We start from the raw sequence: 72,089 nt of genomic DNA on the forward strand, positions 1-72,089 counted from the left end.
TTGTAACCTTCTGTCACCTAACTTTTCCACCCTAAGGAAGAGGTCTATCATATCACTAGTCTTCTCAAAGTTACACACATTTGGTCATCTTCCATTTTGTCAAGGTTATACCACAGCCCTGTCACTCTTTGTGCTTTAGGTGTTTCATGACCAGGGAGAGGAGGACAAGCAGGATGAATAATAATCTCTCTCTCTCTCTTTCTCTTGCTTTGCTCTTGAGTAAATATACCTTTGGATCTTGGAGGAGCATCAGCAAAGGAGGATTTGGACGTCTTTCAGTTGGTGAATGTGAATGAGTTGAACAGTTTGGATGCAACAGAACTCATCAAACCTAGGATACAGCTTTCAGGTTCCACCCTAGTGTTCTCTCATAAATCATGTTCTGAAATAAGAGTGCGTGGTGTCTCTCTCCAGATTAAGTCCATGTGCTCTTCAACACTTTGTATTGTTGGGCCTAGGGCTGGGACAAATCGGGCCCTTTCTGATCCACGTTAGCATCTCCACCTGCAATGATGCAGGAGTCCCATTTTGAAGTGTGAGTTTGCCTAAGATGCTAGGGTAGGCTAACATGGGATTGTGCAATTTGTACATTAGTGAGAAGGAGAAGGAGAAAGATGGAGGATGCAAGGAGGATTTCACATATAGATAGCATCTTTTCTCAAAATATATTCCTGAATGTATTTTCTCTTAAAGCAAGATTGTTAAGCTTTTTAAAGATAGTTTTGAACACTTGGGAACATTTAGGAAGGGTGAAAGCTGATGAAAAACTCAGCTGTGACCTGTGCATTGGTCCTATAGCTTTCAGAACAGTTCCAATTGTCTTGGAATCTGCAAGAAATGGATTCTCAAATCATCTCATTCTGCAATTACTCTTCTATCTCTCTTAATATGACTATGTGCCATATTTACCCTTCACCCGGCTTCTCAGATAGAAGAGGAGATGCCAGGAGTCTAACCCTAATCTTTCTCTGTGTTCAACCCTGGCCTTGCTTCTAATTTTAGTTCATCTGTGGGACTCTACTTCTTCTCAACCTTGTAGTGTCTGTCTCTTTCCAAAACCCCTGCAACTTTTCTTTCACACCATCCCAGAGCACCCCAGCTTCTTCTCCTGGCTTTCTCTTTCTTCTTTTCAGTCTTCTGAGGATGATAAAAAAGACCACAAATTGTAGCTATTCCAAATGCAGGAGAATATCTCCACATTCCATAGCAGCTCTCCAGAGAACGTTCTTCTTCTTGCTAGTTATTATTCCTCGTCTTCTCAGTCCACATTGCTCTCTATCTCTTTGACCTTGGGAGAGTAGCTTTGAAAAGGAAATATAAACCTGTATTGGGGGAGGTGAACTGTTGGATGCTTATTAAATCTTGCACAGATGATATGAAGGAAGTGGGGAGAAAAAAGTCTCCATCGTTCCTATCACTTGCTGTTATATAGGAATTCAAGGCCATCCAGTTACGCCAATTGGCAGAACGTTCAGGACAAGAAGATGTTTTCCTTCAACTGGTGCATTTTTCATGCATATAGTTTGGGTGCAAGATCTGGTGATGACTACTTGCTGAAATGGCTTTCATGGGGTAAGGCAAGAGATGGGGAACTGATGATTCCCTGGATATCAGAGACCCACTATTCCTGATCCTGATGGAAATGTTGGAAAAGGTACAATAGAATCTTCAGCAATGTCTGGAGGACCACAAGAATTCATGAGGTTCTTTACAGGTTTAGAGAAGTTCACTGGGTCTAAGGCAGCTGGGGGCCAGTAGCCATGATATTACTATCAATATTGGAGACTTTATGACTCTCATCCCAAACAACAGCAAAAATGCTTTGTGTACACTGGTTGCCTCAGAGAATGTTTAATGAGAGTTGGTTACCGTCACTTTGCTACTAGAGAAAAACTCAGGAGTTGAAATATTAGCTCCTATGGTTTGGTCTTGTCCTTCTATTCCCATTTTGAGTTGACCTTAGTAGATTCGTTCATATGATTTTGGATCAATCACTTGCTTGTCAAAGATGCACATTCCTTCTTTGGTATTTGGAATCTCTAAAAGTATCAAGAACTATGGATTTTTCAGGCATTGGGGTTAGAGAAAAGAATTATTACGCTGACTTAGTCAGAGAAATCCACACCTATTTGCAGCAAGAGATTCTCGGTACGTCTTCTCTCTCAACATTTGAATGAGTTTTTGGGTTTGCTTGTTGTGACAAAGGGCTAAGGAAGAAGCCTTTTGACCAATATTGAGAAAGTCAACATCATTTGCCAACCCTCTTTTTGTTTCCCCCCCCTTTTTTCAATCTTCTTATGATTAATGTATTTAAAATACAATACTCTCTTGCTTGTATGTATACTTTCCTTTTGTAAATTTAAAATTTACAATTTAAAAAAATATATAACTTGGGCTCTGTCTACATAATCAGCTTAATCAAGTTACTCATTTAACCTTTTTTCAGGGTTTGAACAAGTCAGACAGACTAGATCCACTCAATTCACTAAGCCAGGGTTTCTCAACCTCAAAAACTTTAAGATGTGTGGACTTCAACTCCCAGAATTCCCCAGAATTCCATGCTGGCTGGGGAATTCTGGGAGTTGAAGTCCATACATCTTTGTGTTGTTATGATTGAGAAACCCTGCACTAAGTTACAAAGATGCCGAACCTAGTAAAGGATATTGGGCAAAGGCAACTGTTGTTGTTTCCTTTGTAACAGCAAGGAGAGGAACAGGGGATAATAGCAACATTTCTTTGCAAGGAGCTTCAACTTTTCCCAAACATCAGTCATTCTCACTGAAGCTTTGCAGCCTGATGTAAAAATGGGTTTTTAGAGTGGAGGAATAACACTGTGTGCAGTTCACACTAAGCACTTTTGGGACGGGTCCATAATTCAGCCCTCCACTAATTTTCCAGGCTTCAAATCTAGAATTATTGTGATAAATGCCAAGGAGTCATTGAGATCTGGAGGGTTACACCTCTCCCACTTCCCCTTCTGCCAACCACAACAAAGGCTCTTTTTCCTCTCTTCCAAACATCAGAGTTTCCTACAACCCGGAATCCTAGGCTCTTAAAAACTATTTTTAAATCAGATTTAAAGTGCCACTTTCCACACAGCTGTTAATCACTGCAACTTCAAGCAGAAATTACAGATTAACCCAGTTTCATAAATCGATTTAGAAATGAACACAGTCAGAGAGAAAGTGACCCAGATCAATATTGAACTGTGTTACCCATTTATAGATTTACACTTGCAAAAGATAATCACTGCAGCTCTGTTTTTGCCCTGGCTATAAACCAGCTACAGGAATGAATTCTGCAAAGGACAAATGTGTTACACACACAGGCACGTGCATGTGTGCGCACGCACACACATACACAGAGTTTTCACACACTATTTGAAAAATCCTGTTCCCTGCCCTGTCCTCATTTTTGAAACAAATTCTGGGATCGTGCATGAAAAACTCTGAGTGCAGTAATGATCGCTTCATTATTATTAATAACCATGGCAACACAGTAGAAATTAATCATACTCTTTCAGCTAATTTTTATGGGAAAAAATAATAATTGCCATAGAAACAGAGTCTATGAAACAAACAAATGGTATCCACAAGATTAGGTCCCTAGGAATCAAATATGTATTGTGTCATTTCTGATTAGATGTCCCCAAAGGTATCAGTCTGCCACCAACTCTCCAGTGGCAGGAAAGGAAAGGAAAGGAAAGGAAAGGAAAGGAAAGGAAAGGAAAGGAAAGGAAAGGAAAGGAAAGGAAAGGAAAGGAAAGGAAAGGAAAGGAAAGGAAAGGAAAGGAAAGGAAAGGAAAGGAAAGGGAAGGGAAGGGAAGGGAAGGGAAGGGAAGGGAAGGGAAGGGAAGGGAAGGGAAGGGAAGGGAAGGAAGGAAGGGAAGGAAAGGAAGGGAAGGGAAGGGAAGGGAAGGGAAGGGAAGGGAAGGGAAGGGAAGGGAAGGGAAGGGAAGGGAAGGGAAGGGAAGGGAAGGGAAGGAAAGGAAAGGAAAGGGTCAGCAAGAAGAAGGGAAAGGAAGGAAGGAAGGAAGGAAGGAAGGAAGGAAGGAAGGAAGGAAGGAAGGAAGGAAAGGGGAAGGGGAGGGGGAGGGGGAGGGGGAGGGGGAGGGGAGGGGAGGGGAGGGGAGGGGAGGGGCAGGGCAGGGCAGGGCAGGGCAGGGCAGGGCAGGGCAGGGCAATGATTTGCAAGTTTCCAAATGTCAGGCCAGAAATGACTGGGAAAAGAAGTGGGCTATTATAAAACCTGTGGCAGTCTGACCCTGAGGTGTCTCTTGAATTTCATTGAAGTAAATGGAATTGTTTTGTTCACAGGTTTTTGGGAGAGAAACTTTAAGAATCAGCGATGCCTCTCACAGGTCTACATTACCCAGAGTTGAGGATCAACATTACCCAGCAGGTTGAGGATCAAAGCTTTTTTGATATTCTTGGTTGGTTTGTTTATTCAGTCTGTATGGCTTGGTTTGGTGGCTTTATCTCTTTAAAGGAAACTCCAGGAGGCTCTGGAGTTAACCATGTCTAGGGTACAGTCAGTACATCATCGTCATCACAGAAAACAAGACATTTCAAGGATCTATCTACCCTGAAATAGATAGCACAGCATCAGGACATTGGAAATGTTGCTTGAGATCATCTGTCCATCCCCAAGCTCATGGCAGGATCCCAATTAAAGCATCCAAGACTGATGTTGAACACTGGTCAGTGGCCCACTTCAAACAGAATTTATTCTTAGGGTTTTTGTTTTTGTTTTTAAATTGACTTAGAACCTGTTTTTCTGTATTTTCCATTCATTCTTCCACGTCCTGCCATCTAGAATGAGAGAGAAGAGGTCTTGATCTTCTTCTCTGGGAGGACCATCTTTCCAAGGGCATCCAGGGTGCTCCACCTTCAGCCTTCTCTTCTCAAGCTAAACTTTCCCACTTCTTCCCGGGACTTAGTTGCAGTTTGTCTGAATCCTTCTTGAAGTATCCTGACCAGAATTGGACCCAGGATTCAGTGAGGGGTGTGAGTAGAGGGAAACGATCATGATTTGCAAACTACATTTCCATTTGCCTCTTAACAGTCGCTCTGGAGCTGGAATAAATAATAATATCATTATGGTTATCATTGTTATAATTGCTGGCTCATATTCCATTGCTGATTCATTGACATTCTGCAAAGAAAGATGCTGATGGTTTTATTTACTCTTTTTTACTGCTTCTCTCTCTCTGTCCTATCTATCTATCTATCTATCTATCTATCTATCTATCTATCTATCTATCTATCTATCTATCTATTGTCTATCTATCTATCTTATCCCTATATATATTACTAGTAAGATGGCACCCAAAGATGAGCTGCTGAGAGAATGCCTGAGGCAGCAGCAGACATGGGAGGAAGTTCAAGCAGAGGAAGTGCCATGGCAAGACAAGCCCCTGTGTGGCATATACCATCGATAGATAGCAGAGCGAAATCCTACCTGTGGCTGGAAAGGGCTGGACTAAAAGACAGCATTGAGGCACTGATCTCAGCAGCACAAGAACAGACACTAAGCACCAGATCCATAGAAGCAGGGGTCTACCACACTAGACAGGACCCAAGGGGCAGACTGTGCAGAGAGGCCTCAGAGATGGTCCAACACATAGTAGCAGGGTGTAAGATGCAGGCAGGAACAGCATACACTGAATGGCACAACCAAATAGCTGGCATTGTGTACAGGAACATCTGCACAGCATATGGGCCGGACCCTCCCAAGCCCAGATGAGAGATTCCACAGAAGATTGTAGAGAATAACAGGGCTAAGATCCTGTGGGACTTCCAGATCCAGACGGACAGGCAGGTACTGGCCAATCAACCAGACATCGTGGTAGTAGACACGGAACAGAAGACAGCAGTGGTGATAGATGTAGCAATGCCAAGTGACAGCAACATCAGGAAGGAGGAGGATGAGGATCTGGAGAAGGACCAGGGCCTGAAGGAGGACCTAGAGAGGATGTGGAAAGTCAAGGCCAAAGTGGTCCCAGTGGTGGTAGGAGCACTCGGGGCCATGACTCCTAAGCTGGGAGAATGGCTCCAACAGATCCCAGGAACAACATCAGAGCTCTTTGTGCAGAAGAGTACAGTGCTAGGAACAGCCCAGATCCTGCACAGAACGCTCCAACTCCCAAGTCTCTGGTAAAGGACCTGAGATTGAGGAAGACCCAGACCACCCAGAGGGGTGAGAGGGGATTTTTTTTTCATATATATATATAATACTGCTATGCTTACACTACAGACAGTCCTCTACTTACAAACTTTCAAGTTACAAACTTTTGCTGATACAAACCTCCAACAATTCCAACAATGAAGGTCCCAGAAGTTTACTGCACGTGTGTGTACCTACACCTGGAAGTTTATGGTGCACATGCATGCAAAATGGACTTACAGCCTCTTGGAACGTAACCTGTTCGTAAGTAGAGGACTGTCTGTATTTTTACTTCTGACTCAGGATTATTTGAGGGTGTTCCTGTATTTTAACTGTTAACAGCTCATTGCAGGAGTTGTTTCTAATTCAGCGACAGAGAAGCACGAGGACTTAATAAATGAATGCATGGAGAAACAAATGCAGAAAGATCTACCAGGGTCCAAAAAGTGGGTGAAAGAATCACTCCTAGCCACAGTGAGAATCCCTAAATCCAGGCTCATCACAACACAGGCGTGTGAAAGGGCCATGCTACTGCAAGACATTGGAAAGTTTATGCCTTTTGTTGAAATGAGTTCATCTGAAAAGGGATGACCAATGTCCTCCTGATTTTTGACAACTGGGAGAGGTGCTAAACCTTTCAAGCAAATGGAAAACTTTCAAGGCAAGGGAGTCTCCTTGGCAGAAATCCCTTAAATGCAACCCATTGTTTTTCCTTGGAATAATAAAGGGTAAGGATGATGAATGCTTCCTTATCTTGGTGGCCTTCCTGCTGCTGGCAAAAGGGTTGGCTGGTACAGGATGGAAACACGCGGGAAAGGCACGGCGCGTCCAACCGTCCCCATCAGCTCCTCGTAGGACCTTTGAAATGAAAAGGGTTGCTCCCAAAACACCCGAAGGAGAAAGGGTGAGAGCAGACCATTAGGAAAATGACAATGTCTCCTTCTTTCCTGCTTATCGTTTCCTGCCTTATCCAAGACTTTTCCTTGGAGTGAAAGTGGAGTTGAAAAAGGGAAAGCAGAAATGATTTCCAGCTCTCCACATGCTGATCTGAAAGAGAGTCCCTTTCTCCACCAGCATTTTCCATGCACAATTGGGAAGCCAGATTTTGGCCAGGGGAGAAAATCAGGGGAAATGCAAGATGTGGTGGAAACCTCTCAGAGAACCAAGTAGGAAGAGGGGGATCCCAACCCAATGGATTTGTCAGCTCCAGGGGAAGAAGATGGAGTGGGTTCCACACTCGGAGCTTGGATCTTTCATTTATGGTAGGGTGGGTGAGCTATTCTTCTTTACAGTGGGAATCGGAGACCAGATAAAACCTGTCTTCCAATATTGCTCTTTGCTCCAGACTGATCCCTGAAGGAAAGGACAAATAAATAAAAATCTAGCTGTTCCTTAGGTTATTCCAGAAGAAGAACAGGGTGGAACAGGCTTGGAGAATTGAGTTTATCTTAGCAGGACCCCCATCTTTGGCACCTTGCATTTGGCAGCCCAAAATATATGATATATCAAAGCATCACATTATATGGCATTAAGCACCTGATGCTATGGAAATGCTGAGTCAAAGACATGGAGGGAGCCTTAAAAACCTATCTAGCTCAACCCCAATTTCAGGGAATGTCACATTTTGGACATCTCCCACAGCTGGCAATATTTCAGCAATTGGTTTCATGGCTAGGAATAGGGGATGCAACAGGGTGGGTGGAGGGCATCTTGGCCTCTTTGAATCCAAGTTAAAGGGTATGTGGACATACCCAAAGAACATTACATAGTTGTAAGCCACTGAGACTTATTTATTGGAATGAGTGGTATATACATTTATCAGTTAAAATCAAGAACGTCAAGAGTTCCTCAGGTAGATGGGTGGCTATATAAATTTGCTAAACCAACAAAGAAATGAAATTGCCCTCCAATTGCACATTTTTGAGCTTACTAATCCAGTGACTCTATTTGCTAGGCCCAATGAATCACAAACTGGCCAAACACATTTTAGCCTCCTGCACATGTAGTGAATTAATGGTTTAAGGCAGCGTTTCTCAACCTTGGCCACTTGAAGACGTGTGGACTTCAATTCCCAGAATTCCCCAGCTGGGGAATTCTGGGAATTGAAGTCCACACGTCTTCAAGTGGCCAAGGTTGAGAGACACTGGTCTAAGCAAAGTGAATGAATACTTTAAGACAACGGCTGGGGTCCCAAAACACACTGAAGGAGTCATTCACCTTTTTGAACCTCCTTTTCATTACCAAAAAAGCTGGGTTTGCGGAATCAATTAGGCAAAAGTGAGGTTCAGCACTTCAACTATCAATATAAAAATCTCCCCCCCCCCAAAAAAAAACAAATGGGAAAGAGGAGTTTAAAAGATGATCTTCCCATGCCTTAATTACTCTTCCAGGCAACTCTGAGCAAGCTTGAACTTTTTCTAACCTGGTGCCCTTCAGTTGAACTGAACTTCAACTCTTCCTAGTCAGCACATCTACTGATCTTGATTTGTAATGGGTATTCCAACATACCCGCCTCATGTACTTAAGTACAGCATTCATCTTTCTGTGATGAGCCCAGGAACTGGATGTAAAGAATCTCTCTCTCTTCTCCTTCTGTTTCTCCTTCTCTTCCTTTTTTATGGAATCACTCTGTGAGAAGGGGCCATTGTGGCCATCTTGGTCAACCCCCTGCCCAGTGCAGAATCCCAATTCCATAAGAACATTAGCATAAGAACATAAACCATGCCCTGCTGGATGAGAGCCCTGGCCATCTAATCCGCCAGTCTGTTGGCCAACAGTGGTCAACCAACTGCCCAAGGAGGCCCACCAGTCTCCCAGCAGATGGCCTTCAGAGGCTAAGAGCCATTGATCCCCAGGACGTCCATGAATTGGTCCAACTCTTTGCCAGCACCACATCTCATGGGAATTACAGCATTCCCTTGAGATGGCTGTTCAGCCTCTGCTTGAAGACATCCAGTGAAGGGGACCGCATCACCTCTCTGGCTCATTGGTTTCTTTGCAAATTGCTTCTAACGTTAATGTTATTTTATCTAACATTCAGTGGTAATCTGCCTTCCTTCCAGCAATAAGTTCAACCTATTATTCCTGTCCTGCACTTTGGAACAAGAGAGAACAGGCCATGACCTTCTTTAGTGTGACATCATTTCAGGTATTTGATGAGGGCTATCATGTCTCCCTCTTTTTAAGCATTTCTTCTTCAAAGTTAAACTGTTCCAGGTCCTTCAATCTTTACAGGACTTAGTTTCTCCTTGTCCTTGTCCTTCCCCTCCTCCTCCTCCTCCTCCTCCTCCTTGTCCTTGTCCTTCTCCCCTATACAGCCTACCTGTTTCCACCTGGGTCCATAGGCTTGTCTTCTATCTCCTTATTTCCATTGCCTAGTCAGGGAGCCACAATTCCTTCTCCCCCCAGCTTTAGCACCAGAGTGGCCTCTACTTATCATTCCTACAGCACTTGACCAAGAATGATGAGAAGTCAAGAGGTCCTGCCCTGTGGACTTCACCATCTAAAATTCAAAGGCAGGCAGTCAACATCTAGGAGGATGGAGTTGGGAGTAATGCAGGAGGAGAACTTGTGCTTGGCTTGGTAACCTCCAAGTTCATTCCAGGCAACTTGGAATTCTTCTAGGGATCATCTCAACAGCTCAGTCCCAGCTTCTTTCCTCCCTCTCCTCTCTTCCCCATGCCCCGCCACCTCCTCTCTAGGACCCGATCTTCTAGAGACCTAAGACCTGGGTCAAATGGATATTCCTTACAATCACATGCTTGACTTTTCTTTCTTCCCCTTCTCGAGGCAGCACAAGCTTTCGCCAAACGCTGCCGGGGTCCTGGCCCAGCAGAGGCCAGACATAACAAAGGAGTCAATTGCTTCCCTCCCTTGTTTGCTTCCCCCCCACCCCGCCTGCCCCGCCAGAATAACCCTGGCGTGCAAGAGACCCTCTTGCGTTCCTTGCAGAGGGAGAGGAGAGTTATAAATCTTGATGTGGTATATTTACAGGGTTGAAAAGTGAAGCTAATTGGGATAATGAGCCGGTTCTCCTATGAATGAATGGCAGCGGAGAAGGAAAAATAAGAAACGTAAGAGCCAGTAAAAATAAATCCAGTTCAGACAGCATCAGACAGCTCTTCCTCCTTCCCTTCATCACATGATGGGGCTGGTGGGGAGGAAGGAAAGGCAGAGGGGCCGATCCACCAGATTCAAGCCTGTCATTTGAGCACATCCTTTGGGGTGAAGGACACCGAGCAGCCTCTTCCTTCTGCCAGAAGCAGGAATCCCACATTTCTGTGGATTTATCACTCTCCTCCCCACCCGCCTTCCCAGCTGCCCAGCCGGCAGCGTCAGCACAATAAATCTTGGGGCCATCAGCCCACCTCGGAGGATGGTTCTCAAGGACAACTCGCTTTGCACCTCAAACTGCTTTGCAAAGGGGTGGCCCAAGAGAGATAAAAGGGGGGGGGGCGGTTTCCAAAAAGATGCTGAGGTTAAGCTTTATTAACCTTAATAAAACTTAATCCTAACATGGAATATGTAATAGAATACATATATTCAAACAGAGGCTCCTATGTTGCTTCAGTCAAGAAGTATGTAGAACACTTTCCAAGAGGGAGGGAGGGAGGGAGGGAGGGAGGGAGGGAGGGAGGAAGGAAGGAAGGAAGGAAGGAAGGAGAAGGACAGGGAGGGAGGGAGGGAGGTGAGAGAAGGAAGGAAGAGAGAGAGGAGGGAAGAAAAGAAGAAGGAAGAGAGAGGGGAGGGAAGAAGGGAGGAAGAGAGAGAGGAGGGAGAAAGGAAGGAGAGAGAGAGAAGGAAGGGGGAGGGAGGGAGGGAGGGAGGGAGGGAAGAAGGGAGGAAGGAAGAGAGAGAGGGAAGAAGGAAGGAAGGGAGGGGGAGGGAGGGAAGAAGGGAGAAAGGAAGGAGAGAGAAGGAAGGGAGGGAGGGAGGGAGGAAGGAAGAGAGAGAGAGAAGGGGACGGAAGAAGGAAAGGAAAGGAAAGGAAAGGAAAGGAAAGGAAAGGAAAGGAAAGGAAAGGAAAGGAAAGGAAAGGAAAGGAAAGGAAAGGAAAGGAAAGGAAAGGAGGAATGTTTTAACCTCCATAGACCTTTCTCCCACTACAGCCACTATCCATGTCAGTGATGGCTTACAAGCAGAAGAACCACTGCTGGATAATGAACGATATCCAGCAACACTGCTCCTCAGACGGAAAATACTAATTTTTCCCTGCATTTCTGAGTCCCCCTCTATGTGAAGCAGCCCAGTAATCTTCACAACAGAAGCTGAAAGGGAAAGGAAAGGCCTACAATCCAGGTGAATTATTATTACTGCTATTTTCATGCTGACTGTTATTTTTAAAAATAAAAAATCATTACCACTTTAGGGCAGCAGATCATCATGAAAGGAAATAAGCTCAGGATGTCAGAGAGGTAAGTCTTTATAATCACATTCTTCTTCTTTTTTTTAATGACTCAAAGTGCTCACCCAACCTTTCTGGGTCAAGACAAACTGTTTTTGTCAAGGGAAAATGGGTCGTCACGGGGAGGACGGAAAAGACCACGCCATAAATGTCGTTGGGGCATTATTGTGGGAACTGGAGGGGCAGAGAGGCTGGGAGCTCCCTCTGGCATTGTTAACCTCCGGGTGGGACTTTCTTCTCCTGTCTGGAAAATAATTCCCACGTGGAATTTCCAGCTCCAGGGTTTAACCTGCAGGCTGAAGGATGCTCCATTTTAGGGGAGGCGGGGAGGTCGGGGGACCAGATATCTGAATAGGCAAAGGAGGACCAGTGGGGGAAAGGAGGACACACCAACCGCTCCACTTTCTTGGCCTCCGTGACAAAAATGACAGTGAAAAACTGCAAAAAAAAAAAAAAAAGGGGACTGAGGTCCACATGTCTATGGAATTACTTTTTCCAGCATCAGAAAGTCTGGTTTTCAATCACAATATTTTTCCAACAAATCTGTATTTTCAAGAACGCAGGCTAAGGATAATATAGAATTGACAACGAAGGGCTTTTCAAATTTTGTATGAGTCGTGGGATCTCCAGACTCCATTTATTTATTTGCAATGCATGCTTTGGTCACCTCGTGGGTGGACCACTGCAATGCGCTGTGTGCGGAGCTGTCCTTGAAGGCCACTCAGAAGCTGCAGCTGGCCCAGAATGTGGTGGCACAGACAGTGATGGGTATTGACCAAGCGACACGACTGCTCTTTGAGCTGTGCTGGTTGCCAGATGGCTTCTGGGTGCAATTCAAGGTGTTGGTATCACCCATAAAGCCTGGTTACTTGGGGGACAGCCCATTCCCATAGTTTCTGCCTGTCCTATATGATCTGGCAGAGTTGGCGCGCTCTGGGTCCCATCAGCAATGCCACCTGATGGAACCCAGGAAGTGGGCCTTCTCCAGCACAGCTCTTGCCCTCTGGAACAACATCGCTTCAGAGGTTTGTACAGCCCCCATCCTGACCTATTATCAGAGATGACCTATTTTCATCCTGATTTCAAGCCTTCAAACCTGGCTCTTCCCTCACATCTTGGCTACAGTGTGTAGAAGATCCCTTTTGGATTGTCTGATTTGTGAGATTTTCTCGTTATTTTTCTCCAGATGTTTCTCTTTGTGTTGCTGGTATTGTATTCTTTTAAACTCTGGTATTGTATGCTGCCCAGAGCTGTGATGGAGTTGGGTGGCTTGTAAATGGAATGTATTAATAAAGCAAAAGAGATCAATACATAATACGTAAATGGATTTTGCTGCTGAGAAATGTCCTACTGAGTAGGGCCAACAGCCTTAAGCAAACCATCATTGCATCATCCTGGCCACCATCTTGACTTTTTGGACCATGCCCTGTGGACATCCTTGGTTCCCAAGGAAATGTTGCAAGTGGAGGACCAGCTCTGTTCAGCTTGAAATCTGCTGCTAAAATAATGTGTTCCCTTTTTGCAATGAATATAAATGCACGCTGGGGGAATGGGACGGAAGGAAAACCGGATAATCTGGGATTGTCCAAGCTGCAGCAGTGGGTTCAAAAGCAAATGAGAGAGCAGTGGAGGGAAGAGTAGATTCTGAGGTTAACACCCCACCCTACCCCAAATCATGCCCTCCAGAGCAATCTAGTAAACTTGAAGGCTAGGGTGTCAAAAGCATGAGAGAATTTGCCCCCCCCCCCCCCACATATGAAGCTGAACCAAGAATTCAAGAGAAAAATCAGAGCTTGTCTGACAAAGCCAAATGCTTATATGAAGGGGGAAAGTTTTAAAAAAAAAGGGTTGAAATGCATCTGTCTATCATCTCTATCTATCATCTATCTATCTTTCTAATCTCTATCCATCCATTACCTGTTTATCCATCCGTCCATTCATCCATTCACTACTGTCTTTTTTATAGAACTATATCTATCCATCCATCCATCCATCCATCCATCCATTCACTACTGTCTTTTTATATCTATCTATCTATCTATCTATCTATCTATCTATCTATCTATCCATCCATCCATCCATCCATTATCTGTTTATCCATCCATCCATCCATCCATCCATCCATCCATCCATCCATCCATTCACTACTCTTTTTATACCTATCTATCTATCTATCTATCTATCTATCTATCTATCTATCTATCCATCCATTCACTACTGTCTTTTTATATCTATCTATCTATCTATCTATCCATCCATCCATCCATCCATCCATCCATCCATCCATCCATTCACTACTGTCTTTTTATATCTATCTATCTATCTATCTATCTATCTATCTATCTATCTATCTATCTATCTATCTATCTATCCATCCATCCACAACTGTCTTTTTATATCTATCTATCTATCTATCTATCTATCTATCTATCTATCTATCCATCCATCCATCCATCCATCCATCCATCCATCCATCCATCCATCCATCCATTCACTACTGTCTTTTTTATATCTATCTATCTATCTATCTATCTATCTATCTATCTATCCATCCATCCATTATCTGTTTATCCATCCATCCATCCATCCATCCATCCATCCATCCATCCATCCATTCACTACTGTCTTTTTATATCTATCTATCTATCTATCTATCTATCTATCTATCTATCTATCTATCTATCCATCCATTCACTACTGTCTTTTTATATCTATCTATCTATCTATCTATCTATCTATCTATCTATCTGTCTGTCTGTCTGTCTGTCTGTCTGTCTGTCTGTCTGTCTATCTATCCATCCATCCATCCATCCATCCATCCATCCATCCATCCATCCATTCACTACTCTTTTTATATCTATCTATCTATCTATCTATCTATCTATCTATCTATCCATCCATCCATTCACTACTGTCTTTTTATATCTATCTATCTATCTATCTATCTATCTATCTATCTATCTATCTATCTATCCATCCATCCATCCATCCATCCATCCATCCATCCATCCATTCACTACTGTCTTTTTATATCTATCTATCTATCTATCTATCTATCTATCTATCTATCTATCTATCTATCTATCTATCCATCCATCCACAACTGTCTTTTTATATCTATCTATCTATCTATCTATCTATCTATCTATCTATCCATCCATCCATCCATCCATCCATCCATCCATCCATCCATCCATCCACTACTCTTTTTATACCTATCTATCTATCTATCTATCTATCTATCCATCCATCCATTCACTACTGTCTTTTTATATCTATCTATCTATCTATCTATCTATCTATCTATCTATCTATCTATCTATCTATCTATCCATCCATCCATCCATCCATCCATCCATCCATCCATTCACTACTGTCTTTTTATATCTATCTATCTATCTATCTATCTATCTATCTATCTATCTATCTATCTATCTATCTATCTATCCATCCATCCACAACTGTCTTTTTATATCTATCTATCTATCTATCTATCTATCTATCTATCTATCTATCTATCTATCTATCTATCTATCTATCCATCCATCCATCCATCCATCCATCCATCCATCCATCCATCCATTCACTACTGTCTTTTTTATATCTATCTATCTATCTATCTATCTATCTATCCATCCATCCATTATCTGTTTATCCATCCATCCATCCATCCATCCATCCATCCATCCATTCACTACTGTCTTTTTATATCTATCTATCTATCTATCTATCTATCTATCTATCTATCTATCTATCTATCTATCTATCTATCCATCCATCCATCCATCCATCCATCCATTCACTACTGTCTTTTTTATATCTATCTATCTATCTATCTATCTATCTATCCATCCATCCATCCATTATCTGTTTATCCATCCATCCATCCATCCATCCATCCATCCATCCATCCATCCATTCACTACTGTCTTTTTATATCTATCTATCTATCTATCTATCTATCTATCTATCTATCTATCTATCCATTCACTACTGTCTTTTTATATCTATCTATCTATCTATCTATCTATCTATCTGTCTGTCTGTCTGTCTGTCTGTCTGTCTGTCTGTCTGTCTATCTATCCATCCATCCATCCATCCATCCATCCATCCATCCATTCACTACTGTCTTTTTATATCTATCTATCTATCTATCTATCTATCTATCTATCTATCTATCTATCTATCCATCCATCCATCCATTCACTACTGTCTTTTTATATCTATCTATCTATCTATCTATCTATCTATCTATCTATCTATCTATCTATCTATCCATCCATCCATCCATCCATCCATTCACTACTGTCTTTTTATATCTATCTATCTATCTATCTATCTATCTATCTATCTATCTATCTATCCATCCATCCATCCATCCATCCATCCATCCATCCATTCACTACTCTTTTTATATCTATCTATCTATCTATCTATCTATCTATCTATCTATCTATCCATTCACTACTGTCTTTTTATATCTATCCATCCATCCATCCATCCATCCATCCATCCATCCATCCATCCACCCATCCATCCATCCGTCCATTCACTACTGTCTTTTTTATATCTATCTATCTATCTATCTATCCATCTATCTATCTATCTATCCATCCATCCATCCATTATCTGTTTATCCATCCATCCATCCATCCATCCATCCATCCATCCATCCATCCATCCATTCACTACTGTCTTTTTATATCTATCTATCTATATCTATCTATCTATCTATCTATCTATCTATCTATCTATCCATCCATCCATCCATCCATCCATCCATCCATCCATCCGCTAGTCTTTTTTATAGAACTATATCTATCCATTCATCCATTATCTGTTTATCCATACATGTATTCAACTATCCATCCATCTATCCATCCATCACTCTCTCTTTTTTTTGATAGATCTATACCCAATACTCTAGGACTACCCAGCGCAGCATGTATGACTCTGGGTGGCCCACGTCAATAAGAATCCAAACTGAACAGAAATATGACTCAGCCCTTTCAGTTTTCTATCCTGATAGACCGACAGAGGGATGGAATGAATCAGTCCAACCGTTTTGCTGAGATATCTTGTCAGCACTATTCCGTATTGCCTGCCGTGTGGTTTCCAGCAAGGAACATTTGTTTGTGAAAGATTTATGGAACTCCGAGGAGGAGGTGTTGGTTTTTGTGTTTTGTTTTTTCAATTGGTTTTGATTTTAAAAATCATCATGAGATTAATTAAATAGAAAACTGATGCCCCTGTGTTTCTCAAGTACCTGGGAGTCATTTATTCCTGCCCGCTGTCATGTCAGAAATGCCTGTTTAGTAGATTAGCTGAAGAAAAGACACACTTCTTTGTGTGTGTGTGTGTGTGTGTGTGTGTTGTGAGTGTATTGTGCCTCCATCCCTGGGACAGTCCTCACACTGAATTCTTCCTATGGGAGATGAAGGCCACCAGTCTTCTTCATCCTGAATGAGTCACAGGGAGCTGTATGTGCGATGATGCCAAGTTGAGAATTCTCCCCCTCCTTTTCTCACTGGCATTTTCGGAGCAAGGGGGGTGGGGGGAAAGCAAACACCATTTCAGCCTCCAGAGTTTGAGCTAAGCTGGAAAAAGTAACCACCTGCCCACCTGACATCAGCCTGACCTCACACAGCTCTGCAGCCAAGCAACACCATCACCTTCCTTATTCATTATCCTTCTTGACTGATCCTGGATGCTCCTTTCCTGTTCTCCTCCTTCACCCAAACAGCCCTCTGGAGCGGTCTTCTCCTCAACCAGGCACTTCTCCAGGTGGCCCGGGCACAGCTGCTTAAGGTAAAGAATGGAGGAAGCTGCCTTATTTAAGACCAGAATTCCAGAGTTGGCAAGGAACTTGGGGGTCATCTAGGTTGATCTACCTCTGCCCAGGACCCCCTAGGGCATCTCCAGATGGCACTCCAGCTTTTGTTTGAAAACCTCCAGGGAAGGAGAGGCTATAACTTCATGTGACAGCCTGATATCTATTTCCTTGTAGCTTCAGCCAAATTGATTTGGGGCTTGCCCTACAGAAAAGACAGCTAAGGGGAGATGTGATAGCAGTGACCAAATATCTGAAAGGTTATAACACAGAAGAAGGAATGGGTTATTCCTTATTGCCCCGGGAACAGAATGAGTGGGCTTGATCTACAAGGAATGGGTTTGGGCTAGACTTCAGGAATAACTTTCTGACTCTATGAGCTAGTGGAACAGGCTGCTACATGAAGTGGGGAGGTCTTCAGAGAAAGGCTTGATGGTCATCTGTCAAGGATGCTCAAGTGGATCCTCCATTAAGGAAGAGGCTGGGCTAAATGACTTCTAATATCCTATGCAACTTTAGAATAACTGGAGTCATATAAGTCAAAAGCACATAAGGTACTTCATGAACTTCATGATCAAACAGACATGCTGACTGTAGAGAGTAAGGGGGATGACCTTCACAGAAATATGCAGGAACCATTCCCTAGGCCAGTGTTTCTCAACCTTGACAACTTTAAGATGGGTGGTTTTCAACTCCCAGAATTCCCCAGCCAGCATACATGGACTTCAACTCCCAAAATTCTCCCACCAGCATGCATGGACTTCAACTCCCAGAATTCCCCAGCCAGCATTCAATTTCCCAGAATTCTGGGCATTGAAGTCCACCATGCATGCTGGCTGGGAAATTCTGGGAACTGAAGTCCACATATGTTGGCTGGAGTATTTTGGGAGTTGAAGTAAGCTGGCTGGGGAATCCTGGGAGTTGGAGTCCACACATCTTAAAGTTGTTAAGGTTGAGAAACGCTGATTTAGATGATGGGACAATAATGATTGGTTCAGTCTGCATGAGTCTTAAGAGAAAAAAAGAATCACTAATTTCCTTTTCTTGATTTGGATTCAAGTAATCAGTGCTGTTGCCTTTTATATAGCTCCAAATGTTTTTGACCTCACATAGATAGATCAAAAAAGGATCGTGAAGTATAAATGCTCCAATGCCTTCCTTGTCAGAAGTGATGCTGGTCTCCATGTGAATTCAACTTCCTGTGCCCCCAAAAATTGTTCCAGATATTCTGAGCTACATACCTAAAACAGGGGATATGCAATTGAGGTTATTCTGCCAGAATCAGTTTGTTAAATCTCAGGAGTTCGTAACGCGCAGCACAACAGGCTAAATTAGGGATCCTTTTTGAATTCCACACTTCTCCTACTATCAAGGTGAAGCTCTATCTTCCATAGAAGAATTTGGGAGATATTGCAAGAGATGTTCCCAGTATACTGACAACATAACTGAGTTCTGGAACAGGCCCCAAACTTTTATGTTGCTGTGGATATTTAGTTTCTGTGGAGTCTCATTGAGGAACATTATGACACTTCCAAGGAATGCCAAAGCTTCTTATGAAGACAATCCAGGAAGAGTCATTGAACTAAGGAGATGGTTCATAAATCCACAGCAGACTTTATGTCAAGAGCAAATGGGCTCATTTAATAACATTACCCATATCTTACAACAAGATTCTTGATTTAACATCACCATGGTGGCTATTGATATTGCTGTTGATCCAAAATGATAAATACATCTTCCAAATAATTTTTCCTTGGAGGTTTCCCATCTACATGTTGGCTTGGTCCCACCATGTTTAGCTTGGACAGCTGAGCAGAACTTTGAATAACATTTGCTTCTATGTTCTTGTTCTTGAAGGAGACCTTGTCCACATGAGCTACTGTCCCAAATACAAGCTTGTGGTTGTTTGGAAAGCAACACCCTTCCTAGGGATCGAGAATATTTTCACATCCAATTTATGTTGGTCCTGGATCCTGCAGAACAGGAGACCTGCCAAAATGTACACTATGGCATCTTGAATGAGTTTCACCCACAGCCAAATTGAGTCATCTCCAGCTGCCTTGGGAACCACGCTGACCAATTCCAGGTTGGTTGTCAAAACTGGTGACTTGTCTCCAGGGAAAGTCCAGGTCACAAACAAAAATTATTTGGTGGTATCAGAAGGTATGGAAACTGGCTTTGGCTAGATATTTAGAAATATTAACTGTAAGGACAATTTTTCTTTAATATGGTTAAAGGTTTTGGTTTTTTTTTTAAGAGCTAAGTTGAGAATATCCATTTCCTAATAACCCATGGCAAATTATGGAACATATTTGTGTTAATTTTGTAATTTATTAGTTATTTTTATGTGGTTTTAGTATAGTAATAAATTATCCTCTTTTGGTATGCTTATGAAGGTTATGTTATTATATTATATATTCCAATTTTAGTATTTGAACATGAATTATTATATACAGTAATTAACACCATACACAATAATTAAAATTTATTTTTTAAAAAGCAGGAGAAGGTTTGGGTTCCATCAACTTCAGTAGCCCGATATCCTCCCTTTGGGAATCCATTATCTGGAATTCAGTGATATATGTGTGCAGTTCCCCACAGACCCCATATATTTTCTGACATGCGACGGTATTTGACCACTGACATGCAAGCAACATTTGATGTTGTACCGTGTTGTGCCGGCCTTTGGGGGTTCAGAGCTGAAGTAGATAATGGCAGAGAAAATCCCATGGTCTAAGTTCTTCTTTTAGTTTAGGATTCATCTTTCTTGTTTGCATTCTCTTTCTTTCCCAGGAACCTTCTGGATGGATGGACTGTAGATCCAAATCATAGCTTCATGGGTTGAGGCCTTCCAAACTAGCTTTTACCACCCCCACCCCCCCCCCATGATGTCTAGATTGTGAATCCTCACACATACCTCAAGACCTTCAAGTGGATTTCTCCAGTTCTAATTTCTTCAGTGATAGAAGAAGTTTACTAAATAACTGGGGAGTAATTGCATGGACCATATCTAACCATAGCCTAGTCTCACTTATTTATCATTCTGGACCAGGCTACTTCCTGCAATACAGTCCTGAGTACATCACTCAAAAGCCACAGACCCTGTTTGTCTGCACACCCTGATTTAAATAAACTCTGGGAATTATTCGACATTCAAATGGGCCCTTGGAATTTAGAGGCTGAAAGAAGGGTGGAATGAGGCCCATTCACCACAAAGGCATTGGAGCTGGGGAGATATTTCCTGGTAATGAAATCTCTCCTGAAAAGTAGAGAAAGGGATAAAGGAAATCAGAATTGCCTGGGTACTACTCTGAGAGTTGAAAAGAGGTTGTTGAATCCATTCCTTCGCTTTTCAAGACAGGAGAAAAGCAAAGCCAAGGAATGCACATGGTCATTCCATAAAGTGCTGGGGCAAAGTCCATATTTTTTAAGGTGGTTCACCATAAACATATCATAAGCATTACATAATTAAAAGGAAAAAGAGCAAAAAAAGGACCTTGGCCATCTCATGACGCTTAGACAGTTAGTTCAATCTCATTCCATCCCCACCACAGATTTTCAGGAGTGTGGGGTATGGGGAGAAATGTTTATTCTCCCTAATGTCCATCTTACCTAGGATCCATTAAAAACAAAATATTCAAAATTCCTTCTATCGTGATTCTGGGTAGAATTTGCTTTGAGCCAAAATCTGGAGATTGAGGCAGAAGATTGCTACTTCCTTTAAGCCCTACCTCTGGAATTTCTAGAGACACATTGTTGGCCACTCTTGGAAACACTATGTCCAGTTACAAAATGCTTTGGTGAGGTCCAAGAAGGTTGCAATAATCAGCATTCTTAATTCTGGAGCAGCATTTGGGACTTTCATTTACCTTTTTAACCTACTCTAATTGGTATTTCCACTGATTGATTATGTGCCATCAATTTGTTGTTGACTCTTAGTAACCACATAGATGAGTTTTCTCCAGGATGATCTGTCCCCAGCCTGGTCCTTCAGGCCTTCCAACAGTGCAAACATCATCACTGTAACTGAGTCCATCCACCTTGCTGCTGATCATTCTCTTCTTTTCTTTCTTTCCACCTTTCCCAGCTCTATGGACTTCTGAAGGGATCTGGGATTGATCTGAAGGGATCAATCTGGCACTGATTGATTGATTGATTGATTGATTGATTGATTGATTGTGTACCATCAACTTGGTGTCAACTCTTAGCAACTACATAGATTTTCTGTAGGATGATCTGTCTCCAACCTGGTCTTTCAGGTCTTCCAACAGTACCCCCAACACCTTTCCCAGCATTAGAACTTTCTCCAGAGAACTAGGTCTTCACATGTGTCCAAAGTAGCATAATTTGAACCTAGTCATTTGTGCCTTGAGTGAGAACTCTGGGTTGATTTGTTCACTGATCCGTTGATTTGTTTTCTTGGCTGTCCGCAGTATTCTCAGGAATCCTCTCCAACCCCAAAGTTCAAAAGCACCAATGTTCTTTCTATCCTGCTTCATTTTTATTCCAAAAATGCTTTTATTTTTAGGAGTTCTCTTGGATACAAATGGACCTTGGATTCAAATGGAGACAAGGTCTGATCTTGCAGCTGAACAAAAGAAGTCAGACCTGAACTGGAATTAAGATACAGGTTGTGTCCTTCAACATGCCATTGTACAAATACATGCCCCACGTTTGAATCAGTGGAGGAGGCCTACTAGTTTCCAGGGCTTCAGAGATGGACAGCTTGCTCATGCTGACCTTCCCCTGGATATTTCAACAGGAAGTCTCCTCCAGGGGGAATCAGGCCTTCGTTGGAGGCCTGCCAAGTCTGCAGTCATTTGGAGGGTATCAACAGCATTGGTGGACTGGGGGAATCTTTCAGCTGTAGGTAGTTTTATCTCAGGTTGCCCAAATGGTGCATGCAGTGGGTCCAGCTGTTCAGGAGTTTGGGTCAGGTTTCAGCTGTCAACATGTCTGACACATGCAATGGTGTAACAGAACATGTGCAGGGTGGAGAATTTCCCATAGGTGTATGAAAAGAAATCATATCATGCTACCAAAGTGGAAGTTAACAATACCTTTGGGAGGCCGTGATGGAGTCAGAGAGATCCATCTCAGAACTAGACAGAGATGTCTTATATTCTTCCTATATTAGGTCTGAAAAGTGGGGAGAGCTCTAAGCACTGAAAATAGCTTCTCTAGGCTATGAGAGATGCCTTCAGAAATGAAGATGGACATCTCAGCATTGTTCCCCATGGATACACGTCAGCAAAAATGGAAAAATCTCTTCCATACTGAAGCACCCCTCGGTGATTGCTAGATGATTTTTGTACTTATTTGGTCCTTGAACCCTCTTTGGTCCAGTCTGAAATGATATTAATACTTTAGCACCCCCACTGTTACTTCCTCCTCTATGTTCCAGGAGATTCCTAACACAATAAAATCACCCAAATCAAAATTAATGCAAGGAAAACAGGCCATAAGACTACCATAATTTTTTAAAATACATTTTTTAAAAAATATATGACATGGACTCTCCTGTTAAATGTTTTGATTCTTCTTCTCCCCCTCCTTTTTCCAGTTTTTCTTTTAAAAAGGAAACTTTGGAGAAACGCAAATGTTTGAAGGACAATTTCTCTCTTTTCATCAGAAGTTGGGTGGTGGCAGGGCCAGAAGATTCCCATTCCAAATAAGATTCTCCACCCCTCTCCTTCTGGCCTTACAAATGAGGACAGTTTTAAAACTACCTCCTTGCCCCTCCAACACACACACATACACCTACACAGGTTTCTGACTTCACATCCATCCTTCCATCCAGAATTTCACATTAGCTCTTACTTCTTCTGCACTTTTCTTTCATGTTCTTTATATTTTTAGGAGGAAAGAACCAGATGTTGACCATTAGCAGATGACACAACAGGCAATGGCTTTCAACAGTTTATTAACCCTCATTAGCAACGTGTTTACGTTTTGAGATCGTTTCACAAAACTTGGGCAAAATTGGGAAATGTCGGGCTAAGGAGGTTGTAGTAAGCGCTCGGCTGTGTGGTTACTAAAGCATGACCTGGTCGGAAGGAAATGAACTCCACTGAACTCTTGGTGTGGAGTAAGAAGGCCATCTCATTCAACAGCCTACGTTAGGAGAGAGACTTTCAGCCTTTGCCCAACTGTTCCTCACAAAGTGGATGTTGGAAAAGAAAGCACAGCAAAGCAGGGCCATTCAAAAAACAAAACAAAAATGTGAAATCCATCATTCTTGCAGAATTCTGCTTATGAGCTGAAAATGATGTCTTCCTTCCAAGAAGACATTGAGATATTTTGACGCCTGGGACTTAAAATCGATCCAAATTCTTAGTGGTGTTTCTCAGAGAGTTTTGTATGTCCCTCAACTTCTTAGATGAGAAGGTTCACTTCAGAAGATCCCTCACACTGGATTATGACTTCCCCAAGAGCAACCAGGAACTCCAGAAAAAGGTGGTGGGAGGTTCAAGACGAAGCATGAACAGCCAGAGGGAAGAACTGAATTGTCAAGCAGGAACAGAGATCAGTTTGGTTCAAGGACCAAAAGCAGATGCCAAGGTCATTCTACTATACCACTAGGCATGGAGTCAGGGAACAATCCAAAAATTTGCCCCTAAAAGCAAGAATTGTGGTTGACCTCATAACCTTCCCAAGTGACTTCTCATGTTACCTAGTTGGGTTATGAACCCTTAAACTATTTGCTGAAAAAGTTAGTCTGGTGGGTTCAACTCCCAGAAATCTCTGCCAGAATCATGCCGGCTGGGGGATTCTGGGAGTTGAAGACCACACATCTGGAAATGGCCCAGGTAGAAAATATTGGCTTGAGAAATCTAATGATGGCTCTGGGAGATGCTTGGATAGCAGAAAAGAACTACTAACCCTGAATTGGAGTTGGTGCCCAGCAAATGGTGTTTCTAATAGGCTTTTTCTGTGGTCCAGCTCTAACTGTCTCCAGCTACTAACCCTAAGATTGGAACCACACAAGACCTGATGCATTAGAGCTACCATATATGGGCTGCAATATCTGGAGGACCACCAGAGGGCAGCTGACAGATAAAGCTTTATATACCTCTTTGCTGCCATCTAGTGGTTATGTAGATGTTTACACCTTGTATCCGGAAGCTCTATTGACATCTATTAATAAAGAATGCCTAGGACCTATTGTGTTGCCCAGAGCCCTGCTGAAGTTCTTATAAAACTGGACACTGTAAATATCCAGCTGCTCATAACGGGGCTATTTCCCCCTATTTGAAATGTGGTTTTGTCAAATTGTGAATAATTGGGCTCTTTGTCTTGATGTGGGCTTATCACAACAGATTTTCTGTACTAGCCTTCCTGAATCTGGAACTCTCCCACCAAGTCAGACTTAAATTCCCATCATCCAGAGCCCACCTTGTTAAAGGTTACTGGCTGAGGCTTATAGGCATTGGCATGCCAGCGAATCGGAGAGGCCCAGCTTGGAAAAGATTGGCCCAAAAGAGAAATGCGTGCTCAACAGCTAGATTTGTAATCTTGATAAAATGTGAGGATGGCAACGTTAGTTAAATAGAATATGATTCTTTTTATTTTGGTTTTCCTATGTCAGCTTCCCCCCCATCCATAACCTAGTTTTGATGTCACTGGGTTGTTTGTGGGTTGGTCAAAAAAGTCAAGATGGCAGTTGGAACACATTTTTTAAAAGGGGGCAGGGCTTCGATGGTGCACTGGTGGCCGCCATCTTGACTTTTCTGACCTTCCCCTGCAGTCCCTCTTGGCTGTCACTCAGGTGATGCCCCTACCACACTTTCCTTGTATCCGTAGTGATGTTCCAGAATCTAAAACAGAAAATGGAGACCCCGCACCTTTCTGCAGAAGAAAGAAAACGAAAAGATTGCAAACTTTGACGAGCCCCTTTGATTCTAATTCTAATCGTTATGACAGTGCCCCCGCTCAGGAGGAAAAGGCCTTTAGCAAATGAATTGCATTTTTGGCACCAGCCGCCCAGCTGTGCAAACTGAAGATGCGGGCTTGTTCCCCTGCGGCGAGTCGCTTCTGCAAAGCCAAATGCGAGATCGCCCGCAATGGTTTCTGCCCAGCGATTTCACACCGAGGCTCAAGCCCTCGGCTTCGAAGGCCGGGCGTCCCCGAGCAAGATGGATGTTCCGGGAGCCAGAGTTTCCCTCGATCATCTCGCACAGTCCAAGAACAGCTGCATTGAACGACCCTTCATAATTTATAAATCAATCCGGATGTCCCCACCCGCCCGCCCGTGCCTCTAAGACAATGTGCTTTTAATCAGGGCTCCGCTTTTCGGTGCGGGTGTGTTTGGGTATAGAATGTTATATATAAAGTTTGGTGCTTTCCAAACCCTTCCATATATTTAAGGGTCAAATGTGCCGTCTCCCTCTCCCCACCCCACTGTACGCTCTCTTTCATATTCCCGTCATGGATATTTAATTTGCAGAAATATCTTTTCTCAGTTCAACCACAGCATCTTCCGTCGGATGAAAGAGGGATTCTAAACTGGAGCAAGTTCAGTGCTGACCCATTTCTAAACAGCCCCCCAGCCAAAAAGAAGGCAATATAAAAACAGACAGACAGACAGACAGACAGACAGACAGATAGATAGAGTGAGACATGAAGAATATAGATCTGGAGACTTAAAGGGCTAAAAGGTTTTATCCAGAATTCAGGTTTTTGCCTTCTGAAATACACAGATGAGGTGCCGGGGATTTGCATTTCGCAGGAACCCTTGTTATAATATGCTCCTGAGTATATGCAGAGTGCTCAAAGAAAGCCAAATGGTTAAGCAGCAGGGTTTTTTGGGTTTTTTTTTTTAAGAAGAAACGTGTTCCTAGTACAGCTGTCTTGGAGACAGAGAACAGGCTTAATCCAGCTATCAGTAAATGCCAGCTGATATGTACTGGAGTAAAAGTTAGATATATTAAGAAATACTGAGGACAGGAAAGTCTCGTTTCTAACTTAATTATGTCTTGAAAAGAGGGACGTGTGAGACAAAGGGAGATGGGAGAGAGAAAGTTCCCTTTCTTTCTTAAGCACAGAGATTCGTTTAACCACTAATTGGCCAGGAAAGCAACAGACGTTTCACTGCGAATGAAGATTCTTCCCCTTCATTAGCTTGGAAGACAGGGGTGGGGCTTGGATTGTATGGTCACAGCTGCCATCTTGACTTTTTTGACCCTCCCTTGCCAACACCTCTGAGGTACTGATAAGGTGGAGGTTCAGAATCCACCCCACCAAGAACTGGATCTCCATCTATGGGTTGTCAGAGCTGCTGGCCCATGCTTCCGTTCCCCAAGTCTCTAAGAGCGTGGACATGGAGTTACTGCTATTGAGGAGACCTGGAGGAAACAGACCCTACTTCCACCGAAGAGCTCCAGTTCCCTGGGGTGAATTTGGCCCCAGCCTGACTCCCACCCCTCGTCTTCAGAACTAACGAGAAGGTCTGGGTTGATCTCATGAAGCTCCTCTAAAGGGGAATTGAGATATTGTCCCCTGAGAACGCACCTTCAGAGCAGCACAACCTAGAGCTGGTTGGTCAACAGTGCGCTTAGTATGAGCTGAATCTGGACTTTGAATTCAGCCCATTGTGGGACTAGATTGCTTTATATCTCGGCCAAGGAAGCCTTTTATGTTAAGAAATAGGGCAAGACAGCCTAGCGACAGATGTTCCCATACTAGTAATCTCATGTGCTTGGTTTGGGGCTCCCCAGAAGTACATGCAAGGTGACCACATCAGTGTGATTGAAACTCCACCATCTTGACTTTTTGGAACATATCTTGGTGACATCCTTGGGGCTCTCCTTACACTTGGCTAGGGGAATGATATGCACAGCCTGTATCTTTGTTGTAGCAACTCTGGCCTCTGGAATGATTCTCCCCCCACCCAAAAAAACGTGGTTGACCCCCCCACACCCCCCTCTGGGTCTTTCCTCACACATTGGAGCCAAGTGGACTGGAGTTGCCTGGAGGACTGTAATATAAACTTGGGTTCCTGACTGCTTATTAATTTTAACTGTATGGTTCACTTAATGCTTGATGGCACGCCACCCGAAGTCACAATGGCTTGACTTGGGGGGCCATGGGAATATCATCAACAAATAATAAATAAATAATGAGGAACGGGCGCTCATTAGCTTCCGAGCCCATCTCACGGGTTTGGTTAGGCCATAGCAGGTTGAAGTCCCCCCATCTTGCCACATTTGACAGACACCGCTCTATGCAATGGGAGACCATTATCTGTGAGAATTAGTTCTCACACAGTCAGTGGAAAAAAGCACGGTAAGAAAACTGGCGGTTGCCAAAAGGGAGAACAGGTGGAAAGAAACCATCACCTAGGGCAGGAGAAACAGGGATGGTCATCTCCAGCAGTGGCATCACGGGAGAAGGAGATGGTGGGGAGATGTAAAAACCAAGAGGGAGCATGGAGCAACTTATTCGCTTAGTGCAGTGTTGTCCAAACTTGGCCACTTTAAGATGAGTGGACCTCAACTCCCAGAATTCCCCAGCCAGCCATGCTGGCTGGGGAATTCTGGGAGTTGAAGTCCACTCATCTTAAAGTGGCCAAGTTTGGACAACACTGACTTATTGGTTTATTTATTTATGTATTTAACTAAAAAATTTAAACTGCCCAATAGCTGAAGAGGTCTGGGCAGTTTAAAAAAACCCAGAAACACAATTTGATGTAAGCCTCACCCAGCGCTGAACTTCATGCTCTCTTCTTTTAGTATTTGGGGAGGGGGTATTTCTACTGATTTTTGTAATGCATAGCCCTCTTCAGGATGCGTTGGCAGAGGACACCTTATATAAAGTGCATGACATCAATCTCTGTATACAAAAATAAGCAGGACATCTTAAAAATCCCAACAATGGGGCCACATTCTCAAACCAGGTGCCCTGTGCAAGAGACAGAAAATCCCCCTGAGAATTGACCAGCATATGTAGGTAAAAAGGAACCTTAGTTTAATAGAGTAAATCTGGCTCAACCCTGCGTCTAACCTCTGAGATGAAGCACATCATGTTTGCCTTGGAAACTACTGATTGGTGAATGGGCTAAGACTGAGAATGAATGTATTCGTTGGCTCGTCGCACATCCATGCTCTGATTCACTGCTGGCTTGGTCACTCTTTCCTCTGTCTTCAATTCATCCTTTTTTTTTTTTCCAAATGGTCAATTCAGAGGTGTTTGCCTTAAGGATGAATAAACCACATCTCTGAACAAAGCAAATACAGAGCACTTCCCAGGGATCTTTTGGATGAAATCTAAACCCCAATTGACCTGTCTGTGACATCCAAAAATAGCTGGGATTCGTTGTTTCTTAAAGAAAGAAAGAGTTATCTTATTCCGATCACTCCCTTTTGGACAGTAATCCTGCCAGTAAACCTGGTGATGCAAGAGCATGGAATTTAACTGTCTGAAGTATAGGAGGAAATAATCAAAACTGGTCTTGAGAAGTTGCCTTGGGGGGGGGGCATGAGAGTAGCACCTCTTTAAGGGAACTGCCTCTTTTTTCTTAACTTCCACCTAAATCAGAAAAAGGACATAACAGTTTAAGAGACTCGTCTCATTAAAGCAGCAACATCTCTACTGCGTCTGCTTAAAGCAGCTGGGTCATGAATGTGGCTCCTTAAAACAGTTGTATCTTCAAAATAACTCATTGAAGGAGTCATATGGATCCTTGGAGTCATACCTTTACAGGTAGTCCTTGACTTATGACCACAATTGGGACTGGAATTTCCATTGCTAAATGATGTGGTCATAAAGTGAGATGTCATGTGACCTTGAGTGTGAATCAAGGAAAACTTCATTTGATGCCCATCTCAGGAGCAGCATCTAGCCAATCTTGGCTGATCCCAAACAGCAAAGGAGAGTTGGGTCCAGTTAGTCCTTGGATGAGAGACCACTAAGAAATCCCCAGGGCAAACTGGGAAGTTGAAAAAACACCCCAGGAAAAAGCAGGGCAAGTCACTGCTCTATTGTTGCCAATGGAGTCCATCTCAACTCGAAGGAGATTTCACCTTGCCATAGGGAGTGTGAGATTTAGCCTCAAATTCTCCAACATGCCAAATGCTCACCTTGCTCTATTAAAAGGCCCAGGATTTTCCAAGGTTCTTTGATGTTCCTCCTCCTTTTTCAGCCCTTTTGCAAGTCAGCATTACATATTCACTGAATATTCTCAGTCTTAGCAGAGGTCTTTTGGGACGCCCACTTCCACAGGCCATTCCCCCCAGCTCTCGTCATGAATGGTCAAAAGATCTCACCTTTACCTCTCCTCAGACCTCCGTTCTTTGACCACTCACTACTACACAATAAACTCTCCTTCAGCTGGAAGGAAATAGTTCTGTGACCTTTTATAGCTTTCCTAATCCCATGGATTCCAGTTCCAGTGGATGCCGAGTCCCATAATTTCCAACCAGTATAGCCTTTGAAGTCCTAAACTACTGGATGATACAGAAGAAGGCTGTTGGTCATCAGTGCAGAGAGAGGAAGTATCATTAAGGTGATGCTTCCAACTCAGATAGACATGAATATATCAAATCCTCAGTGTTCCAAACTCAGCACCTCTGTCCAGCCAAACTAAGAATGATAGTGATGTCATCAGCCCATCAGACTTGAACAACGGGTTATCTTTCTATGTTTTCTCCAATTCGGAGCATGTGGGAACACTCCAGGCCGATGACACCCTACATGTGTGGAATTACACTTTGCAGAAATGGGCCTCCTCCTTCTCTTTGATGCCTCAGACTTCCCCTCCATGCGTTGCCAGCCATTGTGGAGTTGGCGATAAATGATATGGCTGAGAAATTCTCCTTTTTTTCCCCTTCTTTTTTTCCAAGGTGCCAGCAAAGAAGAACACGGGGATTCTCCTCATCCCCAGTCATCAGTTGATCCATATGAGCTGGCTACCAACCTCCTTTGGTTGCAATGCATCACTTCTCATATTGTTGACTGGAGTCCAACATTTCCAACCTTATTTTTCTGGATGATTGCTTACCGGTTTTTAATGACTGCCGAGAGATGCTATGTCTCCTGCTTTATTAGTTTACCTCCTGGAAGCCATCCACGTGTGTGGAATAAATAGAGGTCCCCCGTGATAATTCAAGGGAACTGAGGGAGGGAGGGCAGAAGAAGTGGCCAGGTAAACAAGGCAAATGAACAAAAATTTCCATGCCTTTCTTAAGAGAAAAGTCCTGGGATTGTTACGCTTTTGATGTAAACCTTGGCAACCCTGAGAGACCCAAATTCTCATGGCTAACGGAGAGGTTAGGAAAGCATTGTGATGTCGGCAGCCACAGAGTGCCATTCGGTTGCAGCCATGTGTCAGTGACTTTTCCATGATCTCAAACTCCTTCTGGAAGTGATGCTATCAAAACTTGCAGAAGACTTGAGGCTGAAGTTTAAAAAGATGGTCTGTTCTCGTCTTCCTATGGCAGTGTTGTCCAAACTTGGCCACTTTAAGATGAGTGGACGAAACTCCCAGAATTCCCCAGCCAGCCATGCTGGCTGGGGAATTCTGGGAGTTGAAGTCCACTCATCTTAAAGTGGCCAAGTTTGGACAACACTGTCCTATGGGAAACCTATGAAAGATTCAACTGGTAACTGATTTTTGCAGATGATAAGGAGGACCTGATGGAGATGAATTAAACATCTTCAGAATATAAAAGTAACTTCCCCTGAATATGTTGAACTGGGAGAGAAAGTCCCATACCGCTAATAAAGACAATTATGGAGAAACTGGTATATAAATATCAGATGGGGAGGAGTTTTTGATTCCTCTCCCATAATGTTACAATCTGGGCTTATCTAGTGAAGTTCAGTGGTGGGACATCCAGAGAGATAACAGCAAGTTCCTCTTGGGACAGCACATGACCAGCTATAGAAGATGTGATGATGGCTAACAACTTAGATGGTTGTGTGTGTGAGAGAGAGTGTGTGTGCATGTCAGTGGATACATGGAAGATAAATTTGTCAATGGCTACTAATCATGAAGCCTACCTATTACACCCAGGATCAGAGGCAGAGTGGAAAAACTTCTAAGATGATTAACCAGAGGCTGCTGAGAAGACCATAAACATGTTTTGGAGTCTAGATACATCGCTATGGAGAACACAAGTAACTGAGTCCTCCATCACATGTGTAGATTTCTCAGCAACATCTGTTTAATCATCTTAGAGGTTCTTCTGTCCATTGATTCTCCCCAGAGCCTGCAAAGACCTTTTCTCACAGGTCTTTTATCAACTCTGATTGGGTACATTCCAGCTATTGCTCTTCAAGAAACTGCTATCCATTCCTGATTTCTCAACAAAAGAGAAATATTCAGCTTGACTTTTCTTTCCCTCAGTTTGACCCTGCATCCTCATTATGTCCCTTATATGTTTGCTGGGTTCATGAGCAAGGCAGCCAAAAGTTTTGCATGGTTCATCAGTCTAACTCTGCAAGCATTTCCTATGTATTTCCCATCATCAGAGTACAGAAAACTGCATTTGGATGAGACAGTACATGTTTGTTACATCAGGTGGCCAGAAAAAAGGTAGAGTGGTGGGGGATCTAAAAAATGAGGATGAGTTCATCTTGGTCTCCAACATGCAGAGAAAGAAGGAGGGTGGCTAACAGAATCCAGAAACAACACTTCCTAGAAGCCAGCTCTGGATTTGGCCTCTGACAAGTGCATTGGCTCTCTGGATATTTCAGCCATGGATCCAGAAAATAGCAGGGTGTTCTAGATCAACACTGTACAACTATTTTGAGTGAAGATTAAGGGTAACACTTAGCTTTGAATTGCAATTTGGCAGTTGCTGTCCAAGCGGACTGGTTCTAACCTAGACAAAAGCAAAATTTGATTTCAATTTTAACATCTCTTCATTTTAAAATCACATTGATTGAACACAAATCGTAGGATTATTGCTCATCCATTGAGGAATGAATGTTTCCAACAGGCGAATATTTCGAATGGGGGCTGACTTCTGAAAATATTTTAGAAAGCTGACACTTTTTCTCCTCTAAGAAGATGATGAAAACTAGGGAACACCAGATTTTCTCCATTTCCAACCTGCAACAATGCCTCACGTTCTACCCTAGACATGAACCCATTTCGTGGATCTCCCTTCAGTTAAGTCTGCATTTCTTAAACTTGCATCTGGCAAAAAAGATGAGCTTCCATTTGAAAACTTGGCAAATTCATTTTGAGGGGAGAAGATTGCAATTTTGCTTTACAGCAGGCTTCCCTAAACTGGTGCTTTCCTTTCGTATCGGGCCAACTCCCAAAACGGTCGCCCATCCTCAACGATACTGGCTGGGAATTATGGGAGCTGATATCCAGCTCATCTAAGAGGAAAGGCATTTTAGCTTCTCCGGGCTTGGGACCAATAAAGATGGCATTTCATTCACTTAGCTCCTCTCCTCATAGAATGACAGAGTTGGAAGAGAAATTAGAGGTCATCTCGTACAACTACCCAGCCTCTCTTTGAAGGTTCCAGCTAAGGGGAATTTGCCACAAATTCCTCTTGACACGCAGCTTCAACTTCTTCCTTGTAGTCTGAACCAATTCATTCTGGACCTGCCCTCCGCGGCAACATAGCGTAGGTCCGCTCCTGCTCGCATCACTGGACCAGACTGTTTCAACCAGAAGACCATAATTTAAGATGAGGTCAACCTCAAAGTCCCCATTCTTTAGAAGCTTCCCCAAGGTCCTGCTAAGAGATAGACAGATGTTCTTTTCATCTTGACAGCTTTCTTTCATTTTTATGAGCTCTGGAGAAGGGCTGTCAGGCCACCCTGACCTGTTTGCCATTTTAATTTGGTTGTTTTCTTGGACACCCGTCCCTGAGAAGATTCTGTCCCGCTGGGAGACACCAGGGTGGCATGTGGACAACAGAGAGCCTCTCAGATTTTCCTTTTAATTCCAAAACCTTCTGCTTTGTGTAACCGTTGTGGATCTCCAAGAAGTCAGGTAGGCTGTCCATGGAAACGTGTGCTTTCAAGCTGGGCTGGAGATGAAGGGATAACCACACGCTAGCCTTCATTTTTATGTTCTGGACTGTTTTCTTGCCCACATGATTGCTTCACCCACTTCTCTCCTTCCCCATTTCTCGTTTCTCCCACGTGTGTCTTTGCAGCCCTCCCTGATTTTCCAGCAGGATGGTTGGATAAACCAACCTCCATCCAAATTCAGGGGAAGGACACCAACATTCAGCATCACAATGTTGTACGGTCTGTATATGTGTGTGTTTTCTAACAATGTATCTGTTTATAAAATTTGCTTTCCCAGAGTGGCTTACCAGTGACTCATAATACACACACTTCTAAAGGAATTAGAATGTACAGCAAAGCATAATAATTAGAATATTTTGTATTAAAATGGTAAAATAAAGCGATCGAAACAACAGTCTGAATAAAGCCATTTCTAAAGAGCAACACATTAATCGAAGGTATCCACAGGGAGAGGGTCAAAAAAGTCAAGATGGCAGTCACCACCATGTGATCAAAGCCCCACCCCCTTTTTAACACATCCCTGATTTTAACCGATTAATGAAATAAAGGCTAAATCAGATGCAGTAAACTTCTGCAAAGTTTAACAGGCCTATGTTGGCTTGTAACATTCTGGATGATCAAAAATTCACCCAGACTTTAGAGGTATTTTTTAAAAAAATGAAACTTCCAATTGGAAAAAAATCCACCCTGTCTCAGGCTGTTCCTGTGTCTGCTTCAACCTACTTACATCGAGACTGTTTAGAAGTGTTCTGCACTTTGGCTCCCAAGCTGGTGGTGTTAGAGAATGCATGCCCGTCTGTACCCCCTTACAGGAGCTTCACCTTTTGCAAGGCTTCCTGTCAGCCCTCCAAGGTAGACCAGACTAAGCAGCCAAGTCACGCAAGCTAATACTCCTTTTATTCTAAGGTTATGGTAACAGAATCTTGCAAGTCTGAATGAGCTTCCACCCTCCCTCCCTCCATCTTTGTGAGAACTAAGGAGGGTCTTGTCCGAGTCGCTTTCTCGGATTACACTTCTGTCCGGGGCTCAGATTCCTTTTATCTGACTGTTGTCTTGATTCTGCTCTTCCTCCTGTTCCTCAAGGCTATTCGTCTTCCCACTATACTCCCATAGTTAGCCCTGTGAACCTGGAAAATGGACATCCCAGAAATCTGAATTAAGGAGGGGCCCACAGGGTACAACACAGCATTTCAGAGCTGGCGTGGTCATGTTGTCAATGCCACCTGAATTCAAACATCCTGTTTTCCTGGGTCCATGTGGCTACTGTGTAAGTGAAGGAAAAGTCACTGCTTTTTTGAGGACACACCATTGAGTGTAGCACATATGCTGCGCTTGCTCCAGAATGCCAGATCTGAAACTTAGCAGGAGATATGGAGTAAGATGGTCTCCTGGCATCTCCTGAAAACCCACCAGACAAACGAGACCCCAGACACCATCTTTGCAAGAGATGGAACTTCCGCTGTGTTGACTCTCAGCTGTTCTTATGCCATTGACACCAGGGAGCCGTAACGGTAGAAAAAGCAAACAAGGGTCTTTCTGTTGGGCAGTGCTGGGCTTCAGGGTTCAGTGACCATGGTCTAGAAAACAGATTTCCTGACATTATGCTGGCAACTGTGGCTGGCACCTTCAGAGGCAAAGTGGGATGCCACACAGACCACAGGAAGCTGAGTAGGGCAGTGTTTCTCAACCTTGACAACTCTAAGATGTGTGGACTTCAACTCCCAGAATTCCCCAGCCAGCAGGGCTGGCTGGGGAATTCTGGGAGTTGAAGTCCACATATCTTAGAGTTGCTAAGGTTGAGAAACACTGGAGTAGAGGCTCACTGAGTTCCTGCCTTTATAGCCAGGTGACCTGACTTCTGATTGGCCTTTAGCCAAGCTGGTTTCCAATTGGTGCAGATTGGGGAGGGCTGGTCCCTGATTGGCTGCTTGTGCCCAATCCTGATTGGTCATTTTGGTGGTGTGGGTTCCTGACTGGTCCTTTGTTCATGCCAGCCTCCGATGGGTCATTTTTGGAGTCCTATTCCTGATTGGGTCTTGATTTGTGCTGGGTTCTGATTGGTGAGTCTGAACAGTTTCTGATTTGAAACCCGTTCTCTAGAGCACGTCACTAAACCCTGAAGCTCAGCACTGCCCAACCGATACCAGCTGTGAGAGCTGACCCCAAATATAAGGGTTTTTTTCTCGGTTCTTCTGATTCTTCTTGCTCTGCTGTCTCCTGATTGGAAAACTGACACTCAACCTGTTTAAAAAAATACACAACTTCCTTCTTTTTTCTCCTCTACACGCAGGCTTCCGAAAGAGCGTATCGTTTTAATAAACTTGCATCGTTTTGCGCTCTCTGCATATTTTTAATGGGGTTTTGTTTTGTTTTGATTTGATATGCACATCTGGGTGAATGAACTGGAGGGTTCCAACAAAGGCTATTTTAAGATTATCCCCAGGGTCTTTTCAGCAGCCCAACCATATCTTGGCAACTTTCTCCCCAAACTCATGTCTGCAGATTCATCATTCTCGCTAGTTTTCAAACAGATTTGATCCAAACGGTCTTGTGTTAAAAGAGCGCAGAGTCTTATTTTACACTGGGTTTAGCAGCTACTGTTTCTCGAGTTTGTATCTGAACGGTATTTTTATCTTAGCTTGATGGTTTTCATTATCTTCTGAAAGCTGCCGTGGGAAGGCTTTGCCCTTAAAAGCGGCACCAAAGTAATTGAAAAATGTAAATAAAAGAAAATGAATTTCTTTTAAACATCAGAACCTATAAGCATTGCACATCAGTTTCCTTCCTCCTTGTTTAGCTTTTTTCATACTTTCTCAGCGCATACGAAAATGCAAATAGTTGCTTGAAGCACATTCTTATATCTTATCCAGTTTGTGCTTCTCAAGCCTATACAGTGTGCAACCTGGAATCTGCACCTTCAGGATGTGGTATATATAAATCCCAATTTAAAATGCACAGACGATTATTAAGGGCAAGTAGACAAAAATATGCTAGGTGCAGAAAGATTGCTTGTAAAATGTGCAGAATCAAAAAAAGCATAAACCTTAGCAGACAAAATGCATATTGTTCTTAAAAAGCAAATTCACAAAGAGAGCAAATTTGACAAAGAGCACAGCCAGGTCCAAATCAATTGTGTTGGAAAAATCAGAAAGTTAAGAAAACCAGCAATTAAAAAAATAGTTTTTTTCCCCCTTGGGGGGTACCCCATTAGTTGTACATTTTTAGAGGTGAATTAGGGATGCAAAGCTTTGTGTGTCTGTGTGTATCAATATACACCAAATTCCCCCAGATTAACTCATTAAATGTACAAGGAAGCTGCAATAGAGGGTTGCAGTGAAATAATTTCTTATTTCAAGAATAATCATTTCTTCTCAGCCAGCCTTTTCCCCACTCTCAAGAGAAATTCTGCATTCTGTAATCCTGGAGCATATTTCCCACAAGAGCTTAAATATTACCTTTCCCTAGAATGGCATAAGGCATTAAGGTTATTATCGTTAGGCCGAACAGTGGAAGCGGGCTAGAAAGGAAATGGTTCTTCCCTTAATGTGGACGGCTGGAACGGGGACAAGAATCCGGGGATCCAAAGGTCCTGGTAAGCAGCGAATGCTTTTGCTTAAAACATCCCATCTGTGAGGTTTTCCCCTTCTGGCAAGAAGTCAGCTAGATTGATAGCTAGAAGCAGGATTTTAATTGCAGCGCTAAAGGCACGATATGGGGCAATGTTTCCTGATTTAGTGGCCTTCAGTGATGTCCTGTCGTAGCTTCTGTTGTGCCCAGCTATTTTGTTCTAATGGTCGTGCTATTGAGGTTCAATGAGGCTATAGACCAGCATAACTGGAGGCTGATATATTGGAGAGGTTGGTGGAGAATCTGGGGATGGGGTAGATTGGGCCCCCACATACTGCCAGCATCCACTGTTGCTAAGAGAGCACAGGTAGAAGAGTGGATAAATGCTACCACCTCTTTCCCTCTCCTCTTTGTGCCTTACAGACCTTACGGACCATTCAGATCCACCCCAACTTTTGATGGGTTCATCCCCACCATTCTTGATTGTGCGTCAAGTCAGTGTTGACTCTTAGCAAACACATAGACAGATCTTCTCCAGGATGATCTGAATCCAACCTGGCCCTTCAGGCCTTCCAACGGTACACCCATTGATACTGTTATCGAGTCCACCCACCTTGCTCCTGGTTGTCCTCTTCTCTTTCCTTCTACCTTTCCTAGTGGTATGGACTTCTCAAGGGAGCTGGGTCTTTGCAATGATTGATTGATTAATTGATTGATTAAGTGCCATCAACTATGAGGTGTCAACTCATAACAACCACAAAGATAAATTTTCTGCAGGATGATTTGTCTCCAACTTGGTCCTTCAGGTCTTTCAACAGTATCCCCATCACCTTTCCCAGCATTAAAGCCTTCTCCAGAGAACTAGATCTTCACATAAGTAGGATAATTTGAACCTGGTCATTTGTGCCTTGAGTCACCACATAGCGATCACATAGATAGATTTTCCCTAGGAGGATCTGTCCCCAATCTGGTCCTTCAAGTCTTCCAACAATGCCCCCATCACTCTATAATCAAGTTCATCCACCTTTCTGCTGGTTGGCCTCTTCTCTTTCCTTCCACCTTTCCTAGCATTATAGACTTCTTAAGAGCCATTCACACACAAACATAGATACACACAAATCAAGGTGAAGACTAACCTTTAGCATGTTGGAAAAAATGTATGTGCTAGGTTTTTCCCTACTCTGATTGAGCGAACACAGCCACATAGATGAAGTAGGGGGGATTCTGCATTTTTCCCCTAGGAATTTGGGAAGGACTTTAAAGGGGGGTGGGGGTGGAATCTTTGTTTTTAAAACCACATTAAGTTTTTGTAAGGCTTACACTATTGTGTTCCCATGTTTCCTGTCTCAAAACAGCAATAGTATGCTTGGATGAGGGTCTGAAGGCTTCCAAAAAACAGGGAGGGTCAGAAGTATAATTAATCATAGAGCTAAAGACTGCACCACCCCCACCACCCCACACACACTGCATCCTCAGTGGTGGACGTTGATTGGGTGAAGCTGGTGGTCCAGCTGAGCAAAGGGACATAGCTAATGTCTTTAACATCAACATCTGCTTTTCTCTCATTCTGAAGACTGAAGATAAATGCTATTGCTTCAACAGGAGAGAACAGTAAGGGAGTAAATGATGCTGGCACTTGCTCCATGATTTGCTGGGAGATCTTCTCTTCCAGATTCTCTGCTCCAAGCCACAGAAAGATTTGGATGGTGTTGATTCAATGTAGGATGCCCCCTAAATCCCACTTGGATTGGTCGTCTCTGGAAATGAAGAGCACCATTAGCCTTGAAGGTTATTTAGAACCTCCACTTAAGAGGCAGTATACCACTGAATTCCAGTTGTGAGAAAGATCTGGGTGTCCTGGTGGACTACAGATCAAGCATGAGCCAGCAGTGTGCTGTAGCTGCCAAAAGAGTCCATCAGTCTTGGTCTGCATCAACAGAAGTGTAATATTGAGAACATGGGAAGTGATAGTTCCACCCTACACTGCAGTGGTCAGACTATACAGGTAGTCCTCGACTTACGACTACAATTGGGACCAGAACTTTTATCACTAAGCAAAGTGGTTGCAAAGTGAGTTGCGCCCAATTTTACCACCCTTTTTGCCATGGTTGTTAAGCAAATCACACGGTTGTTAAGCAAATCCAGCTTCCCCCACTGACTTTGCTTGTCGGAAGCCCTCCAGGAAAGTTGCAAATGGTGGTCACGTGCCCCTGGGATGTTGCAACCATCATAAATACACGCCAGTTGCCAAGTGCCTGTATTTTGATCATGTGACCGCAGGGAAGCTGCAATGGTTATAAGTGTGAGGACTGGACATAAGTCACTTTTTTCAGTGCCATCATAATGTCATACAGTTGTTAAACAAATGATCGTAAATCAAGGACTACCTGTACATGGAAAATGGTGTCCTGTTCTGATCACCAAAATCCAAGAAGGAAGATGCTGAGAAATGGAAAAGAGTTCAGAGGAGCAATAACAAAGATGGATAGGGGGTTGGAGGTTAAATCCTAGGTTAAAGGAACTGAGTATGTCTTGCCAAAAGAAGAGAAGGAGACCTGGCGGCAAATACTTGAAGGGCTGTCCAGAACTCCCAGTGTAGGACAGGAACCAGTGGATGAAAGCCTTAAAGAGTGTGATCCAAACTTGAAATAGGACGCTATTAAACAGTGGAAGAGTCTGGCTCCTGGAGTTGTGGGGGCTCCATCTCTGGAAGTTGACAAAACATCCTTTTGTCTGGGGTGGCCTGAGACTTCCTGTTCTGGGCAGGTGGTTGGTTCAGACCTCCAAGATGCCTCCCAGTCCTAGGATTTTCTGATTCTATGAGGGATGGAATGAGCGAGAGAGAGAGGGAAGGAGAGAGGTCTGCCCATTTAGGTGGCCATGGTGGGAAACAGGCAGTGTTGGATTAGACCACCTGTCCATGATGGCTGAGGAATTCTGGGAGCTGAAGTCCACAGATCTTGAAGTTGTCGAGGCTGAGAAATGCTGTTCTAGGGCTTAGACATCACACTGAATTTAGGGGCCACATGGATCCCTAACTGCAGGAAACTTTACTGGAGAAGTAGACTGTGTTTATATGGCCTTCTTCTCCAGATGGTGGCGGGGTTATGGCAGTGTATGAACAGCTAAACCCAGCCAGCCGTGGGGTTAGAGAGAATGAATTTTAATTCCTGGGTCGCTAGAGAGGAATGCCTAGTTTGGCTCACAAAAATGGATTTTCTAGGATTTTCTGTCTTTGGCAGGTGCATCCGCAGTGGGGAAGGGGGAGTCAAAAAGGTTGAGAAAGGGCCAAAGCTGCATGAATGAAGTCCTGCCCCTTTTTTTATATGTGTCAGACGCACAACACAGTTCAGAAAGGGGGTAAGAGCTTTGATCAAGTACTCATGTCTGCCATCTTGATTTTTTTGACCCCCTCCCCTTCCCCCATGGATGTCCCTGCTCTTGGGCCAGTTAGTTCCTCTCATCCCTCTGGCCACCCAGGTGGGTTGAAAGAAGTAGAAAGGGGCAGGGGGTAAAGCTCTCCCCACTCCATCCATGGTAGCTCTAAGCAGGGGCATCTATGGGGGGGGGGAGTGTTTTACCTCGGTTGACATTGCACACTCCAACCAAGGAGAGGGTCTTGGATTGTACAATCACACCCACCCTCTTGAGTATTTCTGAAACCCCCTACAGACAGCCCAGCTCTGACTCTGGTTGAACAATCAATCAGTGAGGTGGAGAGAGTGGGGAGAAAGGTTTTAAAAAAAGTGACAGTCCCTAGCCACCCTTCGGCCATTCTCCACATGAACTGGTCATCTGCTTACAGCATCTTTACCCTGGATTGCAGGCCGGGTCAGGGGTATGATGTGACCTCCATTGCAATGTAGGACAAGCAGAGAAAGAAGGAATTGCTTGAGTCTCCTGGCGCTGTTCCTTCAAAACATCACCATTAGCTTCAGATCTCAGAGGTGAAGAAGACATCTGTTTGGGCAAGGTTGCCCCCCTTCTTCTGATGGGCTGTGTTGCTTGCTCCTTCCATGGTGACCCCAGGATGGTGAAAGAAGCTACGGTTTTGCAGTGTGGCGTGAGCTATGTCCTTGCTGGGAGACAACTTTTGGAGGTTCCAAGTCATTCTGTGGTTTAAGCATGTAACCAACATTCCCCTGACTTTGCCAGGCCCTTGTAAAACTATCTAGCTTGCCACTCCCATCATAAACACATTCAGAAACACTTAAGCAATCACTGGACCTGGGAGGGGAGCAGAGTTTCCCATCCCACGCTAGCAGCTGGCAAATGGGGCAGCCACATCTGGACCATGTGGGAAGAGCTGTGAGTGAAGGTCTTGACTTGGAGGATGGTCCTTTTCTCCAAAGCGGAGAAGGAGTCTCTACTTTAGAGAGGTCGAAACAGTGAGTCCAGGGGATCATTTGAATTCTGCAAATCCATGTCTGTGTTCAGCTACAGACACTCAGCAGATCTGGCCCAACCGGTGGAGAGGCTGGTGGGGAAGGAGGTCCATGTAAGTAAGTCCTGGTTAGAGAGAAGAGGATGGTGTGGTCTTTATAAAGAGATGAATCTGAATCGAATAGGCACCATTGAGGATCTGTCTTATTTGAGGTTGGCAGGGCAGTAGAGATATAGGGTTCATCCATAGGAAGGGTATGGATGTGTTTTCTCCCCATTCCAGAGCCAGGAGGGAGCCAACGTGCCCTTACTGCACCTCCCCACCAGGTCCATGCAGGGGTGTCCACAGGGCGTGGTCAAAAACATCCAGATGCAGGCTGCAACACACCTAAAAGCCAGGCAGAGCTTCGATCGCACTGTCGTGACGACCATCTTGACTTTTTCCACCATGCCCTGTGGACACCCCTGGGATCACACGATGTCTGGACTGCACACGACTGTAAGGGCAGAAAGGAGCGGTCTCACCTGGCTGAGATTAAAAAATCACCAGCTATGAGAAAGCGGGCATCAATCACTACACAGAATATGCGCCGGGGTGGTGGTTATATGACACTCCATCAGATGAACCACTTTTTGATCAATTGGTTGGCCTGCTGAAAATATTAAAATTAAAAAAAAAAAAACTCTTAAAGAGTTCAGAGTATCTAAATCTATTCCCTCAGTGAAAAAAAGCTGGGAATCTCCTGAGTCAGTGTTTCTCAATCTCAGCAACTTTAAGACATGTGGACTTCAGATCCCAGAATTCCCCAGCCAGCATGCCTACATCTGTCTGTCTGTCTGTCTGTCTGTCTGTCTGTCTGTCTGTCTATCTATCTATCTATCTATCTATCTATCTATCTATCTATCCATCCATCCATCCATCCATCCATCCATCCATCCATCCATCCTATCAATCTAATCTAATCTAATCTAATCTAATCTAATCTAATCTAATTAATCTAATCCAATCCAATCCAATCCAATCGAATCCAATCTAGTCTGTCTAGCTAATCTATCTATTTAATCTATTCTATCTAATATATCCTATGTATCTATCTGTTTTATCTGTCAATCTAATCTAATTAATCTAATCTGTCTAGCTAATCTATTTAAACTATTCTATATCCTATCTATCTAATCTAATCTAATCTATCATCTATTAATCTATTCTATAATCTCTCTCTCTCTCTCTCTCTCTCTCTCTAGCCCCCCTGCCCCCATATATATTGTATTATTACTCTGTTTCTTTTGTTGGTATTGGTTCATTTTTCCCTCTTTGCTCTGTTTTATTAAATAAAAGGGAAAACAATGAAAATGGAAATGTTTCTTCACAGGTTTGGCAGAGGAGGTCAGATAGGAGAATTACGCAGTGGAAAAGCTCCCGCCACAGCAGCCAGCCACGGAACGAAATGAAACGGGTCATAGGGGCTGAAGGGGAGGTCCCATCTACCTATTCCATGGTGCTAAGACTTTTTCATGATTTGAGAAAATCGCTTTAAAAAAAACACAAAACTTTATGTAAATGTCCTGGTCCATTTTGTAGATGAATGCATCCACAAATATTTTCCTGATGAAGCAAAACCATACTTACCCACAAGTTTGGAAGAGTGAATGAGAGTGGAAGAGTACATGACATTTTATCAGTTTGGAAGAGCTCCGGTTAGAAAGAGGTTTGGGCAAAAGGAGAAGGCAAGAATGGTGATTACAGAAGTCATGCAGCACAAAAAGCAAGCTTGCCAACTTATAAATTGATACAGACATCTGGAAACCAAAATGTCAGAGATCTGGAGCCTGGGGTAATCATAATGAATTCCTCCACTCTTACTCCAAGAAATGGGGGGGGAGCTCCAAAGAATTAAGAGCCCCCATTAAAGAGCTTCCAAGTCCATGAATGGTCTTTGGTTCAGATTGGGGTTCCTCAACCTTGGCCACTTGAAGATGGGTGGACTTCAATTCCCAGAATTCCCCAGCCAGCATGGCTGGCTGGGGAATTCTGGGAGTTGAAGTCCACCCATCTTCAAGTGGCCAAGGTTGAGGAACCCCGGTCCAGATCCAGTGCTTAAAAAATTGCAGTGCAAATGACTCTAAAAAGCAAAATTTTGACAGGTTGTTAAGTATATCAGCTGCAATATTTTAGAGCCTTTAGAGCCCTGGATTTTATCTTAGCCCATCTTAATTTTTATGCCCCAGATTGGCCAACAAGATACTATCTGGCAACATCCACCGAGCTCATTTTTATTCCCATCCTCTAGAAATCTGCTGAAATGCGGGAGGCAGTAAACAGTGATTAAGTCACTAGGAATATTCCTATCCTCCATGAATTATTGCTCATTGTGGACAATTCATCATTTCATGCTGACGCTTTAGCATTCAACGTGGAGGTTTTATCCAGCGGGATGCAGCGTATAAATAAAATAAATACATGCTTTTTAAAAAGCTGTCTGGTTGCTCCCCTTTGTAAGCCAACTAGTGGGGTGCGTAAGCGACCCCCAAGGAAGGAATTCCAGATCTGAATTATGCGTTTGATACAGGAGTTTTTTGATCGATCTTCAGTCTACCTGCCTAGGGTTTGCAGAGAGAAACTCCAGTTCAGACACTGGGCAGAGAAAACCAATTTTTTCCTGTCTTCAATGTCCATGCTGGGCCTAATCTCAGACTTCTGCATCCGTTTTCTCATGACGCTTCCAGAGAAATGTTCAAGTTCTGGAAGGTGAAAGGCATTTGGAGAAGGAGAGTTTGAACAAGAGCAGTCAGGTGTGTGGGAATTTGCTGGGATCCAGCAAAACAAACAAGCAGGCAAGGAAAAAAATCTCAATGTACATGAAGAAAATGAAAAGATGCTCTGAGGATGGAAGGCCATCTGATGTCTACTCCCTGTAAAGAGAGGAGATTCCATATTTCAACCCTCACATCGCTCGGTGACCTTGGTTGTAATTAAAAAGCTAAACCGGTGTTGTCCAAACTTGGCCACTTTAAGATGAGTGGACTTCAACTCCCAGAATTCTGGGAGTTGAAGTCCACTCATCTTAAAGTGGCCAAGTTTGGACAACACTGAGCTAAACAGACCCAGATTTGTTGGTACTTGGATGAGAGATGACCAGAACATCCCAGATGCATAGGCTTATCCAGGAAGTAGATAGATAGGTAGATAGATAGATAGATAGATAGATAGATAGATAGATAGATAGATAGATAGATAGATGACAAATCACTTGCATTGTTGCCAAGAAAACTCCATGGATAAGTTTACGAAATCACCAGGAACCGAGTTCAATCTTATCGCCCAACTAGGTGGCAGAACGTAGCCAAACTTCTAAAAAAGATATATTTTTCTGAATGTGAGTTGTAGCGGTTCTTTTTCAATGTTATATTCAACTTTGGATGAAAAAGCTAAATAATTTTATAGTTGGAATGCTGCCATCCTGAATGGTCATTCACTGATAGAATCTTTCTTTCTTTCTCCTTTCTATTCTCAAGACTCTAGGCTATTTAAATAATAGAATGTTAATCCTTCTTAAGCATATTATACAAACATCCGTGTATGGAAAGAACACAACGGACTAAGATTTGGAACCTCATAATAAAAAGGAATAAATAAATAAATAAATAGCTAAGCGGGATCAGAGGTGGCTCATGCTTGGATGGGAGACCACCAGGAGATCTCAGGCTGTTGTCTAAACTGGGCGTAGACAATAGCAAGCCACTTCTACTTTGGTCCCAGGAAGACTATATATAACATGGACATCATTTCCCCTTTCTGTCACATTAAAAATTACGGTTCACTTCTGGCGGGGCTCCAGGGGCCACATTTGAGATTTCTGAGGAGTGTTTGCAGCCCTCAGGCCTCTGATGGTGCATTGGACGTCCCCCAACCCAGATGCTTGTTTCCAATTCCCAATTGCACGTACTGTGAAGAGGTTTCTCCTAGAAGTTTCTCCTAATTCTCAACTGAAGTCTACTTCCTATAACTTTCCTCGTTTCCGTCCTGGACCCTCGTGCTGCGACAGATGCCTTAGCACCAAAAGAAAGAGGAACGACTGAGCAACGTTAGCAACATTGCAACATCGCAAGGGCAGCCAGCGAAGAACGCTCAACTGGCCTGCAATTGTGGCTAAGGAACGGGTGAAGCTGCAAGGACACCAAGCGAGGATCACCCTTCCGTTCACCCAGGAAGATGCGTCTCCTGGCAGGTGTTTTTGCAAAAAAATACGTCTTTGTAAGACCCTTTGCTTCATTTGTAGAATAATGAATTCAGGCAAGCCGCCTTAACTGCATGAAGATTGCCATGTCATTGCCTCGGCTTGTTGCTCAGCGCCTGCCAATGCGGTCCAGATGTGCATTGATTAAAGGCTTGCAGAGAAGGCAGGGCATTGAACTTGGGGGCAACTCTCCAATTTGATAAACAACATTTTCTTTCAGAGCTCATTGTGCAATGAGAAATGGAAAACAGCTGCTTTGGAAAAGGGGGGGAGTGTCGGTTTCTCTATTTATTTACAAGCTTGTGAAAATCTTTGAGGGTAGAACATGGGAAAATGAAAGAATCAGGCTGGCCAGCACGCGTGCCAGCGGACATTCCTGGAAATACAGACCGAAGGGTAACATATGTGTCTCTGCACAGCAGTGGAGAACAGAAGGAGAACATATGGAGGTAGGAGCCACTGGTATACATCAGACTTAACAGACCGTCCAGACGAGCGAGAGAAGTCCCACAGCATTTAGTTAAATCGTTTCTGAGAAGCACCACGTGCAACCGAAGTCCCAACATGATGGATAGTCACTGCCATGGGGCGGGAGAGAGCTACAAAATATAATATGAGCATGCATCTTCACCTCGTCAAAGAGATTTCCTCTTCAGAAATGGAGACAATGAACGACGCCCGCTTGTAGGCCTCCAGAAATTATAGGGAACCCAACAGATGATAATGCATACATCTACTCGGCCACCAACTAATCCTTATATAAGAAGGTCATAGCCATGCTGAACTAGACCAAAGGTCAATCTAGTTCCGCAGAGGAGGACTCGGATCCAGAGTCATTGCAAGCTACCTCACGTTGGGTGGAGACATCAGCCCCTCCATCTGTACCTTCCAGGCTTAAGGACATAGTCTTCCTGCCAACCACAAGCTCAAGGAATGACTTCTTGGAAGGTTCTCCTATCCCTCAACAATTTAGAAGCTGGAGACAGCAGAAACAGCCACCAGACCTTGGAGAATCAGAGTCAGCCTCATGTAGAGGTTGAAAAACTGAAGCTCTGCCCTACTTGTAGACCAAGGTTTACTGCAGGCCTTTGCTGAAACAACATTTTTCTTGCTCCGCTGAGTATACTGGGTGCTGTCCATGGTCCTCCTTGCCTATCCCGGCCAAGACTTAGCTTGCCTTGAGTCATTCTGATGTACCAGGACCTGACTTGGTCCACCTGCTTTTCTTCAGTCTGTGTTCACACTAGATGTTTGGCCATGCTTGGCGTAACCATGTTGTATGGAATTAACCCAATTTTATGGGTTGGAATGGCACACTGAACGATACATTAACCACACTGGCTTTGTTCTTGCAACACACAGTAAGTTAAAACATGGTTGGCTAATTTATGATCTGCTTGTCATGTAAACCTAAACCCTCTCTTGTTAGTTTCCTCTGAATCTGTCCAGTAGATATAACCTCTCCCACTGTGATGCCTACCATCATCAGATTATCTTAAAAAATAAAAGTTTTCAGTAGGAAACTGTAATTTTGTACATCTGCTGTCTCAGTGACCCAATGTTCTTAGCAGACCTTTGAAGGAACATCACCTCTACAAAGTCTTGAGCAAAACTCCAACTTAAAGCTGCTTGCTTTGAAACCAAGTTGGTTATTCAAGCTTAAACTTTTGTTCTGTTTCCCTGCTAGGAGATATTTCCTCTTGCACATTTTTAAATTCATTCAGAAGCAACTGAGCACTCTCTCTTTCTCTCTCTCCCCATGTACAGGTAAGCGAGAGACAGAAAGATACGTGTGCACATAGCAGACATTGAATGCTTGAGGCCTAAAGTAAAGAAAATAAAGGAGGGTGTTTGTATTGCTTAAATCCTGAGGCAGAATTGGATGAAAATCAAGTTTAAAAATGACTTCATTGGTCTCTGCCTATTATAACTATCCTCATAAACTGAAGAACAGGAACACATAATCAAAAATGTCCACACCCCATCCCAAAGACAACAGAATCAATTTAGTTCTCAAAGGTCCTTTTCATTCATCTGCTGGTTACATCAAGTATACCAAAGTCTCCAGCCTGTTGAATTCCCCAACAACCATTGCATGCAAAATACAAGCAATTTCCAAGTTTATTGTTCTCCACCCAAGACGTGGTTCCAACCCTCTGTCGTGATGGCACGCCTTGATTCCATTCAGTTGGTTCCAACATTGGATAAGTGGGACAGAAGACCCATGTGATAGACAAGGGGGTTTCTGAAAATGTCAGTGACCACCACCTCTATTCTTTGGATAACATATCAGAGGAATAGGGTGGTGGTCACTGACATTTTCGGGAACCCCGCTGTCCATCACTTAGGTCTTCTGTCCCACTTATCCAATGTTGGAACCATTAAATGTTGGAAAAATCTTCTAGCAGGGAAACAGAACCACGTCACTAGACTAACAGAAAAGCTTAAACAAACCATCTTCAATATAGGGCCTTCTAGATGGAGAGGGGCTACAAGTCCTCACTGCTCAGCCACCTGGAAGGCACCAGCTTGAGGAAACCTGTTACAAGTTCTGTCTGATGCAGGTGCCTTCTCGTTTCCTTACTTCTTACCTCATTTACATCCAAGCCACCTTTGCGGTTGAGAACAGTGGTCTTCAGATGTTGCCGAACCACAGAACGTGTCATCTCCTACTCTTGGCTATGTTAGATGATGCTACGGCTAGGAATTTTTCGTAAACATCTAGAGGGCCACAAGTTCCTGACTACAGCAGAGTTACTTCTTTTTCTTCACATTTCTTTTCTTTCATTCACTTCTACAGAATGTTGATGGGCAACCATTAGCCAGAGGGATGCCCATAAAGTGAGGGCTAGTTGCTTGGGATGGGATGAAACCAGCCGATCGAGACAAACCTATAAATAAAGTTTCGTGTAGTGCTATGTACCAAATGCTCATTTTTGTAGTACTGCTGAATCCTGAGGTAGATTTCGACTTAAAATTGGTTTACATGGTTATTGAGAAATGGTCTGACTGATAGATTACATATCTTGCTTGTTGTTGTTGTTGTTTTTTAAACAATGCAGTCTTTTGAATAATTGTATCATTAGCTATCTTGGCATCTCTTTTAAGAAAAGCAGGATTAACGTGGTGGAGGAGGTGAATTTAATTTCATTTAAGCCCTCCGGAGGCGTTAAGAGAAAAACAGAAGGAGAGGTTGATCAAGGGAATGTGAGAGATGGATGAAATATGTTATGATTGACAAATAGTAGCTTGAGCATGCTAAGAGTGCAGCTGTGTGAGAGATAAGGAAGTAGTGTTAAGTGTTATGGTTATCAAATAGTGGCAGGTGGAGAGGAAGTTGTCTCCTTGTGTGGGACAATGTAAATGCAAATTAATTTGGAGCAATCTTTATCAGTATAATGCAATTAGCTGAAACCTTGAGCAATTACCATAGATGAGGTGGGAGGGACCAGGGAGAAATCCTAGAGCGGCCGGAAAGACTGTACACCCAGAGCACCTTAGCCAATGGGGAAAAGGGGAGGGACTTGCGATGGGGAAGGTATCTAGTTAGGCCGGAGCGGGTATGTGGGCGTGGCTTCTTATTGGCAACGAAGCCCACCAGCCTTTGCAAACGCTTCCAATAAAACTTTACTTCTGACTAACCCAGAGAGAGATTTGTGGTGCTTGTTTCACACAGGAAGAGCAGATTTTAAGTAGTGGAGAATAATTTTGAGCAGGGGGTGGGGTGAACCCTTTAAAAAAAGATCTAGGTTATACTGCCCACAGGCATACATGTAGCATAGTCCGAAATGTAATCCAGAATTCAGCCACCTCGCTTTGTCCAATCTGGATTAAAATGCCCATCCTCTTCATCAAGCTGGAGCAGTGAACCATGAAGAAGGATCACCATCTTTGCTGATAAAAATAAAACCTCGGCTGCCTTCTTCGGGTCTTTCATCCCCCCCCCTTTTTTTCCACCCCATCTCAGAACCAGCGCCAAATCCTATTTTCCCCAGAGCATCTGGTCTTTGCCAGAGTGACACATTCTGAGCGGTGCGCTGACCAGATTCAGACAACATCCCTGGCGGAGCCTCACAACAAAGGTAATGGTCTCCATCTGTGGTTCTGGATTTCATTAGCAGATCCCATGGGCGATAGCTGGAGGACAGCGTGTGCTAAAGTGGGATGCTCTTTGAAGAACAGCGATGCTCAGAAGATGCGAGTGTCACAACGACATTAGAATTCCAGACCCTGCTGACAGACACCCTTCTCGTCAACGCGTGGGTTTCTCTTGCTCTGTGGTAAGATGACCCCTCTCTCCCGGTTTTGCCGTGATAAGCCATGATCCGAGGGGAAGACAGATGTCTCTGCCCAAGGGGCAACGGTGGGATTGTTACTCATGCTGGTTCAAAGAGGGTGGGCGCATATCCGCCCAGGACCTGGGTGACTGTTTTTGCCAAGAGAGGGGTGCCATCTTGCCAATCCCCACCCATCTCCTCACCCATCCAGGTGCCCTTGGAGGCTTCAATGGACGGTTTTGACTTTTTTGACCCCTTCTCCACCCACCTGGGTTGACCCCATTCCAAAGTCCATCCGATTTGACAGACGCTGCCTAACTCAAAATGGGTTAGGCACTCTAGTCCAATAAATCAGGGCGTTCGCACGGAGATCTGAAAACGGAGCTCCAAATTGGCGTGATTTCATTTTGCGCACCTTCATTTCCCCCCTCCCCTTTTGTTCTTACTCCCCCCCATTAGCAAATGAACGCTTTTCTTCTATCTGCCATCTTTTATTACTTTCGTCTGCCGAGCAGGCTGTTACGGTATATAATTTGATCGAGATTAGATGAAGGCGCACCACCGGACTTGCCTAGGAATGTTTATACGAGCTTGAAATATAATTGAATCCTGCATTCTTGGCCATGAAACAGAACACGTTGTCAAATAAAACCATGTGTAAGGTAACCTCCACCTGCCTCTTAATATCATCTTTGGAATTGCTGCAGGGGTGTCCGCGGGTGGGGTGGGGGTATGTATGTCAAAATCTGCTTCGTGCCGGGTGCGACGTCGCGATCGAAGTTTCTCCTGGGGCTTCGATCGTGATGCCGCACCCGCCATCTGGTGATTTTTGACACACACGCTCGTGGGCCCTGCTGGTGTCTCCCTGTTAGCCCTGCAAGGTAGTCCATACCACAAGCACAACCAGGAGTACTCAATCTAGCTTTATTATCCAAACGCACTGTTGATCTTGCCGTTTGTCACCGAAGACAAATTCCTTGTATATATTTTATACTTGGCCATGAAAGTATTCTGTATTCTGTATTATTGTAAGGGTACATTAACAGAATCTTGTAAGACTGAAAGTATGTCTCTGCCCCTTTTGCCTTTTACACTCCAGAAAACTCAGGAGGGTCCCTTCTGAGATGCTTCCCACACCCCTTCTCCCTCTGTGGGCTGAGACACCTTTTACACGTCAGTTGTCCCAACTCTTCCTTCTGTCTCCCAAGGTCATTCCCACAGACCATTACGCTGCCTAACTCACAGCTTTAGACCGAGGGCAAGCTATGACGTTTTAGTGGTCAGAAAGGAGAGAGATCGCACCCTTCAAATGTTTCTGGTTGTAGTGGCAGGGACTTAATGAGGTCCCCAGAAGGGCAGATTGCCAAAATGTTTGGTTCCACACCCTCGAACGTCCCTAGATAGCCAAGATGCAAAGGGCAACTGATTTTCTCAGCAATTATGTATTGATTAAGTGGCTGTGAGTGAAGAACTGTTTTTTGCAATATGAGTTATGGATGAAATGTCCCACAGAGTACATCTCTTTGGCAGCCTTTATGCTCTCCACATAGCCTCCAAAGATAGCTGCTTCTGAGGTCAGGTTATTTTGCGGCCCCACTCCTGCTCACGTACACTCTTTCTTCAGAGATGTCTTGGAAAGCTCCTGTCTTTGAAAATACGATTTAGTCCTTGCAGACACGATTTCGTCCCTATAAATTCATCCCTCATCGAAGCCGTTTCAGCCCTCCAAGGCCTCATACTTCGCATACCACCAAGTGGCCAAATCTGATACAAGAGATCAAGCATTTTCCCCCCTTTCAACTTATTTCCTTAGCATTCAAATCCGTCCCTAAAAGGCTAACCAGGTTGAAGAGGAGAGAGAAGAGAGAGTCCAGCACTTGGGGAAAAGAGTGTCTTTGCTTTGTCTCCCTTTGACTCATTCAGTGAGAAGAAGCAAATAGCAACACCTTGCGTGGCCGTAATGCAGGGTTGTCCAAACTTGGCCACTTTAAGATGAGTGGACTTCAATTCCCAGAATTCCCCGGAATTCTGGGAGTTGAAGTCCACTCATCTTAAAGTGGCCAAGTTTGGACAACACTGCCATAATGCAACACACTGCTCTCTGCTCATGTTCGGTCTTCAGCTCCAAGAACGCCTAGCTTTCCCTTCTTGTAGGCAAATGTTCCTTCATGTTTCTCTTCCCCAGAATGTCCTGAATAGCACAAGCTTCAACTGGTGCAGAATGTGGTGGTGCTGGCAGTAGAAGAGTGCATATTACACCTCTCCTTCGCGGGTTGCATCGGCCGCCGGTTTGCTTCCGGGTCCAATTCAAGGTGCTGGTTTTGACCCTTCCAGCCCTTCATGGCATGGGGCCGGTTATCTGAGGGACCGCCTCTCCCCGATCACATCAGCCCGTCCCATTAGACCCAGCAGGGAAGGCGTGCTATGCGTTCCATCGGCCAGGGACTTGCATTTGGAGGGTCCCAAGAGGTGGGCCTTCTCTGCCGTGGCTCCCTCCTCGTGGAACATTCTCCCCCCTGGAGGGAGGCTCGCCCTTCCCTGCTGTCCTTCAGGACGCCCCTCAAGGGCTGGGGGTCTTTGGGAACCGGAGCCGTTCTTAGATGGCTCCACCGTAACTGATACTCCACTCTCTCCGTGGAGTGTGTCTATTTTACAATTTAAAACTTTCAGACTTTTTGATCAGGTTGCATTTTAATCATCACTTTTTTATCTTTTACAATGCTTGTTTTTATCCATCTGTTATTTTACTGAGTTGTTGTACGCCGCCCAGAGTTGCTTTGTGTGAGATGGGTGGCTATATAAATGTGATGGGTATACACACACACACACACACACACACACACACATAGAGATTTGAATCAATCCAAACCAACATAAGGGAGGTTCAGAACAGAAAGGGAGAACTGTGTTGACTCAAGAGTTGACCCACCATTAAAAACATAGAAAATGTCTTCATGCTGTAGATATCTGCCAGGCTTCCAGTGAGATTGAAAAGGATATCATCGCCTTGCTTTGGATACTCTCACACATGAGAATTTTCATAGAATCTTGCAATTATAGTGTGATGGAAAAATAATAAAATAAAGCTGGAAACTCTCCACCCACCCCCTTGCCTCTCCTGCAATTTCTTCTCTCCACTTCCTCCTGCCATTCTTTGCTCATGCAAACTGGATTAGCTCCAAGCTATTGCATGACCCAAGAGTGACCAGTTCATACTGAAACAATGGGAGGGCCATCACCTGTCTGCTGAAGGGTTTGCCCCGGTTCTTCTCTCACTTATCCCCCATTTAGCACCTATCCAAACCTATCCTCCAAGCAGATCCCTCAGATTTCCCACCTCTCAACCTCAAAAGTGTATAAATTCTGTGCTTTTCCATTGTTCAGGGCCCCTCTTTCTTGAAAGCAGGCACCCAGGGATCATTGCAATAAACCTGGTTCTTCTCCTCAGCGTTGTGCTCCTGTCTTTGGCAAAAATTCCATGACAAGAGGATTGAAAAGGACTTTGGGGGAGATCTTCTAGTCCAACCTCCCTCCTCAAGGCGGGAGTTTATTTTATTTATTTATTATTTATTTATTTATTTATTACATTTGTAATCCTCATTCCATCCTAGACAAACTTTGGTTGAAAACTTCCACTACCCAAACTTTGGTTGAAAACTTCCACTGATGGAGCCCCCATGACTCCAAAAGGCCAGCTGTTTCACTGCTTAATGTCTTTCTACCTCTCAAGGTGTTTCTATTCCATTTAGGGAAAACAGGGTCATCTTCACTGGCCCAATTCTGTATATAGCAATTGTACCAACATGGAAGGACCATATTGTTTTGGCCTCCAATGTGGTGGTTAAAGATGAGGAGCATGTCAAAAACAAGTAAATAAAAAAGGTAAAGCTGGATTTAGCTCCTGAGACTCGGTTGAAGATACAAAGGTTCTTCGGTTCCAGATTTTTAAGCACTAAATTAATTCTACCCTTAAGGAGAAATTAGCCCATTCCATTTTTCTCCTGTATTCAATAGATCAACCTTCTCCAATCTGGTCATCCTCTTGATGGGTGGATGATCTCCCACAATGCTCAGCAATGGCCATGATGGGTAGGGAATTGTGGGGGCTGGAGCTGACACATCTGGAGGATGTTCAGCTTTAGAAAGTTAAAGTATTTTTTTCCTCCAATGGCAAGTTCTCAAGTTCTCATCTCATGGTGTGATGTTTGCAAACACCTCTTGCTGATAGGACAGAAAGCAAGAGGTCAGGGATTAAATGCTATGATCCTGGGATCAAACCTCCCAATTGCCTCCCTAATTTCTACGCCATGAAGGAGCAGCCCATTGTCCATTGCGATTATTGGTTTTTTGGGGACACCCCCCAAATCGCATCACTGAAATTGGGTGGCAAATGAAAGAAATGTCGTTGGTGCTGGATCCAGTGAAATTAAGGTGGGGGGGGGGGAACCAGTGCAATAAAAAGTTTAAAACATTGGAAGACCACCACCTTTTCTTAAAAAACCACCAGAACAGATATATTCAACCAATTTAAATACCATCCTTATGTCTAGTTCTGTTAACTTATTTGGACAATCCCAAGAACATTTGGTTGGAGAACGGACTTGAGAAATCAGTGCAAATGCTTCTCTCTGGGGAAAATTGGGGGGAGGGTGGAACTACCCTATTATTCTTGGGTCTTGTTGAGGATTTGGGTATAATCCCCCCCCCCAACATTACAACGTCTCCATTTCATTTCAGGAGATCCAGCCATAATAGATTCACCTTTAACTAATCAATTGCATTCCCTTGATATATATCCACTGCACACCCACGCAACTCCCCCCCCCCAAAATTCATGCCAGCCCCCTCTATGCTCTTACATAAGGCCCAAAGACCTTTGCATCAGTTGCCCTATATTTATTTCCATATTAAAGGCAATGGCTTAGGTTTACAACCTTGACAGCGTGAATACGCTGCCATTTATTAACTATTGGCACGGTACGAAAACATCTGCTGCGTTAAAAGAAACACAGCCCTTTGCTGGTTTTTTTCTCCTCTTAGATGGAATTACCTTGAGAAAGTCTCCAGTGGGCTGTAAGGGGTGGGAGTTGGCTCGGCAGGAAAACGCGCCTTGCAGTTCTGGCCCAGATATTGCGTTCATTCGAAGGCAACGTACAGGGCTCTCCCCAGGGGCGATGAAGGATACTTTCCAAATGGAAACCCTGAAGGGAGGGGGCAGGATGAATGGGTTCCCCCCGGGATGTTCCTAAATGAGGGCCTTTTGTAATGAAATTGCCCGTTGCAGCAGTGGACTCCGTACCAGGGCCAGCCCAAAAGCCAGTGGAGTCTTCTCAGGGCTGTAGACTCAAGAGTGAATTTCAAAGTAGCAGATCTGTTTAGAGCAGAGTTGGGAAGCCCAGAGGGTTAGGGTCTCTCTTGACTCCTGGTGGGTCCATGGACAGCCCCGTGCAGTTTTTGTGGCCACATTTTGGAAGTGGTTGGCCAATACTTTCTTCCAGAATGATTTTCAGCTTCCCCCAGCCAGCTTTCTTGGCTAAGGGAGGACTGGATCTCAGGGGCCCGCCGCTCCTAGTCCAGTGCCTTTAACCACTACACAAACTGGCTTTCCAGCCCATGCAGCTGGTCCATATGATCCCCAAAGATTCAAGTGAACAGTTTCCCCCCATCCCCGACTGTTAGTCTTGCAAGGTAGTCCAGATAGGAAGCTCATGGCCATATGAGCTAATTCTACTTTATTGTAAGGTGACATTAACAGAATCTTGCAAGTCTGAAGGTACATTTCTCCCCTGTCACCTTTACAGCCCAAAAAACTAGGGAGGGTCCCTTCTGAGACGTTTGCCCCGTCCACATTCCTGCTGAGGGCTCAGCTGCCTCTTAGCTGACCATTGCCTAGTCTGCGGCTCTTTCCCCTGTCTCCCAAGGTCATTCCCACATACCATTAAACCAATCTTTATGTCATCGCATGGCATGAGCCTTCTGGTTCCATGCAGATGCAGACAGTATCTGAGACAAAGGATTGGGCATCTGCTCCTCTAGTCCTGCAAGGTAGAACAGGCTTACAGAACCTTCCCTTTTGGTTATACATTTGCAAACTAGATAACGCTGCCATCCTTTGTGGAACAGATAGTAATTCTTAAACTCCAGCCTGAATGTGGAAGCATCCATGCTTGAGGGTTGCATCTCTAGAGAAGGACACATCTTTCTTCTGGAAATGTCTTCTTTCCTCATGGAAGATCTAAGGAAGAGTGCATATACCCAACAGTCTGGCACATAAGTAAGATCTCTCCCTGAGCCAAGAAGTGAGATTAAATAAACCAGTCACCAATTCAGTACATTTATGAAAGAATCCAGCAGTTAAAGATCCAACAGATCACTTGCAGTTTAAATATATATGGAGAGAGTGACTTTGCTAGCTAAAACAGATCAAACTTACAGTAGCTCCCCAAGCTGATTGGGTATGTTAAATTTTGCATATCTTTTCAGGATATCCCAGCCATCTAACTTTGTATTCTCCAGCAAGATAAAGGAGGTGCATCCAAGAGAGGTTTTCTGGGGAGGTTGGAATAGAATCCAAGGAGAGAAAAATTAAGCTGACCCATCAAAGCCTTGGAAATCAGCATCCATTACAAGCCATGATGGCATCAGAAAGGATGACATCATACTTCTTGTGAGATGATCACTCAGATGATGTGAATTATGTGATTTGTGTTGATCATGTCAGAACAATGGAGATAAGTCTGTAAATCTTGTCATTTGTGTAATGACTTCATGACACACGTGCTACCATTTACCCCACCTCCTATGGATACCTGTGGCCTCAGATGGCCTGATCAGGAGTCTTTCACTGCTTCCTACAGTACCATAAGACAGAGTCCAAAGGAATCAGCCTGGGACATCAATTGAAGTCTTGTTGGACCTTGTCATTTCAGGACATGATCCTTGCTTTGACAAATGGGCTAGGATGGAGAAGCAGAGGATCAAGGGCTGGGTAGAAAGAGACCACCTTTCTCAGTTGGATTCTCTCCACTCAAGTGACCATGGAAAGCTTGCAGAAGGTCTTCTTCTATGGTGAGGAGGGTGGTGAGGGTGAGCAATCTTTGTGGCTCCCATTCTTGGAGATTTCCAGGAGCTGATAAATACCTGGCAGAAGTCCTTTGGGGATTGATCAACATGAATTCACGGATGCCAGAATAATGTTTTATTCAGTTAAGGCTGTCTTATTTTGGTCATGCCATGTGTTCTAATTCCATTAAAAAATCCATCATGGTAGGAATGGTTGGAAGTGTTAGAAATCAAAGGCAACCAAATTTTGGATAGATACGATCAAGCAAGATACTGGTTTAAAGCTAGACACATTAAACAAAGTTTTAAAATTTCAGAAAGAAAGGAGAAAGCAAATCTGTAGACTCTCTGAAAATCGGATATAACTGAACCAAGGAAGACAGACAGATTTTATATATATAAAAGACTTTGCTATTATATTGTTCTATTAATTTGGAATTAGCACGTTTCCTGGAGTCCTAATCAATTGGGCCAATAAAGAAATCCCATAAATAAATAGAAATCCATGGTTCTTCCATCTTCTAAGCAGGGCTTCACTCTTGAGGAAGAGAACACAGGCAGTTTTTGGAGGTGGCTCTACGGATGAATCTCTCTTGGGTTTCCTAAGCTGAGACAACGGCTAGAACTTCCTTGTCTCAATTGCGGCTGATACACTAATTGCACCCTTTCCAGCACAAAGAAGGAGCACTTGCTGGTAACCTCCAGCTTTGACTTCTGTAACACACCATGCATAACATCTGGTTTTGTCTGGTCTAGTCCAGAAATGACACTTGGGACAGAACTCAATCACCAGGTCAGTTGCTGGAAGGACTCCAGGAGACCACACTGCAACTTTGCTAAGAGCCTTGTATCAATTTGTTTCTGGACCAAATGCAAAGGGCTGGTGATTGACTTCAAGCTTTATACAGCTTGAGTTCAGGTTACTTGAGAAAATGTCTCTTTCTATCAGATTTGCCCCACTGAGGCCTTGCAGAGCAAGCTCACGCACAGTTTCTGTGGGCTTGTCTTGAGGGGGCTCAAGGTTGGGCCTCTCTGTGGCTGCCCAAAGATTTTGGAATGTGTTTGCTAGAGAGGTCCACGGTGTTCTTTTTTTATTCACTGTTTAAAAAGCCCTAAAAACACACCTTTTAATAGAAGAGCATATCTGTAGCTCAGGTTCAAATGGTGGTTGAATGGTGGAGTCCTCGGGGCTCTCTGAGCTTGGTGGTTTGCTTGCAGGCACTTCATGATCTGACTAGGTAACATCGTCAGTGCTACAGAGTGTGGGATTTGTTCCCTGGTTATCTACAGTAGCTTGCCCTGCCAGTGTTGGTGGGGGTGTGGTTTTCTCCTTGATAGTGGCTTGATTCTGGTGTTGTTTTCAGCTTGATTGTTTGTCTGGTGTTAATCCCTGCTTAATCCCAGAACACATCTTCTCCAGAAACCAACACCCAGATAAACAGGGATTAACACCAGACAAACAATCAAGCAGAAGGCAATACCCTAATCAAGATTTTGAGTCCATTAAGTTCAATTTTGTTGATGTGGACTGGCAACAGCCTCTAAGGCAGTGTTTTCCAAACTTGGCAACTTTAAGATGTGTGGACCTCAACTCCCAGAATTCTCCCAGACAGCATGCTGACTAGGGAATCCTGGGGGCTGAAGTCCACACATCTTAGAGTTGCCAAGATGGGAAACACTGATCTAGGGCAATCTGTGCATATAACAGATGATCCAACACTGAGCCAAGTCCGCCCTCAACCATTCCACTTGGGATCAGATAACTGGCTGCTCATATGGGTGTTCTCTGTTCAGAGGGCCTCATCTGCAGGTAACTCAGATCTGAGATTTGAGTGTCCTATTTACTGTATAGTCAATTGCAGATTTGGGGCATTCAGAGTTCGTGACTCAGCAAACGGCGGCCCATGGTTGACCATGTCTGAGCTTGGAAACTAAGCAGGATCTGGCCTGATTGGTACTTGGATGGGCCCTATCCCAGAAAATCTAGGGCTGTTGGTTAGATGGGAAAGTTGAGAAGCAGCCTAGAAGAAGACAATAGGAAGCCACTTCTGCAGCAATAGCAAAAAAGCCCCACAGACGTATCCATGCAATTACTATGAGTCAAATTCAATTTGAGGAAGGCTGAATCTTGTCTTTGAAGTCCTCAACTGATTTTGGCTGACCTCAAAAAGCTAAGTAAAGCTTCAGATGGGTGACCACTAGCAACCTCAGGCTGTAGACTAGTCTGGAAAGTCTCCCCCCCCCCACCCCCCTGCCCAAAATTCCCAAAGTAGACAATGACAGAGTCAAGAAAACTGCATGAACGTGGACCTAAATCACCAGGAGTTCATCTCAACTCACATAAGACCTTACGTGGCTTGTCTTTAAGAACATCCTGGAAAAAAGATGATGGTAAAACCTTTCCCTTTTGTTGCTAAGAAAACAACATGGGTGCAACTTTGAAGTCACCTTCAGTTGAGCAAGACTTGAAGGAGACTTTAATGTTCTCAGTACCAAGATATGACAACAGAGCTATCTATCTATCTATCTATCTATCTATCTATCTATCTATCTATCTATCTATCTCTAATTGATCGATCAATCTAGTTATAACAGCTATTATGTCAGAGTAAACCAGGTTTACCATGTTTAAAGGTTTACCACAGGTCTCCTCCCATGTTCCGCTGCTCCCAAGGAGACAAGGAGACCTTCTCCAAATGGCAGTGGCTCTCCAGCATTTCAGTTTTTCTCATCCCCTGCTCCCAGAGAGGGGCCAGGAATGGAGCATTCCCCATGCCGAGGAGAGCCCTGGACTCTGGTTTCTGCTTATTCTTGATCAGTGATGGTTGCAGCCTGGAGCCTCCAGGGCAGCAATTCCCTTGCTGGCTGGGGAATTCTGGGAGTTGAAGTCCACACAACTTCAAGCGGCCAAGGTTGAGAAACACTGCTCCAGGGAGACTGTGAAATATAGCGATTCATCTCCCGAGGCTCATCAGCTTTATGGGATTCACTTTCCGCCTGTCATTCAGCCAATAAAAGATCTAAAATCTCTATCGAAGGAAAGGACGCACTGCAGGGTGGCGTGATTTCTGTCTTCGCCTCTCAATGTTTCAGCATTAGCAAGGAGCTTCTCATCTTTCCTCCATCATCCAGCAACTGAAGTTATGCTTTTTTCTTCCGTAACCCGTGTAGCTATTTCGTTAATCCCACGGGGACCCCCTTTCCACCTTCCACGTGGGCCACCAAAGGTAGAAACACAGGTCTGGCACTGAATCAGAATTTCTACAACAAACATCTTTTCTGTTCACTTCCTCGGCTTGGGCCTGGCTTTAATTTGATCTCGAACTGCATGTTCTGAGATTTTCACGATAATGCATTAGGTGCTCGGTGACCTGCCAACGCTGCAAGGAGAAATACACCTGACGTTTGCATGTATTTGCTGGGGACTAGGGGTTGATTACAGATTGCTTTGTAACCCCGCGAGCAGAGGATTCTTAATTTTCCCTGATGAAGCTGTATTTTTCTTTTTTCCCCAACATGTGCAGATCTGTAGAAAATACATTTGTGGAAAAGTCTTATAGAAAAGCGTAAGGGTTGCAAACACCGGCAAATTATCGTGCATTAAGCAGGCTTTGGTGCATTAAAAGGTAAGGCTCAATAATTGGTTACGCTGGTGGAAAAACAGCTGTTCCTTATTTCGTTTTGGGTTGCCAGATTCTTTCTACCTTTCAACAGCGTGATTTATCTTTGAGGTATTCCCCGGAGCAGAGAATGATATATTTTGCAGGTGCTGGTAGCTGGAAGAGAGGATCTTCTGCAGCCTTCCCAAGAAGGTGACTTCTGGATCAGTTAGACGGCAGCACACAGCCTCCTGGAGTTGTAGTCCAACATATATCCAGAAATTATCAGCCTGATGGTATTAACCTATACATCCCTCAAACCAAAAGGAGAGCTTATTCCAGTACATTCCTAAAAGAGTATGGGTTGGGCTTTGGGGTATTTTTTAAGCAGTGTTATGCCTACTTAGGGTTCAGCAGAACAGCATGGTTCCTCAACCTGGGCACCTTCCCAGGACTTCAACTCCCAGAATTCTCAACAATGTCTACACTGGCTAGGGAGTTCTGGGAGTTGAAGTCCATACGTCTGCAGAGCACCCAAAGCTGGGGAAAGTTTTCATTAAATGTTCTAATTGTCCATTGTTCAGGAGTAGCTTTTGGGACCACAGAAAGCATGAACATGGCCCCATGTGGCCCTTGGGCCATCCACTGTCCACTCTTCCTCTAGTACAGTGGTTCTCAACCTTGGCAACTTTAGAATGGGTGGACTTCAACCCAGAATTCCCCAGCCAGCCTGCTTTAAGATAGGTGGACTTCAACTCCCAGAATTCCCCGGCCAGCCTGCTTTAAGATAGGTGGACTTCAACTCCCAGAATTCCCCAGCCAGCCTGCTTTAAGATAGGTGGACTTCAACTCCCAGAATTCCCCAGCCAGCAGGCTGGCTGGGGAATTCTGATAGTTGAAGTCCACCCACCTTAAAGTTGCCAAGGTTGAGAAACACTGATCTTGATACCTCTAGCCCTGTCCGTGGGGTGGTTCTTAAGCTTCGTAGCCTCTCAGGTGAGCAAAAAGATTCATCATGCAACTTGGTTTGGATGATGAAGCAACTTATGGAATTGCTAAGATGTGCCATTTGGCCCAAACAGGAGACCCAGGGTGGGAAGTGAGAAATGAGAAGATCTGAGAACAATGGATTTGTATACTTTAGTACCTGGGAATCAGGACATCTTCTGAAAACCAGGTTTCTCAAGCCAAGAGACCTTATCTTCAGACCAGTGTTTGTCAACCTTAGCAACTTTCAGATGGGTGGACTTCAACTCCCAGGATTCCCCAGCTGGCTGGGGAATCCTGGGAGTTGAAGTCCACCCATCTGAAAGTTGCTAAGGTTGACAAACACTGCTTTAGACAGTAAAGCAATAAAAAAGAATTCTGTGCATTGTAAGAGGGAAAAGTTTGGTGTGGGGATGAATTTCATCCCCACATCCCACCCCTGTACATAACACACACACACACACACACACACACTGAGCTTTGGAGGTAGACCAATCTCCTCTCTGAAACGGGGGACATTGCTCCAGGAGATACACAGGCTTTTTACCCACAGACACGGTTCTAAGGACTTTCCAACGCTTTCTTCAAGCCTGGAGAAATAGATTATCCTTTTTTTCTTTCCCCTGTCATGGAGATTTGGCTAGGCCACCCCGTGCTGCTCGGGGTGGCTAAAAGTTAAGAAGAAAGGTGGGGGGAGAAGGTCAGCTTTAATCAAGATTCTCTCTGGTTTTCAACTCCATTCCAGTGCTGTCGTATTGAAACAAATGCTTCTGCCTCCCCCCCAGCTTTCAGCCAAATTTGACAGCTCAAATTCAGGCAGCAACTGTTTTCTCTGTCTCCATTAAATTCTTAAGTTGTCTTTGAACAAATAAATGAGCGTTCTCCTATTTTTTCCGAGCGCTCCAGTGAAGTCTGCAACAGGTGACCACCTTCCATTAATCCTTTGGACAAATTCCAGGGGATTGGACTGAGGTTATTCCATTTTCAAGTCTCTCATTTGCAGGCCCTCCTACTTGAATGCGCTCACTTTGCAGCAGCCCTGGTGGAATTCTTTAAGCCGTTCCATCTTTTTCTTTTTTCTTTTCTTTCCAACCTCAGAAAAAAAGCAGAGTGATCTGGGAGAAAATAGGCTGCAAGACTGCGGCAGCTCCTGAGTTCATCACTCGTGACCCCCCCAAAAATTGTTCCAGTGGCTGGATTTGCACCCCACTCAGGGCTAAAAGATGGTCAACCACTTTGTGGCTTGGAACACGTTGGACAAATGCAGCTGGTGTGATTCGTTGGTATGTCAAAGCCTTGGCAAATCCAGCCAGTTGGATTAAATCAAGGAAGCCTGGCTCAGCGAAGGGTGAGTTGGCAGGCTTTGCTAACTCAGCCACAGGAGGGATCAGCTCAGCCCATCTTTTGCTATTATTGTGCATTTTATGCCAGGTGGGGAATTTCTTGATGTCTCAACCACCCTACCCTCTGGACAGAAAGCCAGGATAGAAATTGGGGTGGTTGAGTATCAGGATTCCACGTGGATTTTGTGTTGGACCCCAAAAGAGCTAGACCAGAGTAGTGCTAACACCCTGCCCAAAGGGAGCCTCAACATCACCTGATTGTTGGGGTCTCCTTGAGTGCACCTGTACAAAATACGTGCACCCAAACCATGATGGTTAGCCATGGGCTCGGTGCTATTCTAGAAGAGCCCTATGGCCACATTCCAATGCAGCCTGAACAAACTCCTTCTCCTGCTCACCATCTCAACTGGTCAGCTGCTGTTCAGGCTGATCCAGATCAGGAAGAGGAGAGGAGAGGAGAGGAGAGGAGAGGAGAGGAGAGGAGAGGAGAGGAGAGGAGAGGAGAGGAGGAGGGAAGGAGGAAGGAAAGAGAGAGAAAAGGAAGGAAAGAGAGAGAGAAAAGGAGAAGGAGAAGGAGAGGAAGGAAGGAAGGAAGGAAGGAAGGAAGGAAGGAAGGAAGGAAGGAAGGAAGGAAGGAAGGAAGGAAGGAAGGAAGGAAGGAGAGAGAAAAGAAGAAGGAGAAGGAGAAGGAAGGAAGGAAGGAAGGAAGGAAGGAAGGAAGGAAGGAAGGAAGGAAGGAAGGAAGGAAGGAAGGAAGGAGGGAGACACAGTTGCTTGATAAACCCAAAAAGAAAAAAGCAAGAATGTTAACTTCTCTTAAAGACCCTTGTTGGAAGCACCTACCCCCACATGCATATTCATGCAGACAAAAGTGTTGATATCTGAGAAGCTTTCTCCTTTTCTGCAATTTTATTAAAAGCAGCCCAGCAGCTTCCTCTCAGTTTTGGTGGGTTTAAAGGAGGTGGCTGCCATTCGGTTAATAAAATAACCCGGATTTTGCTGAAGTCAGGCCATTCTGCCTCTCCTGAAGCGCAAGCCGTGCCAGGTTCCTGTTGGGCACAAAGGAGAAGTTGTCTCCTTCTGTCCAATGAATGAATCCTGGGATATCCCTTCCAATTCAGAGTGGGAGTAGTCAGTCAAAAACTCCTCTTGGCAAGGAAAAGAGGAAGCCACTTGCTTGTTTTAATCATCTTGACGCAAATGCGCTTCTGAGTTCCCAGCATTGACTTGATTTGAGGTCTTCCTAACAAATTACGTTGGCAATTCAAACGTTTGTGGGGGGTGGAATGAATGGGCGAGGCAAAACCAAATTTTTCTTTTTGGAAGCTTGGCAGTGCCTTGAGGCAAGGCTGTCTGTAGGGGATGGGGGGTCAAACCAGTCAAGATGGCCACCCCAACCAAGTGACCAAAACCTGCCTCTTTTTTACAAGCAGGTTTACAGCACATTTTCAAAAAGCAGGGCTTCGATTGCATAGCTGTGGCTGCCATCTTGACTTTTGTGACCCCCCCCCTTCCCACAGACTCCCCTGGCTGAGGTCTCTGGAATCGTTTTTAAGGCTGGCACCACATCTGTTCGTTAAAGTGAAAATGCCCTCGCTTGGGCAGCGGGGTTAAAAATTCTGCTACAGAAAAATCCGAAGAGAGGACAAGAGGCTAATTCCTTGCTGATGGGAAGGTGAAAGATTTTTCACTTTTGGACCCCGATGGGGCTTTGCAAATCAGACCAGCTTCTTTCTCTGGGGATCCGAAGAACTTTGAACCTAAAAGTCTTGATCCTGAGTCACTACATTGGGTAGGAATAATTCTGCTCAGAATATCACTGACTTATAATTGAGGAACTTCCCATGACAGTAAATGGGACCTTTAGAGCAGGGTTCCTCAACCTTGGCAACTTTAAGACGGGTGGACTTCAACTCCCAGAATTCCCCAGCCAGCTTTGCTGGCTGGGGAATTCTGGGAGTTGAAGTCCACCCGTCTTAAAGTTGCCAAGGTTGAGAAACACTGGTCTATCCTGTCTCCTTGTGAAGAGGAGGTCAGGAAGTGCTGAAGAATCCATGTCATTAAATTTGGAGCTCCAACTAAAATACCGTCTGTCTCCCCCATGAATGGGATCCAGCCCTTTCTCTTTATCCAGCTACTCCTGTTCCCTCCATTATTTCAAGACGGACAAAATGCAGCTCGTCTGATACAAGTTAGGGAGATACACAAATGCAAAAATCTTTTTAGCTGGAAGGGATCCAGTGGAGTTCCTATCAGATGACAACTGCACAAGAAACTCTGAAGACACGTCCCCAAGAATAATCAGCCTCTAAGACCTCTTCTAAAATAAAAGGAAGCAAAATATTATTCTGAATGCGGGTGGGTTGTCAGCAATTTTTGTAACAAGGAAACCGAAGAAAGAGAACCACTTCTTGGTGGCTGTTGCTTCTCAGCTGGTTGAACACAAACAATAAAAATTCATCACACATTCCATAACCAAGAATGATTAGCAACACACATTTTCTAACGATATTCAATGAAGCGTTTGCAGGCCAGCAAGACTCCACCATCATAAATTTGTCTCCTGTCTTCTGTTTTCCTATATGGTCAGATAGCTTGGAATTAACCAGGGTGGAAAAATGCCGTGAGACAGGGCAGTGGCAGAGGAAATGAACAATGCAATGGAGGGATGACCAAAATTATCTCAAATTTATAAGGTCAGTAGCCAAGACTGTCCCGCAGACTGCATCTGGAGATCCCAGACATTTGCTCATTTGGATTTCCAACTGTGACCACATGGAATGCTTCAAACTTTCCTTCCAAATCAAGTCACAGAAGTCCCTGATGGACTTTTCAATGAGCAGGTAAAGTGACTCTTATGGTAAGAGGGCGAAAGAGCCCTAAAAATGATTCCTGAACTTTGCTTCACCTTTGCTCCAATATCTAAAGTATGTTCAGAACAAAGAGGTCTTCCAAACAATGGGTTTACTGCCCCAGTGGAATTCACCTATCCCATCTTAGAGGTTTTCAGTAGTGAATTCTCAAGCTTGAAATATGATCAAGTTGCCTTGGAGTGAATTATTCACATTTATTCATAGTCAGCAAGAATACATGTGGTTGAGAAACAGCCTAGAATTCATACTATACAGACAACGTTAAGAGGACCACGTTCATCCTTTAATCCTAACAGATAGTACTTCACATATTGAGTCTTTATAATTTTCTCCTTGTCTTCTTTCAGGAGCAACTTCAATACATTCTCTTCACAAAAGTGAAAGTCAGGTTATCCATGGAGTCAGTTATAAGGGTCAAGACCCAAAGGTTACCAGGCAAGGTTGGTGCTGATGTTGGTCTAACCACCAAACTGATCTAAGATTTTTTACCATGTGCCATCAAGTTGGTGTCAACTTTTAGCAACTCGATGATAGATTGATAGATAGATAGATAGATAGATAGATAGATAGATAGATAGATAGATAGATAGATAGATAGAAGATCTCAGATAGAGGCTGCAATACAGGAACATTCCATATGGTTGAAGCTGGCAAGATGGGAAGCTCTTACACCAGACATTTCTCTGATGTCCTTCATGCTGTTTGGTAAAGTGGAGCTCAGAGACTTCCTCAGGATCCAGCTTAACAAACCTTCTTAGCTCCTCACCCTCAGAAACCTGCCCCTTTCCTAATATCATTCAAATGTCTGGACATTTCCCAGCCTTTCTCCATTCCTGGGAGATGCTCCATGAGGTTGTTCTCCTGGAATGTTTGTTCACCACCCTCACATCTCTCCACAGGTCTTCACCATGCCATCCTACCTTGCATAGACTGTGAGGACATTCCCAAAGGGCTATTCTCGACAGATGATCAGGCTCAGTCATCTCCTCATGTGGATATGGGCATATGGTTGGTGTCAGATTCACACCCATGTTCATATTATCCCTAACAATAATGGCTGCTTTCAGCTGTCTTGCACTCACTTCTATTAATGAAATGAGGACAGAATTGTTTAGAAACTTATCTGTCCTTTAGTATTGCTTTCCAAGAAGAAGAACAGCACCTGGAGGACACACTGTAGGTTTGCTAATCACAAGAATGTTAAAGCTGTCCAGGAAGCGACAAACCTGGTTTGTCTGTTTTTTTGTGTTTTCCTGAAATCTATCTTTTTTCTTTCTTCCCTTCTCCTTATTCTTCCAGGTCTCCTTTAATACTTCACCAAGACTGCAAGAAAGTTGTAAGTGACTCACAACCTTGACTACAAGTCGGTATTAACCCTGAGATGAAGATACCCAACCACTAGGCTCATAAATCTTGACCAAGAACATGCATTCCTTGTCATTCCCTGGGCCAAATGCATAGCGCACAATCATAATGCACTTATGAAAGAATTTCTCAGTTACATTCCAGCAGTGGTTTGGTTACATTTCCATCATGTTTCCATCGTGCTGATGAAGCATTCTGGCAAGCTATCCATCAGTAGAAGGAAACAATCATCACTGACCTTGTACACTTTTCCCTCTTCAACTGCCTGGCGCACAAATTCCCCATCTTGCATTAGTGGTAATGCCAGGCAGCCTCAAGAAACAATGTACCTAGATAGTCCAATGGGAGAGTCTTTCTAGGTGGACCAGAAGCTGTAGGATAGTATAATTAATTGCTTTTGTTGGACAGCCCATGGAATACATGAACTCATGGCCAGCAATGGGTGTGTCCCTTCCTCTTTAATAGCTAACAATGAACATACTTAAGAGGTGAACAGATGGGTGGGAGACCTTCATCCTACAGCCCACGGATGTTATCCAACCAAGTTCTGCCCAGTATCAAGAGCAAAACCCAAACTGTGGGAGGGACAGACAAGGTTTGGGTGGGGGCAGGTAGGATTTAAACAAAGCCATTGAATAACTTCCAGTAGTAATGTATGGCTGTGAGAGCTGGACCATAAAGAAGGCTGAGCACCGAAGAATTGATGCCTTTGAACTGTGGTGCTGGAGAAGACTCTTAAGAGTCCTTTGGACTGCTAGGAGGTCAAACCAGTCAATCTTAAAGGAAATCAACCCTGATTGCTCATTGGAAGGATTGATAATGAAGCTCAAGCTCAGATACTTTGGTCACCTAATGCGAAGAGAGGACTCTTTGGAGAAGACCCTGATGCTGGGAAAGATTGAAGGCAAAAGGAGAAGGGGGCGGCAGAGGATGAGATGGTTACAGAGCATCACTGAAGCCATGAGCATGAAACTGAGCAAACGCAGGGAGGCAGTGAAGGACAGGAAGGCCTGGCACAATATGGTTCATGGGGTCACGAAGAGTCGGACATGACTTAACGACTGAACAACAACAACAATTGAATAACTGACTTAAAATCTCAGGGCATTGTTTCACCTGGCCAAAAAAGGGGTCCTTTCATGATTTCCAAGAGATGAAGGAATCCTCCTTGAGCAATGCTACCCTCCTCCCTGTACAAGATTCTACTGTTCCATCCAGTGTTTCTCAACCTTGGCAGCTTGAAGATGGGTGGACTTCAACTCCCAGAATTCCCCAGCTAGCCATGCGAGATTTGAAGTCCACCCATCTTCAAGCTGCCAAGGTTGAGAAACACTGTTCCATCCTTCAATCCATGCACCTTAATCCAAGGAGAAAAATGCCACAGTCTAATACAATGAAGAAACTACATTTGGTTGAAGTCTACTTGCTTACTTGCTACTACTACAGTTTATGACAGTAGTTTATAACAGTGTTTCTCAACCTTGGTGACCTGAAGATGGGTGGACTTCAATTCCCAGAATTCCCCAGCCAGCCATGCTGGCTGGGGAATTCTGGGAGTTGAAGTCCACCCATCTTCAGGTCACCAAGGTTGAGAAACGCTAGCTCCATCCTTCAATCAATGCACCTTAAACCAAAGAGAAAAATGCCATCAGCAGCAGATTAACAATTTACTAATAAAGCTGAAGTATCAGATGAGCTGATCAAAGGCAAAGGAATAGGATACCATTCTAAGATCTGCCTCCTGATCTGGGCAAGTTGGAAGGATCAACAGTCAGGTGGGAACAAGGAAAAGGCCGCTGCAGACATATATGCACGTTTTGGGGTGTGCATGCACTTTCACGGGCGCACAAGTGCAGAATCTTTTTCAGGACAAGTGTAGAGCTGGGTGTTTTTTTATAGTCAATTCTCTCCTAATTCAACTCTTCCCTGACTCATTTGGGTTAATACACAAAGATGGCCAATTTGTGCTCTGTAGTGCCTCTGTGTGTGTTGGGGAGAGTGGGGAGAATTTGGGTGGCCCAATTCTGGTTCTTGGCCAGATTGAATGCAGCCCCTGGGATGGATTTCCAAATTTCTTCAAGCCGGCAAATGTCCAAGTAAATTTCTCCAAGCAGATTTCTAGCAAGATGATCAGGGTGCCCAAGGGTGAGAGAGAAAAAATAGGTGTCGGTAAGGAAAAAGAAGGGGTGCCCCCCCCCGCAGCATTTATTTCAGCTCTACTCATTCTTGACATGTAGCTCCCCAGCAAAGAAAGACAAAAAAAGAGGAAAAAATATGTCTCTGTGGTCCTTAACAGCTAAGAATCATTGATCTTGCCATCCATTTTTGCCCTCTTTCGGTGTAGGCAGCCATCTGATCATCTACTTCTTCCTCCTCCATGCTGCGTCCAGATGTAAAACATACATGATCCAGTCTCAGGAGTTCCTTCAGGATGTTGGTAACTACACGAGAACCAAAGAGGCCGCGTGCCTCGCACCGACTGGAAAGGCCTGTGGTATTCCCACCGATGCAACATGGGAGGGGTGAGAACTAGTAGATTGATTGATTGATTGATTGATTGATTGATTGATTGATTGATTGATCAAATTTGTCACCGCCCATCTCGTTAGAAAATGACTCTGGGCAGTTTACAGAATGGATCGATGTTAATTAAAAATACAATGTAAGAATTAGTCCTAAATAAATAATACTCCCAGAAAACCTGGATCTTGCCAACCTACGGCCTGCTGTTCATGCAGAATTATTCTTACCCACTTCCACAGGGCCTCCTGGCATGGGACAGCCAAGAAGAGGCACGTTCCAAGATACCAGCGTCCGAATGGCCGAAGTCATCCACACCCCAGCAACTGGACAACGGGGGAGATGCAAATGTGTGCAGCAAGATTGATTTGATTTTCCATCCTCCTCCCCCCTTCCCAACAACGGATGGAGCTGGAAATAGAAGACCAGTGATGTCACAGTACTTGACCCCAAAGCTTTGTAGCTAAGCCTCTATCATAACAAGTGTGCAAATTCACAGGCGGGCAAACAACCGTGCAACATTGCACCGTCTCCGGGGGATTAGCTCCTACTAGTTAACAAGTGAGACTTAACCTTGTCACAACCCTGTGACTTTTTTCCACCCCAAGCACGTGCACCCAGACCCAGATGCACACACATCTTTTTCAAACGTCAGTATCTTCTAGCCAGCTCGGCACATGTTTTGAAAGAGGTCTTCAGCTTCTCAGATAGGGGACCGCATTTCATATCTGGCCTTGCAAGGACTTTGGCCAATGTGGTACAGACGTAATGATAGAAGCAAATGGTACAGTTGGGTTTTGATTCATGATGTGTGTTGATTTTGATTTATGATTTGTGTTGGCAAGGTTGTTGGTGCTGGGGCGGAGAAAATGCCCAAAGGCTGGCTTTGCCTTGCAGAGACACCAACACCTGCCTGTCCTTTATAGAATAATGTGCAACATTTCTACGCAAGGTTTGCACTTGTTTTTGCAGGAAAGCATCACGTGCCAAACTCCAAAACACAGAGGCCGGGTCAAAACCTAACTTTAATTTCCTTCACATTGAAGATAAAATCAATCAGAGCTAAGACAATGACTCTCCAAGTCAGGTGTTCCAGAAAACTTTGGTCATACTCAAAATGAGGATGTACTGAATTGAAAATTGGATTTGATTTGATTTAATGTTTTAGCCCGGCAGTCTCACTTATGAGCCAGGCTATTGGGGAAAACACCCTGGTTTGGCTTTCCAGGAGAAAAGTTTATCTGTCCATCTGTGTATCTCAGTGTTTCTCAACCTTGGGACCTTTAAGATGTGTGGACTTCAAGTCCCAGAATTCTGGAACTTGAAGTCCACACATCCTGAAGGTCCCAAGCTTGAGAAACACTGGCATATCTTCTCCAAGGTCATCTCTGTGCAGAGGAGCTCAGTGATGACCTTGGAGAAGATATGCAGAGCCAATTAGCCAAGCACGAACTTAGCCTGGGAAACCAGGAGAAGTTGAGGAAGAAACTCAAGATGGCCCTGCCTTGACTCTCTTTGGTATAAGAGGGAAGGAAGGGGAAATATTGTCAGACTTCTAAGATTCTGTTACTGTAGCCCAGATCAATAGAGCTCTAGAAACCCTCCCTGAAAGGCCTGACACCATCTCTGGAGATGCAACCCTTAAGGCCTGGATTCTCATACCTTCAAGTGGAAGGTCAGTACTTCTCAAAATCCAAGGAATTATCTGAGAAAGGGAGAAGATCTGGCAGCCTTTTCTACTTCACAGAGTTAGAGATGCCCCTAAACATGCGATCCGAGCTGCCATGGCTCAAAAATGATGAAATCTGCCTCCTGCCATCAGGATGCAAACCCCAAACTTTTAAGTATGCGTTGAGACATGGCAGGCAAGTATGTCAGCCACGTGGTTTGTGTCACAACACCCCCGTGCAGGTTTCAACTTTTGCTTCCTGCAAACCCCTCCAACCGGCGGCTTGCTCAGGGAAAAATTGGACAATTTCATCAGTGGAACCTTTGCTTGGCTCTTCCTCCCTCTCCGTCTCTTTTTAAATTGAAATAGATCAGGTTCCGAATGAAACTCTTGCAACATCCCCAGGCTTATGACAAAGCAAACGTGCTGAGAAAAGAAAGTGAAAAGGGGGCGGAGGGGGTGGGCAGAAGAGAAGGCCAGACACAGATAGATTATTTTTAGCTAAGGAATCTGGGATGAACAGCGACAGGAGGTGGACAGATGGTTGGGCATCCTCAGAGTGCCTGGCAATTGTTTGACCCACTCTGTACTTCATGCCAACAACAGGAAGGAATATTATGTGAAAATCACCTTTCCTTCTCTGGGAAAAGGCTTCCCTTGGAGTTTTCCATCTGGAGGTTTTAAGAAGAGGCTGATAGCCTCTTCTTCTGGATGGTTGAGTTGGTTTTCTGAAGATGGCAGAGGGATGGACTAGACTCCCTTGGGCTCCCTCCCTAGTCCAGAAGGCCCTGATTCTATGGCTGTGACTGATGAG

The 72,089-nt window shown here is 44.0% G+C and overlaps 1 protein-coding gene across 1 annotated transcript; it reads left to right on the plus strand.

Annotated features, from left to right (window-relative positions):
- Window positions 1–14,542: 14,542 nt before the first annotated feature.
- Window positions 14,543–16,606, plus strand: LOC148214550 (uncharacterized; the record flags this gene model as incomplete). Its single annotated transcript, XM_088150513.1, is given in 6 exon segments — window positions 14,543–14,580; window positions 14,714–14,934; window positions 15,104–15,478; window positions 15,640–15,696; window positions 15,755–16,152; window positions 16,154–16,606. Coding segments are annotated over 6 exon segments (1,479 nt in total), but the record flags the coding sequence as incomplete, so codon positions are not given.
- Between the last annotated feature and the right edge of the window lie 55,483 nt (window positions 16,607–72,089).

Source organism: Python bivittatus, unplaced genomic scaffold (assembly GCF_059951505.1).
Source record: "Python bivittatus isolate LINGU-HERP-01145 unplaced genomic scaffold, Pbiv_v1 ctg000610_np1212, whole genome shotgun sequence".
Lineage (NCBI taxonomy): Eukaryota > Metazoa > Chordata > Lepidosauria > Squamata > Pythonidae > Python > Python bivittatus.